This window comes from Euphorbia lathyris, chromosome 8, assembly GCF_963576675.1.
Source record: "Euphorbia lathyris chromosome 8, ddEupLath1.1, whole genome shotgun sequence".
In the NCBI taxonomy this organism is placed as follows: Eukaryota; Viridiplantae; Streptophyta; class Magnoliopsida; order Malpighiales; family Euphorbiaceae; genus Euphorbia; species Euphorbia lathyris.
Genome location: NC_088917.1, coordinates 49,557,874 through 49,628,987, shown reverse-complemented (window position 1 = coordinate 49,628,987; position 71,114 = coordinate 49,557,874). Strand labels below are relative to the sequence as shown.

Here is a 71,114-nt window from a genome sequence, read left to right as displayed (position 1 = left end):
GAAACTATGTTACCGGGAATTCTCGGAGGTGCCAAAGCCAGACAATTTCCTAGCCTACATCGGCGAAATGGCTAACCTCTTCTCCGGCGCATCTTTAACCGATAATGCAAACACCGGCGTCGTAAGGCTCGGGGACGGGCGAGTTGTTTGCCTGACAGAAACACAGAAAGGATCGATTATTATCGATCCCGACACATTAGATACGATTGGGAAATTCGAATACAGCGACTCATTAGGGGGTTTGATTCACTCTGCGCATCCGATTGTGACGGAATCGGAGTTTTTGACTTTGTTGCCGGATTTGTTGAAACCGGGTTATTTAGTGGTGAGGATGGAGGCCGGTAGTAATGAGAGGAAGGTGATCGGACGAGTTGATTGCCGAGGTGGGCCTGCGGCGGGATGGGTTCACTCTTTTCCGGTGACGGAGCATTATGTGATAGTGCCGGAAATGCCGTTGAGATATTGTGCACAGAATTTGTTAAAAGCTGAGCCCACTCCACTGTACAAGTTTGAGTGGCACCCTCACTCTAAGGCGTTTGTTCATGTTGTATGCAAAGCTAGTGGCAACATTGTAAGTACACTCTCTTAACCCTTAATTACCAAATATTTCAACTTTAAGCCCTAATCAAGGGCAGATTTTGAGGGGGCAGGGACAAACTGTCCTCACCTGTTAAAAGATTACTTTTGCTTTGTTGTTCGCTATTTTGTTAACCCTTAAATTTGTTTAAAGTGATTTATTAATAATTCGAATTCGTTTAAAATAACATATTAGCCTCATATTATTGCGTGAACTTGCTTATAATAATATAGTTTTTAATTTTGTTTGCCACATGAATTTAGAAAGTTAAGTCCATGCAATCAGTTATTAGACCATTATAAATAATAGGGTAATTAATTTATTAGTCCCTATATTTTGATAAAACACACTGTTTAGTCTCTATATTTTCAAAAACACATGATAAGGTCCTTAACCTTTTCTTCAGTAAACTGTTTAGTCCTTCCGTCTGTTTGTTAGATTTTTTACCGTTTATGACTGCGGAAATGACTAAATTACTCTTTACTATTTACTTCAAACTTCAGAAGAGGAAATCCAATTTAGAAAAAGAAGCTATTTGTATGGAGAGCAAGAAAAAGAACGGACACAATGCTTACGAATTTGAACGATTAAGAAGAAAATCAAGAAGGAAAACACTCAAAGTTGATTTCAGATGCATTAGAGTTTAAAGGAAAGGAAAATAAAGGAAAAGAAGAACGCAAATCCAAATTGACTAACAGAATCTTCATGAGAATCTAATGACAGAGACTAAACAGTTCACCGAGAAAAACGTTAGGGACTAAACAGTTCACCGAAAAAAACGTTAAGGACTTTACCGTGTGTTTTTTAAAATACAGGGACTAAACAGTGTGTTTTGTCAAAATATAGGGACTAATAAATTAATTACCCTAAATAATATTTTGATTATCTTATTTATCCATTAATCCTTCCTAAATTCCAATGATTTTTAATCAGTAAACCTAAATTTTCATATAATAGAATATGTTTATGTTTTCATTTTTCAGCGTCTTTTAATCGTTTCAACCTAAAACTACCATCATTTTTATCTTTAATATGTATTGAAATTTCATCTATTAATGAGATTATCTAGATTTGAATTCTCAACCACTTATTTAAAAAGCTTTGATACTATGTTAACGAAAACTTTTATTATAAAAATTAATTTAATAATTGTATTAATTGGGGGTGTATTGTATGGATAAATTGAAGGTGACAAGCGTAGAGGTACCTTTATTTGTGACATTTCATTTCATAAATGCATACGAAGAGAGAGACCAAGAAGGAAGGGTAACAGCAGTAATAGCGGATTGTTGTGAACATAACGCGGACACTACTATTTTAGACAAGCTTAGACTTCAAAATCTTCGTTCTTCTATGGATGTGGATGTTCTTCCAGATGCTAGGTATATACTTTCTATCCTTAAACATAAATACTATTTTCAGATAATTACAATTATGTTTAAGGACAAAATTAGCTTGATATAGCATCTTTAAACTGAACAGAAAAAGGCTAGAGCATTTTAGCCTAATTTGTCTCATTAAACGAGGTTATTCTTATATTCTATTCCAAGAAAATAAATGGTTGAGTAAGAGAGTCGTTTTGAATAAAAAATAATAAAAGTGGTGGGGGATGAAAATGAAGGGTAGGGAGGTTCAGAATTCCACTAGACGGGAGTCCAGAAGGGATACTAGAAGCAGCTTTGGACCCAAACGAGCATGGTAGAGGGATGGACATGTGCAGCATTAACCCTTCTTTTCTGGGAATTAAATATAGATATGCTTATGCTTGTGGAGCCCAACGTCCCTGCAATTTCCCCAATACCCTTACTAAGGTACTACACTATTTCCTTTTTTGTTTGTTTGTTTTCAAGGCAGTACAATTCTGTAATAAATATGTCTTTTTGTTTTTTTGTAGATTGATTTAGTCAATAAAAAGGCTAAAAATTGGTATCAAGAAGGTGCTGTACCCTCTGAACCTTTTTTTGTGGCTCGTCCAGGTGCTACACTAGAAGATGATGGTCTGTAAATTCTTTATTTCTTTCTTTTATCTATAATTAAGATTCTATTTTAATTAATTAATTATATAAATATGGAGTGCATTGCAGGTGTAGTAATATCCATGATTAGTGAGAAAAATGGAGATGGATTTGCCCTATTATTGGATGGAATCACATTTGAAGAAATTGCTAGAGCAAAGTTCCCTTATGGTCTACCATATGGGCTACATGGATGCTGGGTGCCTGCCTAACAAATCAACTTCATTTCTCAATAAATTAATAGTATTACTTCATTTTCATCTCTTCATGTCAAAAACCAGTAATATATTGCTACTCAAAGCTTTCCACTTACTGATTTTGTGCATAACTTCTCCTTTTTATGTAAAATATACTAGTACAAATTAATATCTTTTATTTTGGTTCACTTGTATTATTTTTTTAAGGTATAATTACTCTAAATATTGTTATTAATTTTGGGGTAAAAAGTAATGTGACAATATCATCGTTAAACTTTATAATAAAACAATAAAATCACTAAAATTTGGCTAGACTCACAATAAAATCATTGTTATGATGACATGAGCTGGTAAAAAAACCTTTATAACAGTTATATGTCATGTAAAATGATTTTGTCACCGGAAAAACACAATTTGACACGTGATAAGTGATTAAAATAAAAAAAATAAATTAAAAGTTTTTATTCTTACATGGCACGTGGAAAACACGGTCTGTAAACAGATCGGGTTTTTACGTAGAGAATTCACCCTATACATGTAGACAACTATTATAAGAATTTTTTTTTTTTTTTTTGCCAACTTTCATGTCATCATTACGGTGCTATATAAACAGTAAATGATATGAGTGACTTTATTGTAGTTGTAGTAAAATTTTAGTGATTTTATTGTAGTATTTTAAATTTTAACATAGTGAAAAATGAACAAAACTCTATCATATGGAAGCTTAATTTTGGAGTCTTTAAAGAAAGCTGCTGCCCTAAAGATTATAAAATGCTTCTTGTTACGTCAAAAACAAAAACACGTATCATTGGTATAAATAAAGCTGTCATTGTTGATCAAATGCTGATTTAAAAAAGGAGTCCCTTTCTGCAAATATATTAATACATCGTAATTCAAATACCCACTTAACCTACAATTATAATCAACCTGCCAGAAATATCAGAAAGAAAATAACAAAATCTTCTATTAAATTAATGTATGATAAGGGTACAATCTAGAGGTGGTATACTTCTCATTTTTCTTTCTTTACAACAAACTATAAAGTTTAAAAGCCCAACACATTACTTTTTAGGTAAATTACATACGTGGTGTACAACTTTTACCCCAAATCACACTTTGATATACAATTAAAATTTTGTTACATTAAACCGTACCAACTTCAGGTGACCTCCCACTAAAGTGTATAGCTGGTTTTTATGACCGGTCAACGCTGGTCAACTATGCCACATCAGCATTTTTCAGTTATAAAATTGAAAAAAAATAGGACCCACTCATAAAATCACTAAAATACCCTCATCTTCTTCCTTCAACCCCTCTCTCTCATTTCTCTCTCTCCGTCTTCTCTCTCCTCTCCTCTCCCCTCTCTACCATTTATACACATACTAATTTAAGCTTAATTATATTTTGTTTTATTTTTTATTTTTTTTCATATTAATTGCATCATTTCTCTCTCCTAAATTCTATCCCCTGTCTCTCTTCCGGGACAATCGAAACCGTTTTTAATCAAAGCCCAAAAAAAAATCTGTGTTCTCTTCCCATTCGCCTCCATTTTCACATTAGCCACGTCTACAAGAAACCATACATAAGACACCAAAACCCTATCACTTTCACCCAGTGGCACCTCCATTCTAATCTTACAATTACTCTCTTCTTATTAGCACTAGTAATCCCTGATTCCTTAAACCCAGAAGAAATTGCCATGGAAACTAAATTCTGAGCAGCTTCAACATCTATGCATTCAACTGCGAAAATCAATGGCTCGAATCTGAAAACGAGATTGGAAGACTGAGCTGGTGAATCAGAGGGAAAAAGAAGGGAGATTATAATTTCAGGATCTGCTCGGTCGTGGGAGACAAACATATATTAGGAAGCTAATCTTTTGGAGTCGATCGAAACCGATTGTCTTGCCAAATCGTCAAAATGCAACGAGTTTGCTTTACCCAGTTATCTATATCCCAATCAAAAATTCTTCATTTCTACTCTAATTTCTATTTTAATGGAAACCCAGCCAGTTATCTAAATCGGCGGTCAGCCAGCCGGCAGGATCGTGATGAAGCTCTACACCGATGTCGTTCCTCGCACCACCGATAACTTCCGTGCTCTTTCCACCGGAGAGAAAGGCACCGACAAGATGGATCCTCCTTCCACCGTGTGATCCCCGGCTTCATGTGCTAAGGCGGTGACTTCACTGCCGGAAACTATTTGGGTTTTATTGGTGGTTCTTGGGCTAAATGTTCTTGAGTTTTTATTTTTATGTGTTAATGGATTGAGGAATGCCAAAATAAGATAGGTTTTTTTTAAAAAAAAAACAGAAAATGCAAGTTAGTTTTATTTTTTTTCAATTGGAAAGGGATTGGGATATTTTAGTAATTCCATATTAAGGGGTGGATTTTTTACTTTTTAAATGGTCAAAATGCTGATGTGGCAGCGTTGACTTGCGTTGACCGGTCATTTTTAGCTGTTGTACACTTTAGTGGGAGGTCACTTGAAGTTCGTACGGTTTAGTGTGATAAAATTTTGGTTGTACACCAAAGTGTGATTTGGGGTAAAGGTTGTACACCACATATGTAATTTACCATTACTTTTTAAGAAGTCACTTTACCTTATTGTTTCATTTTAATTCGTCATGTTTTCACTTTCCAATCACAATACTATAAGTTAGTGAGAGAAGCTCCCACTTCTCTCTAATTTCTCTATATTTTTTTGTGTTTTTTTTTTCAAGATTCCATTTCTTCAACTCTTTATCACCATCATTATCTTTCAACCTTTCCGATTTTGTTTATGATCTCCCATTTATGTTTAGTTTTAGTTTTTAGTATTAAATCCACTTTTTCGGGTAGTTTGAAATCTATATTCCTTATTGAACTTCTTTTCCGTCAGATCTACACATGTGAACTATATTTCTTTCATTTAATTTTTTTTCGGTCTTAGTAAGAACGGAAAAGGTTCATCTTGTCCATAGATCTATAGATCTACGTGGTTGCAAAAACAGAGAGGACTCAGATCCGAATGTCCGGAAGAACCTAAATGATGAAGCATGGATTACAGAGGTTTTTCAATGGGATTCGACGTGCGAGAATGATATGATTTCTTTGTTTGTTTTATTTGTACCTTTTATGGTTGTTATTACTCTTTGTAGTCATTTTATTACTTTTTGTAGTTTTTTTTCTTCCCTTTGTGATGTAGCATATATGGGTTGGAGGTTTTATTCCTCTTTATTCTCGAAATTACATTGCACCTTGGATTGGATTGAGAGATATTCTCGTTCAACCGATACCAAAATGACCCTTCGCATCAGGAAGGAGATCAAGAATCACAATTGCACACGCGGGAACAAGAGTTGGAATAGGTGTGCTAGCACGATGGACAAAGACAGCTTCTCCACCCATGGCTGAATGAAATTCTTGAGAGAAAATGGAGGCTATGGTTTTTTTTTATTCACAGTATATCGAAAAATGAGTTAAGATTAGGAAAATAATCTCATAATTTTTTTTATATGCTTAAGATTACTAGTTATTATTATCTTTATTTGTTTTTACCAATTAAGATTGGTTTGGGTTATACAAAAAAAAAAAAAAAAAAATTGGTTTGAATGGGTAATGATCTCAAATCACTTAACCTAAATCTCGAGTTCAAATCCTAACGTACCCGGAATCCTTTTAATTAGGAGAAGATCCAATTAAAGGACACCTGATGAGCCTCGAACTAAGAAATCGGTTAAACTATCCAAAAAAATCTTTATTTATTTTCTAATTAAAATGAAAAACCAATAAATCAATTTAGGTCTTCCATTTAATTAAAAACCAATTCACAAAATTTTCTTTTTTAGGAAGAAAAATTAATTTTTCTTTTAGTAAATCATTAATTCCAAATTAGATATTATCCTTCCATTTAATTATAAAACCATAACAAATATTACCCTTTAATATCTAAAATATTTATTTGATTTATAATATCTTAATAAATATAACCTTTATATATATATATATACATATATCAATTTGAATCCATATTTTAATCATTTAAAATGTAATTCTCGATTAGATAAAAAAAATCCCGTTTATTTGTCAATTTGGCTTGGGTTGAACTCAATTTCAATCCTATTGAAAAACCTAGTTCATCTGAGCCAATACACGTTGATTTGTGTTTAAACACATATATCTATTATATATATCTTAAGTTAGCCTAAGAAGCTATATTCCGACATGATTCTCTATGGGTGCAATTTTGTAGGTTTATCTAATATCAGTAGTGAACCCGAAATATAGTTTCGTCTTACAAGTTATAAGCAGACTCTAGCAAGTCATTATGATTACCCGACTTACATAGATATCTCGTATTTGTAATCTGAGAACATAATGGTAATCTCAAGTGATCCATAGTATACGATATCATGTCTAGCATGAGGCATTGCAATGTCACCAGCATCTATTGTTTGGACATTTCTTGATCTCTTAGTGAACTGATAAATTTGAATGAAAAATCTAATTGCCTCGTTCGGATATGGTCACACGCTTCTCAGCTTCACTAATCAAGTGGTCGGTGATATCTTTTCTCCCGTAGGAGAGTAGCAACCCCACACTTCACTCATGGTTTCTCATCATGATTTAGAACATACCCAACTAAACCCATACTTGGCACCCTGTCATATGCCTGTTAGTGTCCCATCTAGGTCTCATAGTGATTTTGGGCATTTTCCGACCCTAATTATGAAATTCAAGTTACCTATGCCAAAATCAGTATATTTAAAGATATAAAAAGAAAGTTAATGATGAGCTCGTAATGAAAAGAGAAAGAGAGTTATCTCTTTAAGTGGGAGTAATTGGTGAAAATACGGTTTATTTATTAGTAAAGCCTAAACGAAACGTCCTGTAAATCAAACTAAAGCGCTAACAAGCAACACGGCTTTTACGCAGCTCAATCCCTTGCTTGTTCTATAGTATAGTAAGGGGGCCTTTTCTTGCACGATGTCGGGTGCGCAGGAACCCCCAACCGGGTTTCCTCCTTTTATTTGGTCGTGCTACTACAGTTCAAACCCTAAGCCAGATTATTTGACGGGTTTCTTTTTCTTTTTTAATGAAATGGGTTGAGCGGAATGAATTCGGAACATTTATTTAGCGATTTTTAATTTGAAGGTTTGTAGCAATGAATTATATAGGCATCAGTAAATTAATAACCCCATATATAATTTTCTTCATCACTATTTTGGTTTTATTTGTTCCATAAAAGAAAAAAGAAAAAAAGGCAAGCAAAAACATAAAGTTGAACCTCTTAACACTATCGTTATTCCTGGGTTTTGAAAACAGTGATTAAAAAAATTTATTCCTGTATGCATGTAATAACACATCAACCACAACCATCACCCGTTTTCCCATCTGGAAATTATAATTATTCTTGAAAATTTTAAGAAATCTAAACTTATATTTTCATGGAGAATTGAAGACTAGCAACATGTGTGAACCACATACATAGCCAATGATCTGATCACTTCTGGTCCGTATAAACAGCATCAACATCATCAAGTTCAAGTAATTTCGACATTAGTTCTTTGTTCAACTCCATTGCTTCCTCATCCACCTGAAGAATATAATAATTTCATTATTAAATTAGAAAAGTTTGTATTACAGTTGCAAAAGCTTTCAAAACAAGTTCCTAACATTTGAATTGCAACATTTAAGCAAAGCATTTCTTCATTTTATGAGCAGTTTATTCAATCTTTTTCAATTTATTTCTAAAGTCAAAGTAAAGAGACAAAATGATAGACCCAGCAATAGAAAGCGAGGAGCATTTTTGGATGTACCTCCATAGCTGTTAGAGGAAGTAGCTCTGAACCGTTATCAGTCTCAAAACCTATTCCTGCTTCACCAAGTTTTGACAATACTTGAGCATAGTTGTCCGATGAGCTCACAACTTTGTAGAACCTAAAGGATGAGAAAACGGAAAGACAATAGAAACCACAAAGAGAGAAATATCAATGCCATCAATTGATGCATAATAGTTAAATGCAAATGGTGTAACATCTGAGCTTACTATGAGTATCCAGCAGTGCATCACATAACTAACGCAGACTACAAAGGGCCAACAATTCCAATCGAAACCACATGCTCTCTTAATTTGTTCGGTTTTCTTCACAAAAAAAAAAAAAAAAAAATTCTTTTCTTTTCCATTAAACAGATTTGAAAATACAGACTAACCAATTTTTTTTAATTTCAACTTTATGCGTGTGGAGGTAGTTGGATCCTCTATAAGTTTGAACATGCGATGATGGCTTTATTTCATGTGACCCATGCCTAAGCTATTCATATGGGAAGTATTTCAGTTAATTGCTAACAAACAATTATGCACTATTAAATACATTGATTGATTTTCTCAAAAAAAGTAACTTATCAATTCAATCTATCTTTTATGTTCATAGACCCTTTCTCTCACAAACACTAACTTGATTAGAACTTCTTCCTGTGCTAATTTAAAGATTTTCAGCCCAGATACATGGTAGTAATGTTCGACGTATATGCATCCAGGACATGGTAGCAGTTGCCAATCATACATTTTCGCAATGCAAACAAAAAACAAGTACAGCTAACTTCAATTCTATCAGCTCTAAGGATTTATAAATCATAACCGGTCAGAGTAAAGCAATCTGGGTTCTTTGCTTCCATTACATAATGTTGAAACTCGTGGAAGCAAGGAAATTACACTGTATTAAGCATGAGAGTTTAGATTGAAAATTTTAATACCTACATGAAGAGGAAAGCATTACCTTTCTGACATATCTTCATCTGTATCATCTTCATATATTGGAGGTTCAATGACATCCTCGGCACCGGCATCCAGAGCAATCTCAAGGAGCTGATCCTTGTCTGCATCTGTGACTTTTATATTCACAACTCGTACGCGTCTAAACTTGAACATGACAGATCCTGGATCAGCCATCTTTCCTCCATAATCCTTCACGACCTCTCGAACAGCTGCCACAGATCTGTTTATTTTATCTGTCAAGACTTCCACTACCATACTAACTCCACCATAACCATATACCTAAAAGCATCAATCTGTCTGAAAATCAAGCATATGGAAAAGAATGTCTAACAGTAACCCCAGAAAACTATCCCCAATCATACTGACCTCATAAATTTTCTCAATGTAAGCCTCTTGACCCTTCTCAGAAGCCCTTTTGATATTGCGCTCCATAATTTCCTTAGGCACGTCAAGTTCCTTGGCTTTCTCAAGTAAAGCTGAGAGAACTGTATTTGATATAGGGTTTGGCCCCCCTTTCTTTACACTGAATTTATCATTATAAATACTATTTATTGGAAGAAATACAATTATAAACTCTGCTATTTGAATCATGTTTAAAATCCAAGAAACTCAATTGCTTGAAGCTAGTACAATTTACAAATGCCATGGGAATACACTACAAGTTTAGCCATATGGCTTGTGAAAAAACAAGCTTAACCCCTATCATCCGAAATGGCACAATGTTTAGAAAACCTAGCTCAATGTTAACTTTTCAAATATATACCTATGATATATGAATCAAAATCAATCACAAAATTGAGCTAGGATTTTATTTGCTCCATTTTGAATGATAGAGGTCAAATTACCCTTCCAAGAAAAAGTTTAGAACCTTAATGGCAAATTTGCTGGACAGGAAGTAACTTACGCAGATACAACTTCTTTACCAATCCTCGAATACAATTTTGCCTTCTTAGCATCTTGAGCCCCCTGCATTGAAGGCACATTTCAGTCTGCATCCCATCCCATCCGAGCCGTAAAATAAATGTAAATTTTGCTACAAAAAGCCAAGTAATAAACCATTTCTGTTTGAATTGAATTACGAATTCGTTCGCCTAGGATTTTCATCAAGCATGTGGTGTACACCAGAAAAATCACACACTTTTGCAACATAATCAGTCAGTTCAGTTCATCGAAATTTTTTGGATTTGCATTAAAAGGAGAGAAACCTTTCTTCCGGCGATTTTACAAGAACGTCTGCCCATACAGAGAGGAGGGTAAGTCCATATCCTTCTCACATTCATTTGACAATGACCGCGATTTTCATCGTATAATAACGAAGACGAACAACTGCTATACGATGATAGTGAAGATAACATAACCCTATCGTGCAAACATTCCCCTGAATAACACAACAATCAATTCAAAAAAAATGAAAAAAGATCAAATAATATAGCAATAATAGTGAACATACTCAGAGGAAGAAAGGAAGTGCTTGAGCATTTAGGGTAGACCACATTGGAGAATCTCTGAATAATTGCTCCTACAGCTCTCATTTGACCGGAGCTGGTTAAGTGCTCATAAAAAATTCCTACACTGTGTTCTTTCCCAGTCCCAGATAAATTTTGACATTACTAGCATATGTATTGGGCTGTGGACTTCTCCAACCCCACAATTTGGCCCAAAGTTCCTTTTCGTAAATTCCACTGTCTAATTAGCCCAAAAACTTGCGGGAAGGAAGGAAGATTGTTTATGAATTATGAAGCTAGAGAAAAAGGTTTTGTTCTCATTCTATTAAATGTTTGACTTAAATATGCAAGAACAAGATTCAGCTTTAGCGAAATCTATGTTCCATTTGATTTTATTTACCATCCATCAATCCAAAGATATCTTTTGACAACTTAATCAATGGCATAAAAAAGCAAGCAATTATCCATATTAACGTATTATTCCTTCATAATTAAGAAATAAAAACAGATTAATCTCCATTAATTTCAATGCAAGTTGAGTACAAGAACACCAATATGGCGAGAATCAGCCATAAAGATGTCAAATTTGAATAACATGTTTAAAAAAAAAAAACATTTGGCTGGTAATTTGGTCATCTCCAATGCAACTGACAGGATCTGCTAATCTGTTGTTGAATTTGATCAGGAATCCACATTTTTAATCGTTTATCAAGAACAATGTAACTCAATGACTCGCATCTGAACAACCTCTCCACTGCATTTCCAGAAATATTGTAAACAACCTCTCCACTGCATTTCCAGAAATATTGTAGCAAGAAGCCAAAACAAGTGATTCCAAGCATTTATGAGGAGCAAAAGCACAAATTCCAGCTCCTGTAATCATCTCACACCCTGTTAAATCAAGTGCAACAATATTCTTATTCTCAGCTATGGCAACAATTGTAATATCTGAAATATTGATCAACCAGGAAATATTCAATTTTTTAAGAGTTGGAATAGAGGCAATCGACAACCCTCCATAATCTGTCACTTTAGGACCACATTCAGCTAAATTCAACTCCTCCAAGCAATCAAATCGCACCAGAAGTGATACACCAAAATCTGTGATTCTATCACATTCTGATACAACCAATTTCTTCAATGTTTTTGCAGATGACCCAATTGATAATAACTCTAACCCGCAATCCGTAATCAAAGAGCAACCTTCCAAATTCAAAACCCTTATACATTTCATACCCCCAATTGCTTCAAGAGAACGATCATCTATCAAACCACACCTCCCCAAATCCAAAGTGGTCAAATCATGTGCATTCTTCACAAGCTCAATAACCCCTAAATTTCCCACATTTCTTCTCCTCCGTAACACAACTTTAATCAATTTGGGACACCCATTCGCCAAACCACAAATAGCATCATCGCCAAAATCATCGGAACCTAACAACTCATCGGACCCATCATAATGTCTACCTCGGCGAGATTGTTTCAGATTGAGATTGAGGAATTGGAGTTTGGGACATGTTTTGGCTATGAAATCGAGGTGGGCATTGTTTATGTGTTTGGATGATTCAAACGTGAGTAAGTTTGGGAATCTGGGCAAGAATTTGTGCAACAGATCAGGTTCAAAAACCCGAATGGATAACCGAGTTTGACCTTCGACTCGAAGCCATTGCTTGCAAACCTCGGAGGATGATTTTCTATCGTTTTGATCATATACCCACATAAGAATTGCGGCTAATTCATCATCACCGAGCTTTGACATGATGATTTATAGATTTATGTACTTCTTAACTAAAATTGAAAGAAGTAACAAATTATCAATTGAGTACCGAGCTGTTTATTGCTTTTGATGAAAAGCGCTCTGGATCTGAAATATTTTGCTCCACTGTCGGTCGATAACGAAGGAACCGGCATCATAGAATTGTTCTCGGATTGTGGGCTGCGCCTTACCCTTAGCGTTTGTTTGGGAGTTTAGAGGTTAATGGAGCTGAGAGTTAAAGAGGCAATGGAAAGGGAAGGGAAGTGAAGTGATGGAATGGAAAGTTAAAAATTAAGCGAGTTTATAGAATGTAAATGAGGTTAAATGTTTAACCTTGTTTGGGAGTTTAAATTTGGAGGGGAATGAAGGTTAAATTTACTGTCCAGAGACAAGAAATTTTAAAAAAGTTTACGTTACTCCCATTAACCCCCAATTTGGAGGTTAGAGTTTGGAGGTTAGAGGAAGTAAAGATTTAACCTCATTAACCTCCATTTACTCTCAAAAAATAACTCCCAAACAAGGTTAACTTAATACTTAACCTTCCATTACTCCCATTAACCTCCTCCCAAACAAGGGCTTAATATAACCTTACTAAGAAAACTAAAACACTGTATAAATATTTAATAGGCTTAATACAAGTTGCCCCCTGAAAACCTTCTTAATACATAAGTTGCCCCTGAAATTATTCAAAAAGGTTGATTGGTTTCCTGAATTTATATGGTGTCTCATTAGCTCTCTAAACTTGTTTAAAATATCATGATTAAATTCAGAATGAGAGAGTTTGTGTTCATGATGTTGGGGTTCTTAGAGAGTTTCTTTTCTTGTTTCTCAAGCTAAGGAGGTTATTCTCGTGTTTAATAACTTGAAGGGTAGACATATGCCCCACGTACTATACGTGTTAAATGGCACCCCCTGAAACTGGTTGGGTTAAGTTAAATATTGATGGAGCTTCGAAGGGTAATCTTGGCTTAGAATCTTTCGGTGGGCTCTTGTGTGATTCAGACGAGTTTGGTTGGGTGGCTTTCTGGCTAACATTAGGGTTTGTACCGTCTTTCTTGTCGATCTTTAGGGTTTTCTCTATGGTCTTCAATTAGATTGTGATAAAGGGCATCAAAAAGTGTTGGTTGAACTTGATTCTTTGGTTGTATTGGAGCTCATGAGTCGAGGGGATACTGTTACTCATCCGTCTATGTGGCTTATCAAAGGGTGTCATCGGCTTTGGGATCGTGCCTAGGAGATCCACTTATACATACTTTTCGTGAGGGCAGCCAAACTGCTGAATGGATGACAAACTTCAAAAAGTCATTTCTATTAAAACATCACAAACATGGTGTGCGTCTTGTAAGCATCATGAAAATCATTTTTTAGGATCGTTGTAGTTTTTTTTAATTGCCACGTCGGTTTTAGCTTTTGTTTTCTTTAATGTTATTTGCTTGAGAGCCTTCTTTTGCAAAATAAAAATAAAGGTGAGAATTTAAATAAGAAAAAATTATAAAATTGGGTCAAATGTCATTTATATGTTTAGACCATTTACCCAACCCCTATATATCTAAACTATATTTTTGTGACTTTCCCAAATACCCCAGACATTCCATCTTCTCCTTCCCCTTCCTCTTCCAAGTACACGGTTTCCCCTTCCCCTTCCCAGACATTTGATCTTCATCTCTTCCTTTATATTGCGAAATCTGCACCAATTTCTTCATCGCCATGTTTGTCTCTTCTTCCTCTCTTTATCTTCTGGTTCTTCATCTTCCTGTTTCTAGAAAATTAAGCCACGGTTCTTTATCTTCCTGTTTCTATTTGTCTCTTGGTTTCTTTCTTCTTGTGCGAATCGAATGCATGGTTATTCGACGTTATTCTTCATGTTTTTCTGTATTTATCATATGGTTATTGTCGATTTCAATGGTAAAAGGCGGAAAAAAAATGTAAGCATCTACTGTTTAATCTTCATCTTTTTCTAGAAAATCACTTCACGAAATGAGTTTTGCGAAGGTCTGCGAGGAAAAATAGGCTGAAAATGACGTTTTGACTTTGCAAAAAAAAGATTATGCGAAGTCTGCGAAGCTAAAATCATCAAGCATTTCATGATTTTTCTCTTTGCAGACTTCACGTAATTTGTTTTCGCGAAACAAAATCGTCATTTTCTTGTTGATTTTCTCTTCGCAGACTTTGCGTAATCTGTTTTCGCGAAGCAAAATCATCCTTTTCTTGTTGATTTGCTCTTCGCAGACTTCGCATAATCTGTTTTCGCAAAGCAAAATCGTCATTTTCTTGCTAACATGACTTAATTTTTGTGAAGGTGGATGAATACAAAGACATCAAATACAAGTACTCATTTAGCTTGAATACAAAAGCATCAATCACAATGAGGGGTGTACTGGGATTATGGTGAACCTGCCGATTTTTCTTAGATTCTTTCTTGATGCTCTTCGGGTTCCATTTCTCATCCCGAAAGGACGCTTATACAAAAGCAACAATCACAGTAGGTGGTGTACTGGGATGTAGGGGAGATGGGGTTCTAGGATGCAGGGGAAGAAAATACAAATCACCATTATCATCCCAAAAAGGTCATTGATTCTGTAAAGTCCGAGATTTAGGGTTTATGGTTTCATTATTGTTGCAATCTTGTTGTAAATTTTGATAATGTTATGATTTTAATGTTAGAATTATTCTTGCATTCTTGTTGTTATACTTTTTTTTTGTTATATACCACTTCGCATATTTTGCAGTATCCGAAGATAATACTTTTTTTTAATCAAAGAATACTTTTATTGGCTGATATTAGCTAAAAGAAAATGAGACAAAAAAGGAGGATCATAGAACCACTCCTGATAGACAGACAAAGAACTAACTGCTCTGGCTAAACTATGAGCAGCACTGTTCGCTGACTGTTTGACAAAAGAGATCGAAGAATTATCTAACTCTTGATATAACAAAATACAATCACTAATGATATAAAAAAAATAAGAAAGAGCATGATGACGACCGTTAATAGCTTGAATTACTGAAAGGCAGTCAGATCGAATCTCAATATCCCTAATACCATTGTCTTTAATCTATGAGAGCGCCTCCTTGATTGCAATAGCTTCCGCGGTAATAGGATCAAAATTGCCAGCAGTACTTCCATGTTTAGCAAACAGACATCTTCCATCATTATCTCTTATAATAAATCCGTAAGAGCAATATCCATCCACAGGGAACAATCCTGCATCCACATTACACGCAAGCCTACCTGCAATCGGCCTCAACCATCTGTCTGAATTCATTATGTTATGCACATTGGTACGAAACCTCACCTCTTGTGTCGCTCGCCAATTCGTAGCATCATTAACAGCAGCCTGAACTACCTCCTGCGCCTGCATTCGTGACTGATTCCATACCTGGCTGTTCCGTTCTTTCCATAGCCACCAGACAACTGATAAAATCTTCCCAATATATTCCTGATCTGGTCCCTTAATCACATGTTCCAGCCAATCAACAACACATTGCACCATCCGCATACGATAATCTTTAAAGAAAATAAACCACACCTCATGTGCAGCCACACAACGTATAAAGGCATGATTTTCATCTTCCAGATCGCAATTACACAGTGGGCATATTGGTGATAAGGAACTGTGTCGTTTTTGTAAATTTCCCATGACTGGTAGACAGCCCACTTTGAGACGCCATAAGAAATTCTTGATCTTTGGCTGTGATTTTACCCTCCAGATGGCTTCCCAAGGGCCGGCGCCAAGAGCTTGCCGTGTCTCAATATTCGAAGTTAGTAGTCGGTAGCCGGATTTTACCGAGTATATGCCCGTTTTATCGAGTCCCCAAATCCATCCATCTTCAGTACTTCTCCGAATACGAGGTAATGCGAGAATAAGATTCATGTCCCTGCAATTAAAAAACTGATTCAATATATTCATATCCCAAGAGCCATCAGCCTGCATTAGTTCACTAACTGCCCCCGTAGGAAGACTCGATGCAATATGACTCGTAATATACGGGTTCTGATCCTCCATTAACCAGGCATCATTCCAGATATTAGTTAATTGACCATTGCCAATTTTTCGCCGAAGACCTTACTGAATTAGAGGTCGACCAACAAGAATGCTTCTCCAGACATATGAGGGGTTATGCCCAATCTCAGCTTCAAGAAAACTCGAGTTCGGAAAATACCTAGCTTTCAAGATTGAAGCAACCAGAGATTGAGGTTGCTGTATTAATGCTTGTTTAGCAAGCAGCGCTTCGTTGAACTCTGCAACCGTCTGAACCCCAGCCCTCCTTTGCACTTTGGTACGCACAAATCCTCATATCTTATCCAGTTGATACCTTGGTTGATGTTACTATCGCTCTTCCACCAAAAACGATTTAAGAGGCGATGAATTTCGTCACAAAACTGAGATGGAAGAAGAAAGATACTCATTAAATATGTAGGAATTAATTGAAGGATAGATTTAATGAGAATTTCTTTGCCAGCCCTTGTTAAAAAAAAATTCCTTCCAGTTCTGAATTCTGGATCGGATTCTCTCCTATGCGAAGATAATACTTGTACTTCGCATATTGTGAAATCTGCGAATGTAAAAGTCATTTTGTGAATTAGTATTATCTCCGCATGCTTCACATATTGCGAAACATGCGAAGTAAATTCATGTTCTGAAGTAAATATTATCTTCGCATATTTCGCAATTTACGAAGTAGGCGGAATAGAGAAAGAAAAAAGACTAAAAATTTCTAAGTGTTATATATATATATATGAAAGTCAGTTTGAAAAAATCACAAAAAAAAAATAGTGTAGATAGATAATAGATTGGATAAATAGTTTAAATATGTAAATAAATCTCTAATTTCATCCGATTTTATAATTTTCTCTTTAAATAATAATAATAAAAAAGTTGAGAGACGTTTTTTCAAAACTTTATTTGAATCTCATAATTACTCGGCAAATTAGTTTAGCAAAATTCAAAAATTAACGATTATCAAATCCCGATCAACAAATTGATTGAGAACAAAAAGTTATTAATTAATTAAGCATATAACTTTGTAGATAGCTAGAGGACCACTGCTGAAGCTGGAGCGTACACTTCACATCATCTGCGTATCAAAAGAAAAAGGAAAAACAAAAAAGAAAAAAAAAATAGCGTCTTTCTTTTCTCTTCTCTTCTCTTCTCTTGTCTTCTCCCTGTAGTCCATCATCCTCTTGACTCTCTCTCTCTCTCTTTCTCTCACATTCACAGAGAGAGAGAAATGGCTTCTCTGTTTAGAGACCTTTCTTTAGGCCATTCTAGGAGAGAGTCAACTCCACCGCCGTTACATACACCGCCGAGGATGACTTCTAGACTTACCACCACCGATCTCGACTCTCCATTTGGCCAACTCGCCTCCCAACTCTCTCATTCCGACCTCCGTGCCACTGCCTACGAGATCTTTGTCGCTGTATCTCGTACTTCTGCTGGCAAAGCCCTCACTTACATTTCTAAGTCTGATTCTCCCAATCATCATCCCTCTACTCATTCTCCTAATTCTCCAGCCTTGCAGCGTTCTCTCACTTCCGCCGCTGCCAGTAAAATGAAGAAAGCTTTGGGCCTTAAATCGCCTAGCTCCGCTTCTAAGAAAAGCCCCTCTTCTGCTCCCGGCTCTGGCCCGGCCAAGTCTAGGCGCCCTTTGACTGTTGGAGAGTTAATGAGGACTCAAATGCGTGTATCGGAGACTGTAGATTCAAGGATTAGGAGAGCTTTAGTGAGGGTTGCTGCTGGCCAGGTTACTCGATTTTTACTTTTCATTTTAACATGTTTAAGCGTACACACGCATTTCTCGGTTCACTTTGGAATTTTTTCTCTCATCTGTTTTCTAAAATTTGCGATCATCTGATGTTGCTTTCATAAATTTTTTTTATTGATTTTTGTTTTGAATATTCATTTGATTTGTTATTGTTGCATATCAGTGTATGCAGATAATTGTGTTTATGCGCATTACAATGAATCATTTCTTGTTGGAGGAAACAATCATTCTAACTTGCATTTACCAATAGGGATGATTCAGCTTTCTGGCTTTTTCCCCCTTAGAGGATTTCTTATTGCATCTTATGTCATATTTCATCATATTTGAAATCTGGCTTCTATAAACTGTTGCAATAACCCTCAGAAGCTTAGAATACTGTTGCTCTGATATACGTTCCTCTGTTATTGTTATTAATTAAAAGATCCTTTTCATTATTGGCACTACTCCTGGATGCTCATGAGTTTTGCATTCTCTGTTGGTTGTATATTTTTGGCCTGCTATTAACACGATGAATGCCACAGGTAGGAAGGAAAATTGAGGCAGTTGTTCTCCCATTAGAGCTATTACAGCAGCTTAAGCTTTCAGATTTTACGGATCAACAAGAATTTGAAACATGGCAGAAGAGAACTCTAAAAGTTCTGGAGGCTGGACTTCTTTTGCATCCCCGGGTGCCCCTTGATAAGTCAAATCCTACCTCACAAAGGCTGCGACAAATTATTAACGGGGCCTTAGACAGGCCTATAGAAACTGGAAAGAATAATGAGTCAATGCAAGTGCTTCGTAGTGCTGTGATGTCCCTTGCTAATAGATCTGATGGGTCATTCTCTGAATTATGCCATTGGGCAGATGGGGTTCCATTGAACCTTCGTATGTATGAAATGCTTTTAGAAGCTTTATTTGATGTTAATGATGAAACATCCATAGTTGAAGAAGTTGATGAACTTATGGAACACATAAAGAAGACTTGGGCTATCCTTGGAATTAATCAGGTGCTCCACAACCTCTGCTTTACATGGGTTTTGTTTCATCGGTTTGTTGCAACTGGCCAAGAGGAAACAGAACTACTTGATGCTGCTGATGGTCAGCTGGTTGAAGTTGCAAAAGATGCAAAGACAACAAAGGATCCACAATACTCCAAGATTTTAAGTTCTACGTTGAGTTCAATTTTAGGTTGGGCAGAGAAAAGACTCCTTGCATATCACGATACTTTTGATAGAGGAAATATTGAGGCCATGCACAGCATTGTTTCTTTGGGGGTGTCGGCGGCCAAGATTTTGGTTGAGGATATATCCAATGAGTATCGCAGAAAGAGGAAAGGTGAAGTTGATGTTGCTAGAAGTAGGATTGACACCTACATCAGATCATCACTGCGCACTGTTTTTGCTCAGGTAAGTTTGTCCTATCAAATATGATCTTATAGGTTTGAGACCAGTAGTTCTCGATGCATAAAAGCCCTACCATATCTAGATTCCACTCATGTTCAATCGTGGAATGCTACAATGCATTGTGCATTAAAAAATTTGGTACTTGATTGGTGCTCATTTGATGTTTGAGGAAATAAGATATTTCATAAAGCACTTTGGCTGCATTTAGGTCCTCTTATACTGCTTTGCAAACCTTGTCTCATTGATGGCTTAAGGTGTAAGCATAAAACTTTAGGAAAAAGAAAAAGAATTTTCTTAACATAAATATGATCTACCAGCTCTAAAGAGACCTTTCCTAAGGGCTGCGGAATCTAGTAGAATAAGTGATTATTTACTTCAGCATGGCTTACTTTTGATAATGCGTGCAGCTTCTATGGCTTGCCTAACATATTTCAAGTCCTTCTTCTTCAAAAAGAAGGATGAAGTAAGACTCAATGAATCTTCTTCAAATATTTATAGCTATATGGATTGATCATAACTGTTGCTTGATTTAATGTAATATAGAGAATGGAGAAAGCAGATTCAAGTAGGAGAGCATCAAAAAACCAGCCCAATCCTCTTCCTGTTCTTGCAATCCTCGCAAAGGATGTTGGTGAGCTGGCAGTTAATGAGAAGCAAGTATATAGTCCGATACTAAAGAGATGGCACCCTTTCGCAGCAGGTGTAGCTGTGGCCACACTACATGCATGCTATGGAAATGAGCTAAAACAGTTCATATCTGGCATAATAGAATTAACACCAGAAGCTGTGCAAGTTCTCAGAGCAGCAGATAAACTGGAGAAGGACCTTGTGCAAATTGCTGTAGAAGATTCAGTGGACTGTGATGATGGTGGAAAGGCAATAATCCGTGAAATGCCTCCTTTTGAAGCTGAAGCTGTAATTGCTAATCTGGTGAGGGGATGGATCAGAGAAAGACTGGATAGATTAAAGGAGTGGATTGACAGAAATTTGCAACAAGAAGTATGCACTTTCTACTCATTGTTTCTTCTGCTGATAGATTACCCACTGGTGTTCCAATTAATATGAGTGACATAGTTATTTTTCAGATCCTTAAATCAACAACTATTGAAATTATTATGTTAACATTATTAAGGATTTTAGAATGCAACAAGTTTTGCACGGTGAATTCAGTTCCTTTATGCTATTGTAATTGCAACCTTGGTTCTTCTAATTATAGCTTCTTCAGCATGAATTGGGAGAAGCTGGTAAAGACTGGTAGTACGACCAGATATAGAATCTGGTTGTATGTTTGGTTGAGGTTCTCTAGAGTATTCCATATCTATTTATAGTACGTGTTTTGTTCAAGTGCTTTACATCTTACCAGACCCTCTCTAATGACCAGCTTCGATTGAATCAACTCAATTTGTAGCTGATATCATTTTTTCATTAGCTTTTCAGAAACTAACCAGCTTTTCCATTGTTTATAGCTCTGGAAAGCAGAACCAAATCAGGAAGGATTTGCTCCATCTGCTGTTGAAGTTCTGAGAATTATCGATGAAACTTTGGATGCATATTTTCAGCTGCCAATACCAATGCATCCAGCATTGCTACCTGACTTGATGGCTGGCCTGGATAGATGTCTTCAATATTATGCAACCAAGGCAAAATCCGGATGTGGTAAATCTTGTGCAAAGCTCATACAACTTGCTGGTGGTTTTTCTTCAACATCTAATGGCTACTATCTTTTGTGCTGATATGTAGGGTCAAGGAATACATATATACCAACTATGCCAGCATTAACCAGATGTACAACAGAATCGAAGTTTCAAGGGGTATGGAAAAAGAAGGAGAAGTCTCCAAATCCTCAGAAGAAGAATCCTCAGGTTGCAACATTGAATGGGGATAATTCTTTGGGGACACCCCAGCTTTGTTTGCGCATAAATACCTTGCATCGGATCAAGTCGGAGTTGGATGTTGTGGAAAAGAGGATAATAACCCATCTAAGGAACTCTGAATCTGCTAAAACAGAAGACTTTTCAAATGGCTTGGCGAAAAAATTTGAACTTACACCTTCTGCTTGTGTAGAAGGAGTTCAGCAACTCAGTGAGGCATTGGCTTACAAAGTTGTTTTTCATGATCTAAGTCACGTTTTATGGGATGGATTGTATGTTGGGGTGCCATCAACTTCTAGAATTGAGCCTTTTCTCCAGGAGCTTGATCGAATTTTGTTTACTATAGCAGATAACATGCAGGAAAGAGTTCGTACGCGGGTTGTCACTGACATAATGAGAGCATCTTTTGATGGATTCTTGCTTGTTTTGCTTGCTGGAGGTCCTTCTCGTTGCTTCACCCGTCAGGATTATGAAATAATAGAGGATGATTTTAAATCTCTTAAAGATACATTTTGGGCAAATGGTGAAGGCTTGCCTGCTGAATTGATAGATAAGTTTTCAGGTACCATCAGAGGCGTTCTTCCCCTCTATAGAACTGATACGGAGAGCATCATTGAGCGATTCCGGCGTGTAACCTTGGAGGCATATGGCTCCTCTGCCAGGTCTAGACTCCCACTACCTCCAACTTCAGGAGAATGGAACCCTACTGAACCAAATACTATCCTCCGTGTATTGTGTTATCGGAATGATGAAGCAGCATCGAAGTTCCTCAAGAAAACTTACAACTTGCCTAAGAAACTATAAGAATTATGGGATTCACTGCTGCATATAGCCAGGGTAAAGCGACTTCTCGTATGGAAACTGTGTTCTTAACTGTATTTAGCAAAAAAGATCGAAACAGGATGCTTGATGCCGGACTTGATTGAACTGGTAGGTACCTTGCAAAGTGGCAGCAACTTTGTATAGTACATTAGAAGCGATTTGGCCTTCTCTTGAACAGGATTATAGAAGTGGAGTTAAAGATTTCGACAAGACACGATAGTTCCCAAGCTTTGCTTGTTGAAGGTGCGTGACGATACACTTAGTATTATTTATTCATTTATTTTTGAAGTTCACCATATTCCATGAGCCCTTTTGTAATTTTCTTGTCTATTCTCCATAGTATTATATAAAGTAATGAGCTTCTTTGTTACCTGTATTCTTTTTGATTTGGAAGATTCTTTTATACTGGTTTGGATGTATTCATATATCAATTTATCAAATAGTGCAAGCCTAGTATGGTAGTGCTTGTGTTCTTTCTTCTATTCTATTACCGTACCTTGATATTATCTTTATTTTTCTTTTCAAGGAAAATAAATTGATAATCTGTGTTATAGGGTTTTGTGAGTTTGATGAATTGTATTTAGTTTCAATTTTCTAATTCAGCAATAATTTGATTAAAAGTTAATTCTGACGGGCTAAAAAGAAAATGAAAATTATAAGTGGAAGGTATGTCTCAACCATTTCTTCTCAGATTTATGATACTTGATAGCTAGTTTTCGGAAATATAAGATTATTCTCTTGCAAAGATTTACCAGCAGGGTTTATTTCTATGTTAAGTTACTTCATTAGTAAGATAGCTTTATTTTGATGTGTTACATAATTGTAAAAATTTAAAAGAAAACTCTTAATGTGTAATCAACGACTATGAACAATTATTATGCAACACGTCTTATATATGCTGTCATCTAAAAATACTTGATATAACATATAATAAAGGCATAACACTCATATAAATTAAAATTTCAAAGTCAATTAGAACCATAAACTATCAAAATCATCAATTAAGTCTATGAACTAAGCAAAAATCATCAATTGAGTCCTTACGCTATCCTAAAATAAAAAATGATGATATCTGTGTGGCTCAAAATGGATTTGGAGAAGAGATTCTGAAACTGTTCAACCGAATGATTTTCGATAAGAACTCAATTGATTTTTATTTAATTCAGGAACCTAATTAATAATTTTGATAGTTTAAAGTCCTAATTAACTTTCAAGCTTTAATTTGGAGATTCAAATAGATATTATGCCTATAATAAACAAAATACATTTTTAAAAGGATGTAATTAAATAATGTTATACTAGCTTAATCATAGTTATTAATGGTATTATTTTAATATACTTTGTTCAGAATTGAAAAAATAATGGGAAGCATATATTTTTATAGTTATATTTTGGAAGTGTGAATAAAAGAAAAAATAATATAAGCAGCTACAAGCAAGCACATGAGCGGAAAAAAGAAGGGTTCTGATATTTACAGCCCTAAGGACTGTAAATAAAAACCTTAAAATTCTTATTATTAGTGTTATTTTTGTTTTCCAATGCATAAAATTTGTTGATACTTTAATACTTAAATATTTAAATGCATTTATCATAATGTACTGTTATATTTCCAATACAATCAATTCTCTTTTTTATTGAAAATATAAGAAAACATATGGATAATTAATGCTTATATACAACCCTTAGGGTTGTATATATCATTTGCCAAAAAAGAAATCTAAAATACAAGTTTTTAAATGATTATAAAATAATTGAAAGATTTAAAATTGGTTGTATAGTGTAAAAAAGTAGATGTTCCTGAAATTGAAAAATAATATAAAATTAGGTTGCGATAAAAAAAAGTTGTGATTCAAAGACAGAACAGAAGTGAGCTGGTACAACTAAATAATAATAATAATGCTGTTATTGGCAATTGCTGCAAGACGACATTTGTAGACAGATTGTTTCTTTTCATACCCAACCCAACAGATAATTCAAGCTGAAACATGTGCTTCATACAGTTGGAAATCCTACACTTTTAACTGTCAACTGGAAAATCCAAATTCAAGCAACAACTTTTCTTTCATCAGATTTCTTCCGACCAGTTCCATTATACTACGTAACTTCTGCATATAAGATCGTTGCCACTTAAATATCCTAATTACTCAAATTTGAATACCAGCACTTAACACAGTAATGACAAGATAATAGGTAAATACTATCTAAATCCTAGATTAGGGATATTAGGCTTTTCTAAATTTATATAAACCACAAACCTCACGCTAATTCTTCAACTCGACTTTACATCCTTGACAACATCTACAAGTTGCTTGCTCTACAAATACAGAATGAACAGTCCATCCCGTAAATTATCAGCTGCATTGCACAAATACTTGATACAACCATGTTTCTGTGATTGTCCCACCATTTGGCATTTTCCCAATTCTCTGAAATAAGATTCAACGATTCTGGCCACCAATGGAGGTAATCTATTCATTCAACATCCAAACAATAAAGTGATCTCCGACACAAACCATCATGATTCTTCCAAGATAGCTCGTCCAAAGTTGGTTGCAAGGGCAAGTCTTACAGAGCTTAATGCCTGGGGAGGCAAGTCAGCTTCGACAAAGTCTGGACGCAGTCTCGACATTGACAGCTCTTGCAGTTTATTCATTAACATGTTTGTTTGAGAGACATTCAGCAGAGGTCGTGTCTGCCAGTTTAGCAGCTTCAACTGCACAAAAGAAAAAAAGTCTGTCAGGCATGCAAGAGCACCAAACTAGAGAAACAAGACAATAAGCTTTAGAGTGAAAAAAACAGAAAATTTTCAAAAGAAATGAGATCCACTGAGCAAAGGGAAGAAGCATGGCCAATTGCCAAAGTAGTAGTTATAGGGCATGAAACGAAAATAAACCTCTATGCTATTGCCCACTAGCAAATAAAGGAAACAGCTCACCGAATCATAGAGAAGAGGCAACCAGAAGCGTCGAGGTGTAGAAGGGTTTTTCATAAGCTGCACATTCACAAAGCATCAGGATACTAATCACAAATTTAACCTATTAAAAATAAATAATATTAGAAGTTGTGCTTGCAAGTTAAATCCTCTATATGTAACAGTAAACTCGTTTCCTGAAAACTGTACAAAAATATCATGTTTCAAGAAGTAAATGAATTACTATGAGAAGGTCGAATCACAGTAATGAGCTATTAGATACAAAGAACTCACCAACATTAGTGATTCAACAGCTTGCTGTGCAGCATCTGTGGCATTCCCACCATAAACATGCTTAAGAAATTTCTTGAAATCTCTATACCTGTGTTGGAACCAAGGGCAGAATTACGGAAAGACTGAGAACTCAAAACTGGGATAGGGAAAGAAAAAGCAGATATTGGTAATAATAATTCCTCAATATGAAATTTCATACTTGTGCAGGAACTCAAGACCCCCAGCAGGCCTAGATTCTGAACCCAGCAATTCAATTAAACCTTCCCATTGCTGTATGGATATGGGGTTATTAAATCAATTCAAAAGGTTATTATTTTGCAAGATAATTAAAATTCACTGGAATAATGGATTGAATTGAAAATAACCTTAAAGTTTTCATCAGAGATTGACTTTCCAACAAAATCAAACAACTGCTGAGCAATTCTGTTAAGACACGCTTCATCACGAGCTTGCTGAAGCCAAAAAACTCCAGAACCTTTTCGACCATGTTTCCAATGGTGTACTCCAGCAATCTAGACATTGATACTATAAATTGTCAACATAACTACAAAATATTCTAAATACTTAAACTCTCAGGAGCATCTGACATTTTAAGCATTGTACCTATAAGAAAATAAAAACTGCTAGGCTTATATTAAAGTTACCATAAATGACCAACTTCTATGATTTTACTTCTTTCGATAAATTTAATAAATCAATAAGCATATGGTTCCTCGAAAGAATGCAAATACCTTCATAATGTTTGAGCTGACACCATCAAGTTCATAAAGGCGGCAAATCTCCAAATTCTGTGCTATTCATTATTTTATTAGTTATACCAAAAAAAAGGCATGCAGTCATGAAATTAAACTGATACTAGCAGCAAGGCTGACACTCAAGATGAAACAATTACCTTAACCAGCAATTGATTATTTTGAACAGGCTGTCTGTACAATAAGATCTCCAACAGTCCCATTCCCTGATTCCTACATGATATCAGATAGACTGGAGCAATCTGTGGGCAAACAAAAATTAGGATGATTTAAAGCAACACATTCCAATAAAGACAAGGTGAGAGAGGTCTCCATGAATATGGAGAACCATTTCAGAAGAGTGAAAATGTCACAAGTGAGAGAATAAATAACATATTGAGTAATATCCAGACAAGGCAATGCCTTCGACTCCACATATCTATAATAGTTTACAATATTTGAGGCCTGAGTCTTTTTCGAAACATTAAGAACTATATCCAGAAATCCATTTACAACCAAGAAACGAGACTCTGAAACAAGATATTTCCAAGCAAATGAAAATTAATGAGCCACTTGCTTAGTAGTAGAAAAAAGGGCTGTATCTAGAAAAAATTTCTAAGAAACTGAAAAAAGAGTTTATTATTTAGTTGTAAAATTTTCCAATGGAGAATTAGAAAGTACTTTTCCCAGTTTTCCAATTTTACACCAACCTTAGGCCGCATTTGTTTGTCGGAAAATATGGTCTTTGGAAAATATTGGGTAACAGAGAATTGTGTTGGAAATGAAATATTTGCTAGTGTTTGGCTACAAAACTGGAAAACATTAAGTGGTGGGTGACTATTGTTTTCAAAAGGGTAAGAATGAATAAAGTAGTGTTCCAAAAGCTTAGGAAAATGTTTCTCTTTTCAAAAGGGTAAGAATGAATAAAGTAGTGTTCCAAAAGCTTAGGAAAATGTTTCTCTTTTCAAAAGGGTAAACATTACTCACTTTCTTCATAAATTTTTCTGTTGACTGTCGTTAAAAAAAATTTGTTCACTTATTTTCCCAAGCAAAGAAACGGAAAATGAAGAAAATATTTCCGGCAAACAAATGGGCCTTAGAAAACACAATTTTAATGTTTTCCAAATGGAGAACACGGTCAGCTGGTTCTCTTTGCCAAACATCAACGTAACTTTATCTTTGTAGCTGGGTCTTGTCGCTTTTGAAGACACGAGCAACAACATCCATTTTCTTTATTTTATATATATATATAATATTTTTATAATTAATTTTATATATGATATATTTATATATTTATTATTAGAGGAAAGTATAAAAAATAAACCGTGTGGTTTTGGCCTTTTTCCATCACAATCCCGTGTATCAAAACGTGATACAAATGGATACCTCAAGGTTTATTCCATTAGCAAACACAGTCCAAAAGACTATTAAAAAATGCTGATTTGGCAGTTTAGGTCAAATGGTCAATAAGGTACTTCTGTCTTTTTATTTTTATTTTTCAGTTAACTTACATTCTCTATCCACTTCAACCCTCTCTTCTCTCTCGACTTCACCCCTCTCACGACCTCCCTGACCGTCTCTCTCCTCACAAATTCCATGGATGTCTGCACAAATTCTTTCCTTATAAACTCCTACTTGCACAAATTTGTATCCAGGTTCCCATTTGGGGTCGGAAAGCAATGTGATTTAACTTCACGTTTTTTTCTTTCCAATTCGATTCCTTTCCTTTCCATACGGGTCACTCTTGGAAAATTCGATCACGATCCGTGATAACATCCGGATTTGCAAATGATGTCATCAACCGTTATTCCCTCTAGAAGGAGAAATAATGACAATTAATAGGAGGATTAATGACAAACACGCCCCATCTAGACATCTTTACAAGTAAGTTAACAACATTCTCCTGAATACTTTTTAATATCTATTAATCTCAAATTCTATTAGAAGGTGCCACGGCCAAACCCAACAGCGTCAAAGTGTTATCAAATTGGTGCAGTGAGCGTGGAACTCACGAAGAACAATATGACGGAGCCAACAAGGGTGCCACCAACTATGACTCCCCGGCATCTATTCTTGCCACCCACATGAGTCAACGTTCAGGGAATCGTCTAATCGAGCTACTCAGAGGCCTGGCGACCAGAGTGGAACATCAACTCTAGTTCAACCCCAAACTCAAACCTTGGGGGTTCTGATGCACACGAGCCTCACGGATCAAGCAGTATAACTCCGATCCCAAGGGTAAGTGAACATAGCTTTTATACCTTAGCACATTCTCTTCTTGATGGACAGGGTACACGCCCACTCTCAGAGTTGTTTCAGTATCTACCACCACGAACGTGGGAATCGCCAATGTAATGTCCCAACCAATGTTAACACTTGCAGAACCCATTAGAGGTGGAGAGAGACCTGAGGTTCGAAGAGGTTCATGGTTGTTCGATCCATTTACTGGGCAACGAATTCCACAGACAGCGGAACTTCCAGCCCCAGAACCTGTAACTCGATCAAAGCCCCAGGTGGAAAGTTCCAGAGATAGGGTGGATCTATGTACCACATGAGGGGTTAATGCAGAGCAAACTGATGAAGGAGGGGTTAATGCAGAGCAAACTGATGAAGGAGAGCAAACTGATGAAAATATGGATAGACGGGTGCTGGAGACACTACTGAGATACGGATCCTAGGCTAATAAGCCAGTTCCATCCAAGAAGGCCTCGCCATTCTCCCAACGGATCCTGAGCTATGAGAAAGAAAGACAGGAGGTTCAAGCCCCCTACTTTGCCACATTACAAAGGGGAAGGAGATCCAGAAACCCATGTACGCAAATATAAAGAGCGTATGGATGTTTGTGATACCAATGAGGGGATCATACGTTGAGTCTTCTCAACAACTCTAATTCAACCAGCTTTTTACTAGTTTCAATCACAGGCACCTAGGTCCATTGAAGAATGGCGAATGAAAATGCCTAGAATGGCGAATGGAAAGTGAAAATTTTTGCTAGAACAAAGTAAGGATACTTTGAAAAAACATTTGCTTAAACATACAAGGCATATTCCAAAAGCAACAACTATGGATATAGGGATGGCCACCTATCTATATATCCCCGACAGTATACTTATATTAAGTATCAAAGCAAAAAAGGCTAAGCCCATACTTGGCCAAAAAAGTACTAAAATATATATAAAGTTATTACAAGAACTTCGCAAAACTAAAACTGTGGTACTCAGCAGCAGGATGCTTAGAGAAGCGGGAAAGCTTGATGACGTGTCCCAAGCCTGAGGAAATGTGTTTAGCAGAAGAGCCTTAAATGCAAGACACACCTATAAGTTGAACAGCCCTTCTAAAGGGGGCTTCTGATAACATCCGGATTTGCAAATGATGTCATCAACCGTTAGTCTCGAATGAGGAATACTGACAAACTGCTATTCCTTTTAGAAGGAGGATCAATGATAATTAATAGGAGGATTATTGACAATTAAGCTCAACTAAGACAAGCACGTTACAAAAGGGAGTATATATACCCCAATCAGGACATATTTACAAATAAGTTAAAAACACTCTCCTGAATACTTTTCAATATCTAAAATTCCATGACAGACTTTATCATCATAAGTGCCACGGCCGAACCCAACAGCGTCTTCCCAGTGACAGTATCATCAACGAAGGAAGTGATGTTATCAATATGTGCAATCGTAGGTCTTTGCACCATGTTTAATGATAATCTTCAACCAGAAGGGTTCAAGATGAAAGAGGCATGGGATTTGACAGAAAATGTCCAATTGAAGGCTTACAAAGAATGAACTTAACAATGTGAAACACCTAATACAGAAACAGATCAGACCTACAGAGAAATTTCCATTGATGAAAAAAATTTAGAGAAATTTCTTTTTGGTGAAGGTGGGTTGAAATTAAATCAGCACTTGCACAGGATGCATGTGACAATTGCAGTTTATTAAAGCTACACAGCAATCCTGTTTGCATAAACTGCAGAGGATAGTTCCATGGGTGTTTGGCAAAAAGTCCATTACATGCCCCTGACTTCATCAAAGACCATCGAGCATGATGCTGAAAGCGCACCCGTTTGACAAAAGAAACTTTAATGCAATGATAAGAAACCAAGTCTGTAGAGGAAACATCTGAATCTTCCAGCTCTTGAATTTATCAATTTCCTCACTCACCATCGTGGTGTTTATGGTTGTCGTTGTCGTCCTTCCGGTGAGAATCATAAGGGCATTTTTGGGTTGGCATTTGAGTAACGTTGGAAAGGGCAATTGTAGATAGTTGGGATTGAAGAAGAAGAAGAAAGGAAGAGAAATTGAAGGCGGTAAACAGTTTGGAAGAGGTATCAGTTTGGAAGAGAAAGTGGTGATCGGAGAGATGAAAGAGAGAATTATTGTTGGGAGAGATGAAGGAGAGAGAGTGAAGTATGAGGTGTTTGATCTCTATTGGGTAAAAAAAAAAAGATGTCCTAAAATTAAAAATAAAAAGACAAAATTACCCTTTGATTATTTGACCAAAACTTGACACGTCATCATATTTTAATGGTGTTAATAGTTTGGAATGTGTTTGCTGACGATATAAACCTGGAGGTACCCGTTTGTCAATTTTGAAACACGAGATTGTGTTTCAAAATGGCCAAAACCGCAGGGTTTATTTTTGTACTTTCCTCTTATTATTAATATATAGACATTATGATCATAGATTCAATTTTTTATATAATGTAAATTCAGATTTTGATTAATTCATAAATTAATTATAATCTTCCAATTAATTTTATATCCTCCTGTTATAATTCTATCAATATTTCTATTATTTCATATCTATTATGGTTCTATTGGAATAAAAATACTATAAATTAGATAAAAAAAATTAGAAGAAATATATTTCTTAATAGAATTAGAAATTAAATTAAAAAAAAAATTAAAAACATGAAAAAATAGATAAACATATAAAGGGCGGCCCGGTCGCATTACGCGTCCCCGCTGAGCGAGGGTCCAGGGAGGGGTCCCACCACAAGGGTGTATTGGGGGCAAGCCTTCCCTTGCCAATTTAATTGGCAAGAGGCCGCTCCTAAGACTCGAACCCGTGACCTCTGGTCACACGGCAACAACGTTTTACCGTTGCGCCAAGGCTCGCCCTCAAAATAGATAAACATATATTCCAAAATTTTCAGTTTTTACTTGGAAAATAAAATATTGAAAAACTAGATTAAAAGAAAAAAAAATATGAAAATAGAATATGTTTTCTATAACTAAACAAGCCCTAAAGTTCCAATTCAACTTCAAATTAATTTAAAGGTTTTTTAGTTTCAAAATTATTGATTGTATACAATTTTATATTCACATTAAAACAATTGCTTTTAAATTTATATTATAATGTTTATATGATTCTTCAGATAAATAATGTTAAAGATCTGTAATTAAATTCTGAAAAAGGGAAAGTAGAACATGAAAATTTGAAAATAAGCATGTTTTCACTTTTCTAGTTTTCTGTTTGGAAAACAGAAAATTGGAAAACTTGAAGGAAAGAAAACTGGAAAATGTTTTCTGAAACTAACTTTTCTGGAAGTTGTACGTCAGTTATCTTTGTACTAAAACAAGGGAATGCATAAAGTCTCTCCGTATTCCAGCCATTCTGTGGTAACCTAAATCAGTACAAATCACTAATTGTCATTTGAAATATCAAAGTCACCAAAGCCTATGTTGAACGGAAACTCTTTTTCATTCACGATACCGTGTTTCGTGTCCGTTATTTTCCGTTTCCATTACCGTTTTCTAGCTATATTTTTCTTAAAATAACGTTTACTGGTGTTTGTTTCCGTTTCCATGCAGCATAGACCATAGCTTGTTAACATTTTAAACGTTAAGCTATATGACCGAGCATGGTTTAAAATATGTATATCATCCTTATCACGAATCTGGCACTAAAATGATATGGAAATAGTGCAGGCTGCCAAAATCACACTAGTCTATATCAATCCTGCCATTAGACAGTAACTTAAATCAGTGCACAATTAATAATCTCCACATGAGATATCAAGGTAGTCAATGTAGATTGTTTTCATCATTATTGATGTTTTTTTTTCTTTTGATGAATCATTATTGATGTTAAGTTGGGCTTATATGTATCACATCCTGATTAATAATGTCGCTTTAAAATGATATGCCAATGCAATGAAAATAATGTCTCCTTGCTAGAGGAGTTTGGACTTACTTGCCAAGTCAAACTATGAGAAGATAGAACTTGAGCATAAACAAGCCGATGGAGCTCCTCTATACTGATTCCTCCAAGGTTATCACGCTCTTCTTGTAAAAGAATATCTGCCTGATTGCTCCCCGCATTCAAAAATTCTATGGCATGAGCTACCATCCTGTCAATAAGTCACAAAAGTTATACTATAATTAAAAAAATAAAAATAAAAGCATCATCACCATCATCATCTCCAAAACAATAATATATATCGTTTTAGTTCTTTGAGTATTCAGGCAGATTTTTCCAAAGGATAAAAGCAAGTTTTAATTTGTGGTTCTATAAGTTAAACCATAAATGAGATTAGAATCAGAAAATAATAAAGCAGCTCACCAAGGGCCAAACCCTCTTGAGCATTCTGCTAATACAACCTGCAGCATTTGGAGAACCCCCAATCAGTTATGTTGAATTTAAAAAAAAAAAAAAAGAGAGCAGATATTAGAGAATTAAAATTGGCTGTGATATTAACAAACCTCAGTATTTTCCCCAAGAATTCCAATTATAAGCTGCATCAACTTATGTGGACTGGACATTGGTTTCAACTGAATACATTTCTGAGCTAGGTTGTACATGCTTTCTAAACCCTAAACCCAGAAGAAAGAAATAAACAGATAGAATCTTCAGTTGAGTGTTACATAAACATTTTTAATAATAGAGAATAAAAAACCCAGTATTGGTGTAACAATTATTTAAGCTCAAGAGAACCTGGGAATCCATCAAGGGGATTAGCATGACACTTACTACAGTGAATGGCCTTATGTACAGAATATGAGAAATATACAGCTCCATCCAATTACAGGTTGCGGAGGAGAGAACATTTGTGTTTCCCATCATGATCTGAAGAACATTTTTCAAGCCCTCCTGAGTCTGACGGTGATCACACTCAATCCAGAATGCACTTGACTCCAATTTAGTTACTTGAGCTCGCCATCTCTCCCATGCCTATGCAATTGAAAAATATGGAGTAAAATATATAAAAAAAAATTAAGGAATAAGATAAAGTTAAACATGCTATCTGTGCCTAATTTATTAACAAGGATTCAAAAGTACCTTCATAAAATCAGGCTTAGCTTTAAAGCATTCACCCAATTTTCCTGCTACTATTTCAGGACGCATGCGTGGCATCTTTGAAATAAGAACAGAAACAGCCTCCACGAGACCATTTTCTGTCTGTTTAATGGCATCCAAGAAAAAGGACACGATGTAAGATCCATGAACATATGAAACCAATATAGAAATTGAAGTTGTACATTTCATTTTCCATGTCTAAATAAATATCCAAAGCACATAAAAAAACAAATTAGGCATCCTTGGATTTTATCGTACAGCTCCAACTGTGTGATGCCAAATAAAAAGGGCAGTCAAAAGAATATGTTTCTGCTCCTAATTAAGGTTGCATGTGCTGCATCTTTGAAATAAGAACAGAAACAGCCTCCAATAGACTGCTTTCTTTTCAATGGTATGAAGAAAAAACTGATGTAAGATCCTAAGCAAAGATAGAAATTGAAGTTTATGCTTTTCACTTTGGCTGTCTAAATAAATATCCATGGAAAGAAGCATCAAAGAACAAATTGGGACATCCTTAGATTTTTATAATATACCACTAATAGTGTGATTCTCAATAAAAGGAGCAGTAAATAATATGCTTTCATCCAATTACCAAACTACATGAGGTTTCCTGATATCTGCAATTACCGTACATTTACAACTATAGACAAGGTTAAACAGTTAGGTACTATAACTTTTGTTAAAAATTTACAACATGACAATCTAAGAGGCATCGAAGCATGTAGAATGGTAGCAACTTCATTTGTTTCGTATGTTTTCCATTCTTACCAACCTCTCTACTACCAAGCCGATCAAGTTGGTAAGATCCATGCAATCTTAACATTTTCACCTGCGAGCAAAAATGTTTATTTCTGTTCAGTTATCCACATTCCAAACAACTTCCAGCATCACATGTATAACATATCACTCAAAATTCTATAAAAGCCCAAACTACTTACTGCAGTATCTAGCCAGCCAACTGCCAGTGCTGATGATATCACCTCCCAATATTGAAGATCATCCTCAATGACCTTCACAGAAAAAATACAGAAAAAAATTTCCAGAAGAGACTCAAACAATAATTACAAATAACAATTGCATACAATAGTAAAAAAAAAAAAAAAAAAATTACAGAAAAATGGTCATCAATTCCACAAAATGGGCAACTTTACAAAAACATTAACAAATATAAAATGCCAAAATATGGCAATTTCACCAAGAACCCATCTAACCAATTGAAAAGCTTATAATTGTACAATGATAAATCAAAGAACTGATGGCTTTTATCTCTCAGTCCAGTGAATGGAACATAATTAGAAAAGAGGAAATCACAGAAACAATGGACTAACAGTCTGAAATAATTGATTAACTTTAGCAAGCAGAGAAGAGTATAGGAAGGACCAAAAGTTTTCTTTTTTTCTCCTTCAAATGTTATGATAAAAACCAGGAGCAAATAGCAAAAGAAAAACTCAAACCTGTAAGGTCACTAGTCGTCCCTGAAACTCCAAAAGTTTCAAATGGACAGTGGACTGTGCATCAGAGAAGAGGCTATCATAATCCTGCCATGGGAAAAAAGATCCATAAGAATGATAGTGTTCTAGAAAAAAAATAATGGCTAAAAAATTAGAGATAGAAGCTGAGAAATATGATAATTACAGTCAACCAATCTACAAGACGTTCAGGAAGCCATGCTCGAGAGAGATTGTCCACATAAAACATCTCCATCAGATCCCACGCAGCCCTTAAACAGGTAGGTTCCTCAGCTTTCTACAGAAAATGCTTAGTCTGATAAACATTTTTTTAAGATTTAATAGACTACAATAAAAAAGGGCGGCCCGGTCGCATTACGCGTCCCCGCTGAGCGAGGGTCCGGGGAGGGGTCCCACCACAAGGGTGTATTGGGGGCAAGCCTTCCCTTGCCAATTTAATTGGCAAGAGGCCGCTCCTAAGACTCGAACCCGTGACCTCTGGTCACACGACAACAACGTTTTACCGTTGCGCCAAGGCTCGCCCTCTCATTTAATAGACTACAATAAAAAAAAAAAATTAGTTTGGTAATACATTTGCATCTGGAGATAACCTTTAACACTTCCTTTGCATCTGCAATCGCTGGGCCAGCAGATGACTTTGGATTACCAAGAAGTGAACTTATGTCCTTGCTATACTCCATCACGAACTCCCACCTGATTTTTAGGTTCTATCCATTAGATAAATTACAAGTTTCAGATACTTACAAAGTCCACCTGATTGAAACACTAATAATTAGCATTATAGTCCTGTAAGCAGCTTGATGAAAGATTTTTGCTTCAGCAGTAATTCAACCATGGCATGGTAGGTAAAAGAAATTCTTAATTACAAAAGAAATATCAAATTAGGTTCAATTACCATTCAAGATGATAGGGCGACGGACTTAATTGCATCCTGGACAGGCTGGAAACGGAGTTCCTACGACTCTGAAGGAGGGCGAAAGGAGAGAGAGAGCCGTATGCGATCCTGCGCCATTGTGCTTCGCTTAGCTCTCCATCTTCATTGCCGCCTAAAGTCACTTCCATTACTTTCCCCCCAGCCTCGTCAGCAGGATCAGAGTCAGAGGTGGGTTGCCGAAAAATGGATACACGAAGAGCGTTCCCGCGAGCCCAGCAGATAGATAAACGCGAGATTGGGGGCTTTAGGCCATGGCGAAGCGGGAACACTATGGCGGCCTGGGAGTCTAGCGAATGTGGAACGAGTGCAGAGCCTCCGGCGGAGTCATAGACGACGCCAGGCATTCCGACGGGAAGAGAGAAATTGTGGAAGAGATGGAAGTGCGTGTGTTTAGGGTTTTGGAGGGGCTTGAGAAGAAAACTGGAGAGCTGGAGAGTGACCACTTGCGGAAGCTGGGCAACTGCCTTTGCCTCCGTGGTGTTTAGTAAAACGCACCGTTTCTATTTTTCCCGCTAGAAATTTGATTTATTCTCCAGCATATCAGCATATCAGTATTTATTTTAATTATGAACTGATCTCTTTCTTCTTCTTCTTCTTTTTTTGGTATTTAATCTTTTCTTGAATTTATTGCCAATTTGGAAAGAAATCTAGGAGGTATTCAAGAAGGCTTAAAATCCAATTAGGTCACCTATGCCTAAATTTTAAACGTAAACTAACAATTGAATTTGTATTTATAGACTAATAATCAAAGGAAAATGAACCCTATACCCAGTTGCTGTAATAAGCTTGGAAGAAACCTTTGCTTTACAATGCATGATGAATCATCATCATCACAATTCATACCTTAAAATATCATTTGCTTAATGATGTAATAAAATCCATATCAAATTATACAGTCATTGTTGGAGTATAAGAAACATACATCTCTTATTACACAGGCTTAGGCCTAACAAGCACCATTTCATACAAGTAACACATAAATCACCATTTTATGCTGAATTTTAGCATACATTTATTTCATGTATCAAGTCTATTCTGCACTTCGCTATGGTACATTGTTACATAAACTAGATTGCTAAAGAAACTCTCTCAATCAATGACGGACCCGATCCTCGGATGAAACAGCAACATATTCATAAGTTGTACCTCACCACTTCGGTTTACGTTACTCGTCCTTGTCCGTTTTGAACTGAATTCTCTCCCGTTTTTGCTGAAGTTGATGGTGGGAGAAACTCCTTGATCATCTCCTGGATTCTTCTTTTCATCTGCTTATCTTTTACTCCTGCAAGCATGTTCCGGTAAAAGAGTTCCAGCCTAATAAGCTTACTGCGATCTGCTGAATCTAACATGTCCTCCCATTCTTTTGCAATGTCGAAAGTACCTTCATTTCTCAAGGAGATTGGTATATCTTCCTCGGCGAAAGGTTTACCAAAAATCGAACCATGAAGGATGCTAGCATATCGCTCCACTATAGAAAGTTTTGATTGAAGTAGCTTCATCTCCTCCATTGCCAAAGCCAATCTCTTTTCTGTTTCTCCAACGTCTTCTGATCCGTTGTTTCCGAGTTTATCTTCAGTAACATTATTTGAATCTTGATCCTTGAAATCCTCCAGTGGAGGCCACAGCAAAAGACTAGGACCCAAAATATCCATTGTCTTCCCGTTTCCAAGGACACCGCTTTGTCCCCTGCCCCAGGACCAAAGCTTATATCCCCCATTTGCAACAAGAACAGTATGAGCAGCTCCGCAACTAATTTGAACCGGATCATGAAATTTAGGCCTTTCAAGAGTGATTTTTCTAGGAGAAATAGCATCCCCTGCATCTGTTCCGGTAAAACTAGCATCTGGGCAGAGCCCGAGCCCATTCATCATTCCCCATGACCATACATCTCCAGTTGATGAAACAACACTGGTATGAAATAAACCACAGTCAGTGGATATCAGGTACACATGCTGCGGCAACTCTTTTACAGGTTCGGGTTTCACTGCACTTTGAGTGGTACCATGGCCAAGCTGCCCGTTATCACCCAAGCCAAAAGTCCAGCATGTATACTCAATTTTTCCATTTGGGCTCTTCTTGACACTCAGTAAAGCAGTATGATAAGCACCACACGCTATATCATAAACAGCCCAAGGAGAATCATGGTTAAATGTTTCAACAACATCAGGGCGGATTCTGCTCTCTCTATCTCCTAAACCCAACTGCCCGTGGTTATTGTCTCCCCATGAGTAGCAGACGAGATCTTCACCTTTATATGTTTCTCCTGCACTAACCAACGCTACAACATGTTGATTTCCACATGCCACCTTAACAACAGTGCGACCATAGAAGTCCTGGACAGGAATCGGGGTGAATGTGCTCTCTAGGGAGGAAACGGGAACACTCTCAGTGGTATTTCTGTTGTGGGGGCAATTCCCCCACATCCATAGGATTCCAAGATTGTCAATTGCTATTGACATCATTCCTCCAGCTTTAACAGAACAAACCTATGGCAAAAGATAAATAAGAAAAAAGAATAATGGACGAAAGCTACCAAGTAGGCAAAATTACTTATGTACCTTTAATGGTTCTCTTCTCTTTGTTTCTGACTCGTTCGTTATGGAATCAAGAGAGCTTGAGTCAAGAAAATGATCCATCAAGCGAGGCACCATCGAGAAATCGTCATTTATGCCAAGTTGGCCATCCATTCAAAGGTTAAGGTTGCACAGAATATAAACTTATTAACACGGATAGGTAAGACAAAATGTAGATATGAAACTGGAAGTTACTCCTAGCATCTAGGATACAGATGTTGTAACCCCAACACCAAACGGATCCATCATCTGCAATTACAGACATTAATGAAATTAGATCAATCAGCAATCATTGCAAACTCGTCATATACCAGCCAAAAGATAGCATTAACCTGCACTTAACACCGAAAATACCTGTTGACATTCAAAGGCTCAGAATCCTATACAATTTTAACAATAAGTAGAACTTTATCTATGTAAAGTATTAGAGAATATATTATAGATAACCTTGTATCTTTCTGTTAGTTCCTGATATCTAGGCCAATCTCTACACTAGTCATTGAATACAACTATAACTGTACTCTGTATAAATAGACAGTTTGTCAATCAATAGAATTACGCAGAAATACAATTTGTTACATGGTATCAGAGCCAAATACCTAAAACCCTAAATATTCTCTTCCCCACCTCTCGGCCGCCGCCGCCGCCGCAACCTATCCTATTCTGTCCGGCAGTCGCAGCGCCTCCCCGATCACCACCTCTGGTTGATCGCATCCTCATCCTCACCTCCCTAAATTCCCGATTCTGTTCGACCTCCCTCCCTCACAACCAGAATGTCGACCAATTCCACCAATTCCGCTACCGCCACTTCCAAAACCGCCACCTCAAACACCACAAACACAGACACCGTCATTACCACCCATCCTGCTCTCAACGTCTCAAACATATCTACATTCATAAAAATAACCCTAGACATTGAGAAAGGCCAATATCCCACATGGGCTGCCCTATTCAAACTTCACGCTACGGCTTTCCAGGTTCTTGATCACATCTTGCCTCCTCCCAACACCCCAACCCTCAAACAATCGAACCCCGACCTTTGGACCCGTATTGACGCTGTTGTTCTACAATGGATATACAGTACAATCTCTCTTGACCTCTTGAATACCATAATTGTAGCCGATTCCACGGCAGCCAGGGCCTGGACTCAATTACAGGAAATTTTTTCTGACAACAAACACTCTCGGGCTCTGTTTCTTCAACAAGAGTTCTCCAAGCTCAAGCTCGACAGTTTCTCTGACATCTCCTCCTATTGCCAACAACTCAAATCCCTATCTGATCAATTGTCTAATGTGGATCGCCCTGTCACCAATGATCAAATAGTCTTACAACTTATTTCTGGTTTGACTGATGCTTACGATACTGTTGGGACTCAGATCAGACACGGGGACCCCCTTCCCTCCTTCCAAAAGGCTCGCTCTATGCTCATATTAGAAGAAACAGCCCGCTCCCGTAAGACCACACCACCGTCCGATCCTGTTGCTCTAACCGCCACCAGTGCCGAATCCGCAAATTCACCAGCCTACTTTCCACTCGCGCGCCCAGCACTCCCTCGCCCTCATCACCAAAACCGCGGGGGACGACACGGCAGCCGACACCATTATCGCGGCAGAGGTTACAATCGCGGTGGTCCGCGCTACTCCGGCTCCCCCTCCTATCGGACACCATACAACCTCCCATGGGGTTATTCACTCCCTTTGGCTCCACAACAACCGTGGGCGGCACCTCCTTGCCCTTATCCGACAAACAATTGGCCAACTCAGTCCCCTTCAGGTCGACCACAACATCAATCAGGCATTCTAGGTCCCCGCCCAAATACACCACAAGCACATCTCAGTATGATCACTCCGTCCTACACTCCTACTGACATCGCAGAAGCCATGCATACCATGTCTATTGCACCACCTTCGGATCAGTGGCATATGGACACCGGCGCCACCTCTCACATGACAGCTCAACAAGGTACACTCACTTCTTATTTTAATTCTAGCCTCAATGAAAACATTATTGTTGGTAATGGTCACTGTGTACCTGTTTGTGGATCTGGTAATGCAATCCTAGAAACTAAAACTCAACCTTTGCATTTAAATAATGTCTTGCATGCTCCTAAACTTATAAAAAATCTTATCTCTGTTCGTCAATTCACTAAAGATAACCAAGTTTCTGTCGAATTTGACCCTTTCGGTTTTTCTGTGAAGGATTTACAGACGGGCAATCATATCATGAGATGTAACAGTACCGGGGACCTATATCCAGTCGTGTCTAGTCATCACTCGTCACCGTCTTCTCCTTCCGTTTTTACTGTTTTGTCTGCCAATGTTTGGCATAGTAGATTAGGACATCCAGGGCTTCCTGTTTTGAATGCCTTGCTCAATAAAAATGCTATCTCATGTAATAAAGTTATGGATAATTCTGTTTGTTCCTCATGCATCAATGGAAAACAAGTAAAATTACCGTTTCAGTCCTCCAACAATTCTGCGTGGATGCCTTTTGATTTAATTCATAGTGATATATGGACATCTCCGGTCATGAGTTCTAGTGGTCATCGTTACTATGTGTTGTTCCTGGATAATTACACTAATTTTCTTTGGACGTTCCCATTAGCACATAAATCACAAGTTTACAATGTTTTTCTTACCTTCCGTTCCTTTATTCGCACACAATTTGAACGCGACATTAAGGTTTTTCAGTGCGATAACGGGGGAGAATTTAATAATAACTCTTTTCGTCAATTCTGTCTCACACGCGGCATGCAATTTCGATTCTCATGCCCATACACCTCTCCCCAAAATGGGAAATCTGAACGTACAATTCGCACAGTCAACAATCTCATTCGAACCGTCATGAACCACGCCTCCGTCCCCTTTAAACTTTGGCATCACGCCCTTGAATTAGCAACATACATTCTCAATATATATCCTCATAAAATATTAGGATACGAATCTCCCACTAAGATTCTTTACCAACGGGAACCGAATTACTCTCACTTACGTATTTTTGGGTGTCTATGTTTTCCCCTAATCCCCTCCGTGTCGCGTCACAAACTAGAGGCTCGCTCATTCCCTTGTGTCTTTCTTGGTTATCCATCTAATCACCGAGGATACAAGTGCTTCGACCTATCTAAAAACAAATTAATCATTTCTCGACACGTCGTCTTTGACGAATCAAAATTCCCTTTCTGCTCACAGTCAAACACTTGCGCGTCTCCTGTCCTGACACCTTCCGTCGTCGACGATTGCCTAACTCCAGGCCTATCACCGATCTCCCTGTCACCTATCCCGGTCTCGTCGTCCGTCTCTTACAGTCCAAATCGTCAATCTCAGTCAGTCCCGTCGTGTCCCATGTCTTCCTCCCCGTCGTCCTCTCAATCCGAGTCGTCGTCACCATCGCCCTCCAAAACAGGATCGTCCCTTCCGTCACTCTCCTCCACCGCGTCTCCCTCCTCGTCCATGTCTAACTCCGAATCTCCAACTTCGACATCCCCCCTTGCCTCCATTACTCGACGTGATACAGCAACACCCCACCAATTAAATCCCACCAGCCATACCATGACCACACGAGCCCAAAATGGTATCCGTAAACCACGTCGTATGCTTAACCTCTCCGCCTCCAAACAAACAGTCATATCTCCAGTTCCTAAATCACCATCCCTTGCATTAAGTGATCCAAATTGGTCACAGGCCATGACTGATGAATTTGAGGCTTTAATTCAAAATAAGACGTGGGTACTCGTACCCCGTCCCAAAAATGCTAATATTATTCGTAGTTGGTGGATTTTCAGGCACAAAACACATGCAGATGGCTCCTTTGAGCGATACAAAGCTCGATTGGTTGGAAATGGATCCGGACAGTTAGTTGTGGTTGATTGTGGTGAAACATTTAGCCCTGTGGTGAAACCAGCAACAATCAGGGCTGTTCTCAGTATAGCACTTTCCAAAAATTGGAATCTTCGACAATTGGATGTCAAGAATGCTTTCCTTCATGGCGACCTCACTGAAACTGTATATATGCATCAGCCATTGGGCTTCCGGGACTCTCTCTATCCTGATCATGTCTGTTTACTTCGTAAATCTCTCTATGGTCTTAAGCAGGCTCCTCGAGCCTGGTATCAGCGTTTCGCCAATTTTGTCATCAAAGTGGGATTTGTCAACAGCATTTCAGACAACTCCTTGTTCGTATATAGACAAGGTACAGATACTGCTTACATTCTTCTATATGTAGACGACATTGTTCTGGTTACTTCTTCCGATATCGTTCAGACATCTATCCTGTCTCAGTTAAACTCTGAATTTGCAATGAAAGACTTGGGTCCGCTACATTATTTCTTGGGAATTTCAGTCACTCGATCCCCAGGTTCACTATTCCTCTCTCAAAAGAAATATGCATCCGAAATTATTGAGAAAGCCGGCCTCAGCTCCTGTAACGCGGCTAACACTCCAGTGGATACCAAACAAAAGCTCAGCATCTCATCTGGATCCGCCTACCACGACCCCACTGCTGGAGCGCTTCAGTACCTGACCCTGACTAGACCAGACATCTCTTATGCAGTACAACAGGTTTGCTTGTTCATGCACGATCCCAAAACATCACACATGGCCGCTCTTAAGCGCATCCTACGGTATGTTCATGGTACACTTGATATGGGTCTTACACTGCTAGCATCATCTCCTACTCAACTCACTTCGTACACCGATGCTGATTGGGCAGGCTGTCCAGATACCCGCCGATCAACTTCTGGTTACTGTGTCTTCCTCGGAGACAGTCTCATTTCTTGGTCCGCCAAACGACAGCCCACACTGTCAAGGTCCAGCGCTGAAGCTGAGTACCGTGGAGTTGCAAATGTTGTATCTGAGACCTGCTGGATCCGCAATTTACTTCTTGAATTAGGGTGTCCAATTGTAAAATCCACTTTGGTCTATTGTGACAATGTGAGTGCTGTATATCTCAGTGGCAATCCAGTACAACACCATCGCACCAAACATGTTGAGATGGACATCCACTTCGTTCGCGAACGGGTAGCTAAGGGTGAAGTCCGTGTTCTACACGTCCCCTCTCGGTATCAGATAGCCGACATCTTCACCAAAGGGTTGCCATCACCGCTCTTCGAAGATTTCCGGACTAGTCTCAATGTTCGGCCTCCGAACCTTTCAACTACGGGGTGTATTAGAGAATATATTATAGATAACCTTGTATCTTTCTGTTAGTTCCTGATATCTAGGCCAATCTCTACACTAGTCATTGAATACAACTATAACTGTACTCTGTATAAATAGACAGTTTGTCAATCAATAGAATTACGCAGAAATACAATTTGTTACATAAAGAAGCAAAAGGACTAATATTTCTGAAGTGCAATGCTTTTATAATTAGAAAACAGAAAACATATATTCAGCACTCATTAAGTGAAGCAAACAAATAATACCACAACTCTACAAGCTACAGATTATCTGATTTCTCTTCAGTAAAACGCCTAAGATATAGATTCTATTCAGACCTTACTCTTACAAGCTAAGAGCCATTATTTGTCTCGTTTTGAAGAAGAAAAACAACACAAAACCTTACCAGACAAACTCTATAAACATCAATTAAAGTACCATTTCAATTTCAGCTCTAAGATACAGCAGGCAAAAAAAATGAATATTATAAACCAGGCAGAAGCATAAATGAACCTGCGAGAGCCAGACTATGATAAGCGCCGGCAGCAATTCCTACAAACTTGAGCTTTTTCTCTTCGGAAGTATCAAACTTAACTCGAACTGGGCAAAGTTCATCCGCTTCTGAACCGGTACCAAGTCGCCCGAACATTCCTCTGCCCCATGTGTAAACGCATCCATCTCCTGCAATTCAAGCAAAATATCAACATCTATCATGAACTTCCATCGCTATATGTTAGTTGTAACCACTTGCCAGTGAGGGCGAGAGTGTGGGCTTCGCCAATGGCCACGGTTAAAACTTTGTTGGACAAATTACTGGAACCAGAAAGTGCTCCGACTCTGTTATCGTCCATTTTATCAGGCGGAGGAAGAAGAAGAGAGAAAAGGTTTCAGCTTTGCACCCGGACCACTGGTCCACTCTAACAAATCCAAATCCAATTTCTAAAAATGAAACTAATTGGAAAAAATAAGTTAACTAAGACCTTGTTTGTTTGGGGGAAAATATTCTGTACGAAAATATTTTCCAAATTTTCCAGTGTTAGTTTGGGCAGGAAAATAAGTCAAAGGAAAATAAGTAGCAAGTCAATGGAAAATGAAGGAAGAATTGGATAAAACATTTTCCGCAAAATATACGCGTTTAGAGAAAAATGGGAAAAACGTTAAAAAATGTAAAAATACAAAAATATGAAATACGAAAAAACATGAATAACGTGAAAATGTTACAAAACACGAGAATATGAAAAAAAAAACCCGTAAAAACATGAAAAGGTGAACAAACGTGAAAAACACAAAAACGCAAAAAAAAACACTTGAAAAAACACAAAACATGAACAACGAGAAAAAGTGAGAAAACGTGAATTATATAAAAACGTGAAAAAATATGAAAAACACGAAAACGCGAAAAATGCTAAAACACAAAAACGTGACAATAAGTGAAAAACGCGATAAACATGAAAAGACAAAAAATGCAAACAAAACACAAAAACATAAAAAATACAAAAACATGAAAACGTGAATAACACGAAAAAGTAACAAAGTGAGAAAATAAAAAAAAAGCGAAAAACCCGAAAAACTAAACGTGAATACGAAAAAATAAAGAAAAATGCAAAAAAAAAACAATACGTTAATAACACGAGAAAACGTACAAAAAAAATTAAATTAAAAAAAGTTTAAAAAGCAATAGAAAAACAAATTATTTATATCTATCCCTAGGCTTTTCCATTTATTAACTAATATATCTATTTATTAAAAATATTAATAGAAGTATAAATTTAAAAATTACAAATATTATTCGAATTTTTAAACGAAATATTATATTGCGGTAATGTAATTGAATATAATAAAAAAAATTATATTATTAAAAATTATATGTTAATTATAATTATATGTTTTAGCTTTTTTGCTTTTAACTTTAAAATTGCCACCTATATGTATCATGATTAAAAACTGAAACAATAAATATGATTTAACATGTAAGACAATCGTCTTTCATAATTTTCATGTTGAAACAAATAATCAAAAGACATTGACTTTGTTTCATTTGAAAAGTAATTTAATATTCGATTGAGACCTTTTATCTAATGCTACTACACGAGAAAACTAATCTTAGATTTAATTCAAAGTATATCTCAAAAATATCTATATGAACTAACCATGCGAGATCCTCAATTTGAACAATGAAATGGAAATTTCAATCCAAACATTTAGATGTCACCTAATATCACGTTCAAATCCACACCATTGAAACAGTCCTAGAATGACATTATGGCTAGGAATTAATAGGTAATAAAAAGAATATTTCAAACCTCGAACATGAAAAATTCAACAGGTGATCCTAATCATATCAACTGCAATCAAATATATCCCCATATATTTTGAAATTAATAATGAACTTTAAAAATCAATTTAGATAAAAATATGTGGAACTCTTATTGTTTCAATGGTGTCCCTCAACTGGTGGTTCTATTCCATGGGTTTGTTGAATTGCATAATGCGATGGTGCTGGAACTTAAGAGGTTTTCTATGAAGTTCACAATTCCAGAAAATTACATTAGTGTAGATTATATTCCATAGATAAGTTTAAAATGAAGAAATAAGAACATTAAACAACTTGTTTTACCTGAATTAGAAATTAAATATTACTTAAAAAAAGTATATATTAGCAAATGCTACATTATTCTGCCAAGATCGTGGAGATTGACACTATTTTAAAAAAAACATTGAATAAAGGGAAACCCTCTTTTCCGGTTTGAATCTCCCCTCATCCTCTTAGTACCACTCAAAATAACATTAAAATCACATGTTAAACACTAGGTCCATGGACCAACTCATCATTATTTTTCAAGCCCTCCTATAACATCCCCATTCTAACCGGATTGGGACTGACATAGAATACCACAGAGAAAAAAAGGATCCATATTAATAGAATGCAACTGCATATAGATGAACGACCAGTTATTAGCCATAATTGTAATCTCAATTGGAGGATTCAGATGCCTCCTATAAACCCCATAACTTCCACCCTATGAGAAAAATTGAAGCCATTTTCCTTAATCATTTTGTCAGTCATAGCTCCACTTGTTTTAGCATCTAGAAGGACAATAACTGTTGGTCCCTAATAAGGTGGGATAATTCTAAAGGGAAGTGTAAATAGAACTATTGAGTAATTTTACGCCTTTAAAACTTTTTACTCAAGTCAATAAATCATAAAGGGTAATTTCAGTATCAGATACAATTTCAATCTACTGAGCTATTCAGCAATTCAGTCTACTGAGATTGCTTTAGCTTCTGATAATTCCAACTCAAAGAATGACTCTTTATCAGAGGTTATGAAAAACGTAAAGCAAGTGATATGTAAAATATGCACAGTTTCAAGAATATTCAAAGTGTTGATATGTGAGATAAAGTTCAGAGTATATATAATTCAGTAGAAGTAAAAGGCAATACCAAAGAAATAAATACTCAGCAAATTTATACTGGTTCGGTCTCTTGCCTATGTGTAGTCCTCAAGATACCATCTCTTGAGCTTAATCCACTAACGATCTCTTTTAGAGGTAGAGAACAAACCTTCCACAAAAGAGTATAAGTTTGAATGAAGTACCCTTCACTCAACACTCACACTAATTCACACTCTGCTACTTATAACTAAAGTAACAAACAACTACTGAATACAGTCGAAAGATTACAGATATTCAGATGAAAAACAATTGAACTAAACTCTCTTGTAAATGATTACACGGATATGACATTTGATTGTGCTTTGCATTTTGCTTTGTTTTGCACTTTTCATAATAATATATCTCATATATAACTTTATGCGTTTTAATTCTCTTGTTGAACTTGTTCTTGAGCTTTGCTTATATAGGCAGAAATTCAAACTATCTTGTTTGAATCCAGAAGATGTCCGTTAAGAAGAAACGTCCTATGTTTTTCTTTGGATTTCTGGTTTGTCTGACTATTTGCCAATTTGGGAAACTAGTTGTTTTGAATTAGAGGACCGTTGAGAAGCTCCATCCAATAATCTTCTCTGGAATTCCGGCTAGGTTGGAACGTTTCCATTATTGTGTATAGGAGAGAGATGGGTTTGGTTGTAGAGATGACTATCTTCTGCGAAGAACCAGAATAGCAATTTGGGGAAGACAACAAATTTTTCTTCTTGTGAATGTGGACTTGGGCTTTTGGTTCGTTGGGCTTTACTTCTGGTTAGGCTTTTAATTGAAGAAGACATTTTGCTGATTTTGCTTAGTTGACTTAGAAGCAGCCAATTGCTTTTAATTGATTATCAATACTTAAACAAAATTGTTAGGATATAAAGTAATTAATTAATTCTAAATTTTAATCTATAAAGGGATCTTATTCCTTAATGTAATTTTTGTCATAATCAAAACTTAATCAAAATTGGGTTTCAATAAGAACTGAAGGCTTATGAAATTGCATGAACAATATAGCACTCGATGAAATCGACCATTAAAAGGCCATTGGGAATTCCAGACCAAAGTTTTAAAAATCCATAACAAAAGAGAGAGAGGGAGAGAGAGATCCAATAAGAAAGAAGCGAACTTTGTAAATATTTCCTTCCTTCTCTATAACCATACCATTTTCCGCATGGGGAGACATTATAGATAAACCAAGAGAAGCCATGCAATTAAAGGAGTTCAAGATCGCCTTTTAACATGTTTAGAGGAATTTGAAAGAGAATGGGCTTGAGGTTTTTATTTATTTATAATTTTGATGCTTTTGTGAAGGTTCTCGAAAAGATTATCCCATTTAGATGCCCCTTGTCTGGACCATATGGATGGGCTAGGATATTCTCTTTATTAGGATCGAAGGGTGGGCTCGTTGAGCCCAAATTAGAATTAAAGGACCAAAAATGGATTTGGTCCTCAACAACCAAAGTTATGGAATTCTTTGTGGGGTCAAGGATTGTGGACATTTGATTGCCATGATCAAAGGAGTTTTAAGAAAAGGCTTCTTAGTAACTAAAGAGCAAGTGCTATTTACATTGCCATCACTGTTGACATATTTAAAGGATAAATTTTTTAGTAGAGTCTTACTTTGTTTTTGCCTTTCTTATCACAATTAATGCCACCCATTTCTCTCCTTCCACCACCTTTAATTTCATATTCCTCATATGTCACTGAAGCCATTTTACTCGCAAGTTTTCATCATAGGCTAAGTATCCAAACCTTGATTCATTCTTCCCGTTACTCATGCTAGCTTTCCTACTCGAAACCTATGAGACTAGTGGTTTGCTTATAGAAGGAGGTTTTCTACTTATTTGAGCAATGTGCATCCATGGCCCAAATTCAGAGTCATGATTAGTTTTTTTCCCCATTCTTGGCGATCTCCGACATACTAGAGATGAAGGGGGCAACAATTCATTTCTGGTGATCTAACTCATTGAATTATCGGTGGTCATAGTACCATTGCTCACAATATTTGGAGGAATCAAATTTGGATTCAGAGGATGGATAGGGAATGTTATGGGAATGCCCATAGTTTCCACACTTTTAGCATATTAGTGGTGGTCCTTCATATTGAATTTTCTTTTTTGACCATCTATTTCAATATGGACAATGAGGGAATTAGAAAGATCAATACCTACCGCAAACCAAGCATACTTACCTCTTTCAAAAGAGGATGTGATGTGGTCCATCTTGTAAACACTATTGATTGCTTCAACAATTGATTTTGGGACTCCAAAGTTGTAGAGATGAATAGGTAAATTTGGGAGCCTTAGCCAGACACCAATGGATGAAATATCATTAGATTCAGGTAAAAATGATGGAGACCAATGTTGTATTGTAAGGTAGACGCCAAAGATAATCCAAGGGCTTTGAGGTAGTCTTCGAATGAGCCAAATTTAATCATGAAAAAATTATTCCCCAATTCAATCAGGTGAAAAATGCCATCGGGCTTCCAAATCCTCATGATTTAGAATTGTAAACTCTGATACCTAATGGTCCTCCCCATCAGTCTTATAATGGTTGTGTGTTTCATATTTTCAACAAGTATATCATGAGCTCTAGAAAATATTGTTACTCTTGGGACATTTCCACTTTCGTCAATGAGTATATCCCCATCTTCAGGAGATCACTCCTCATCCACTTCAACTTCATTTGCCTCCAACCTGGTTATTGATAAGCTTTTCCTTGTAGGAGGGCGGCTTTAAGATAGGATTTTCACCCATTAATGTTGAAATTACCTTAATTGAAGGTTCCCTATCAATGTTTAACAACATTGGTTCATCAGACCCTATATATGGGGGGGGGGCATTGTCGGAGTCTTCCAAGCGGACAAGAGAAGGGAAAACATGACATTCTCTCTCTTATTTAATAAAAATGTAATTTGAAGCATAATGATCATCGTAACTTGCGACATAAACATCTTATTTTCAGTCTGATTCACCACAAACAATGTCGAAAATTTAACTAATGAAACCAGATTTACTTATCTGAATCTATTGACATAACTTTATATGTCAATCCATATCTTGCTATGGCATAAAATCAATTGATTTTATAACTAAAGCTGTTAGCAACCAACGATTCAATCCAAATCAGAAGGTAATGATCACTTGATCAGTGCGGATCAAATGAGTATGACCAGCCACTGTTAGATATAGACTTATTAAAATCTCATTATATGATTAGTTATTTTCCCCACCATAAGATTCTAATAAGCTTAATAGTGGCTAACCAAACTCATTTGGTCAAGTGAACATTACCGCTAAATTCAATCATAAAGCATGAGACAGCTTTACCGAGGATGGAAGGAAAAACAACTGCCAACATTACAGTGCAAAGGAAAAATCTCGAAAAATTCCCTAATCATTAATCAGGCTCTCATTAGATAGATAGTGAATAGACGATTATTATCTGCAATTATGAGTACAACACTTCAGGTGTATAAGCTAAGTTAAATGCATTATCAATTTCTTTAGTCTTACTCCTCTAAGCACAAAAGTCAAGAAGTCAATGTGTCATATTATCAAAGTTAACGTAAACGTTAATTTATTGTGAGGGCACCAAGAAAAGCGAACATAGTCAAAGACTTTAGTGGGGAAACATGATTTCTGTACAACAAATTGGCAAATTCTCATGATTAGAATTAAGTATTTCCATAGTTCATGGAAACACAGAAGCTAAATTGTATAGTATATAATATTATGAAAGCGAAAGCATGTATGTACTTAAAGCAGAATTACAAATTCAATAAAAGAAACTACATATTGGAACCGACCTTTTAAACAAAAGTTTTTAAAGTTTTCAGGAATTGAATCAACACTTCAGTTTGTACACCAAGTAATAAACATATATGAGGATTGAAATCCAAAGGAACATAAATTAACAACTCATTGGCAGATTTACACCCAAAAAATAAAGAAGTACCCACAAAGCATGAAATGATAAAGGATGGAAAGCAAAAAATCACCTAGTAAGGGAAATGCGAGGTAGTAATATCTGAATTAACGGTGTTCCTCGTAGAGTTGCAACCTATTAAGAATTCACATTAATTTTATTATGATGTTGATGAACTTCCATCTTCTTAATCTACTACATTGACTCACACCATAACAGGTACCTACATTAGAAACCAAAATTAAAGTAATGAGTAAAGTTACTTTAGATTAAACAGAATAATAGTGAAGTTGTGCAGATGCCCAATTAAATCTAAGACCAATATAAAAATAGACATACAATTGGCTATTTAAAAAAACGATAACAAAAAGAGTTCTAACAAACTTAGTTTGTGAAAATGAACACAAAATTATCTATGTATCAACTTTGTACATGACATATTGATCAAATCTCATGCAACGCAATTGGTAAAAATGCAATAAATAAAAACCAATATGAGATTGCAAATAACTTTCAAGTAACTCCTTATACAGGTAGTCTAGTTTCAAGCTACTAAGGTTCAAAAAGATAATAAGAAATGAAAACAAAGCTAATTTAAATGGTTACTAAAGATCCACCAATAATTACAATGATGTAAACATAAAACGTGCACATCATTGTAAAACAACAATTCTTCTATTGTTAATGACTCGAAGGTTTAAAAAATTTATCTTCTACAAAAACGTAGTGGCTGTTATACATGGCCTTATGTAACTGCTTCAAAAGGAAAATATTGATAAAAATGAACTAAATATTGATAAAAATGAACTAAACATATGTTTGCATATAATTCCACAATCCAACATAAACATATGATGTCAGTCTCACAAACAGTAGATAGCTTTTTCTAGGAGTCAAGTACATGTAATTAGAATGAGATTTAGCATTGATGAATAACATAGAATTAATATGCATGAAGAAAATAGCAAATGAGACCTTTAAGCTAACAAATATATTACACTTTTTATTTGATAGTTTCAATAAAATGAAAAATAAAGCTCAGCAATGGAAGTTCAAGCAACAAACAGCAAAAAAAAAAAAAAAACTAAAATTAGGGGAACGAAGTCTAGAAGCTACAATTGATTAGTACTACATCGAAGATTAGAAAAAAAAGACTGGAAAGTAAGATTTCATAACAAAGGTAAAAACAAAAACATGGAATAAGTGTTGGGCTTTTGGAGACTAATATATATAGGCCCAACTGAAGCGATGGGCCCAACTGCAGCGATTAGGGTTTCTTGAGTAGTATAAATGTAACCTCTTTCTCTGTAATCCGGATCTCTTTCATTATAGTGAAATATCCTGGCTTGGTAGTGCCCCAGACGTAGTCATTCATATTGAGTGGCGAATTGGGTAAACAATTCTTGTGTGATTGCTTTTGTTTTTCGTTTATCGTAATCATATTTTATTCCTAACAATAAGAAGCATTACATTATTGTGTTTCATACATAAAAAGCATTTGGTGATTTAAAACATTTTGTAGATAAGAACCAATTATATAAGATACTCAATTTTGTACTTTTATTGAAGAAAGTAAACATGCAATTCCTTAAATTAGAAAGAAATGTTAAAGTAAACATGCAACCACATTAGAATGAGATGTATATATTATCTAAGCAAATCCAGCTATAATGCATAAACTCAATAAATATTTGAGTTATCTCTACATGTCAATAGAAAAATACCAATTTTAAGTAAATGTAGAACTTTAGTTTTAAACCAATAATTTATGAAAAAGATAATACACAAAAAAAGGAATTTGAATTGCAACAGAGAGCACTAAAAAATGCAACACACTAATAAATTCTTTTAATTACATGAAAACTATATTCAAACGATATGAAACACTATTGTAAATTGAAAATTAGGTTTCAATGAACTTTGTAACGTGTTGAAAACCTCTGTTTCTCATTAGAACAATTTTTTTTTTTAAAAATCACCAACCTAAATATTAAGAAACAAAATTGACAAAAGAGGAAGAAAACCTAAAATCAGCAATGATAATACACCCAGAAGGTCGGGGTTTGCGGAGGACCATCCCAAAAGCCAAATCTTTGGAAGTGAACCGAAAGGACTCGTTTTGAGGTTCATCCCTAAAGCTCTGTAATGATTTCTGCATTTGGAAGGGGATGCATTGAGTTCCAGAATTTGTTTCCTGCAAGAAAAGAAAGTACAAAAAATAGGAATACATAAAGAATCCAAGGAAAATAGAAATTAAAACCCAATTGATCTCTTACTAGCCTAAATAGTAGAAAAAATAAGAACAGGAAAAGGGATACAGAGGTGCAAGCAGAAATAACAGTCAAATTGCACATAGATCTAAGAACCCAATAGTAAAGCAACCAACTTAAACATTAGAAATGAAAAACTCTTTTGCTCTTTTTAGATATGCTTTCTCTACTGCATGAAGAGAGGGAAGAGAAAGAGTCATCTCCTCTATGTCGACAAAGAAAGCAGTTCTGGAAAAAACTTAAAAAAAATAGCATAATCAGATGGGTGAGAAATGAAGAAAAAATGAAGAAATTTAATTCTATGGAAACAAAAGTTAAAAATAGAAATCAATATGAAAGAAACATCAAACAAATCGGGAATGGCAGGCGATGAGGAAGTTAACAGCAAATTACCTGATAAGAGACATGTGAAGTGTTATCTTCGAAGGACCACGTCTAAGAAACACGTCATTCAAAATTTTGATTCTGGAGGAACAAACGAACCCCAAAAAGCAATCAGAAGAGGGGAAGAAACAGTTTATTAGAATGCATGGAAACATGTCGATGAAGATGCTTTTAGATCTCCTACATAAAAGACAACCAAAGAAAAAGAAAGAAAAACTTACTATGAAGTGCTAACAGATTCGTGTGAAACATGGACGGAGACATTCAAAGAAAGCAAATACGGAACATGTCGATGCTGATGTTTTTCGATCTCCAAAATAGAAAACCATCGAAGAGAAAGAAAATATGTTGTTAAGCGGTAACATATCTATGCGAATCTGGACTTGACACAATGAAGGTCGCATCATCATGGTTGTCTTGTAAATGGAAAGGATTGTGTGAAAAAATATTCATGCAGAAATCTACAAACCAATGAAGTAAGGAGATGAAGTTAAAGAGAGATGGAGAGTTCTTGAAGGAGGCGGCTGAGAATATTGAGGGTTAGAAAGCAGCTGGAGAGAGAATGAGATATCTGCAATGAGATAAGAAAGGGAATGGGAGAAAGGCAGCAATTGTAACCCTACAATTGAATAACAAAATTACCTATATTGCCCCACATGAAACGGTGTCGTTTTGTTATAAGATTGAAGGGTCTGGAAAATTACTTAAAAGGACCTTACCTTGAATAGAAACATTAAAATTTGAAGGGTTCAATTGGAAAAATTGAACAAATTACTCCAATTGTACTGTTGAACCTCTTCACTATTATAGTATATATATAATTAGACGTTACAAGTTTATTAGGATAATAAGTTAATATAAATATAATTTAAAAGTATTTCCAATTTTTGGTTGATGAGATAAAATAAGGAAATATAGTAGTAATTTTTATTTGCTATTTTTTTTTAACAAATTCGGTTTAAAACCAAATCGAATTGACTACTTTAATTCGGTTATATTTCGGTTTTATATACTATTTTGTTTAGTGTCGGTGTTAATTATTTTTGTATTTTTCTGTCGGTGTAACAAAAACCGTTTCAAGATGCAGTTATGAATTATAATTTTCTAATTAGTTATACGGATATATACCATATCATTACTTTTCTTCTTAAAAGAAATTTAAGGCTTCCAAAGAATTATATACCTTGGGAGGTGGGGAAGGAAAAAATAAACTATATACTATTTCCTTCCCAATTAAAAAAAATCTTAAAAGTTATTTAAGGCCATTCTTACCCAGAAAAATCTAATGAAAAAATAGGCGTAAGAAGAAATAAATCTGAATAACTACATTAAGTTTAAACACAACGAACTAGATTTGTTGAAGTCAGTGCGAATCACATATTTACAAATTAATAAAATAAAAACTAATCCTAATCTTAGAAATTAAATCAAGAGACATGAGTAGCCAAATTGAGATATGTCTGTTCATTCAATCTCTCTCTCCATCTGGCTCGACAAATCACACAGCAAGCTCCTCTCCTTCCTCTACTTCTCCGCCATTTCATCAAACACTCTTCGTGCACAACATTCTTGCACATCTCGCACGCCACCGCCGCCGACAACATCTCCATCTCATCCTGGCAAATCGGGCATATCGTTCCTTCTTCAATCTTCACTTCTTCAGGACATGATCTCCTCCACCCTCCCCTAACCTCAAAGAAAAGCTGATGAAATCTCTGCCGTACGCTTGAATCGGCCAATGATTCAACCGACGAAGGCGTGCTAAGCAGCCGATTAACCCTGCACGGTCGGAGATTCCGCCGCTGCAGACATCTATCATCAAGGGAGACACCGAGAACCCTAATTAGAACGAAGAGTATGTGTTTGCAAGGGATTGTACGGTCAGGGCAAGTACATGAAGGAGTGGTGGATAATGAGACCGTGTAAACATTCCCTGTAGCCCCTAAGATAAAGAAATTTGAATCCGATCGGTGGAGAAGGCGGAGGTGGTGGCGGAGGGCTCGGAAAATCCGATCGGCCACCGGTTGGGATGGCCTGAAGCGGGGGTGGGGAGAATTAATAGAGGCATTGGATTCGGATTCCATTAGGAAATGAAAATGGATTGGAATAGGAAGATTTTGTAATTGTATTTATTTATTATGTGGAAATAAGGAAGGAAGGAGATTGGAATTGGATATTCTTTCTTAAGTTTAGTGGGACAAGTGAAGGATATATGGCAAGGCACGAAAGATGGGCAAGTTCTAAATAACCTTGACTTGTTTCGGTTAAAGGATAAACACGTTACACAAAACATGTATTATTATTATTATTATACCAATTAAAATGGTTAATTTAGTAAATTAATTGGCTTAACTCAAGTGCTTTAAGTTAAACACTTTTTTTTTTTTTTGGTAAGAAAGGAAAGGAAAAAAAACAAAACCAACAAAAAAACCTACACCGGGATCAGTCTAGGAAGGCTGACCCCAATCCTATCCTCTAGGAGAGAAGGCAAAAGAAAAGAAGGAGGAACAGAGAGGGTAGAAACACCTAACATTCTCCCATGCCCAGCAGCTGCTAAGCGATCCGCCACGCGGTTTTGCTCCCTAAAAATATGGGAGAAATTAAGATACTCAAAGGCAGGACGAAGCCTCAAAATAGCTTTGATGAGATTCTGGCTCTTCAGACAAACAGTCTGGCTATCTGAAATCCTGTTAATAGCCTCCAGATTATCAGATTCCACTGAAAGCTTTTTAACACCCATGCGAATGGCGAGTTTAATACCTGACAAGATACCCCAGAGCTCCGCAGAAAAGGAGGAGCCCGTCCCCAAGTTATGGGTAAACCCCGCCATCCAATTGCCACCAGCATCCCGAAGAACTCCTCCAGCAGCAATTCTGCCATTGCTAAGGTTAAGTTAAACACTTTTAGTATATGCATAAATTTTTTTTCATATTATTCACTTTTTTTTTTTTTGGTAGGAAAGGAAAAGAAAAACAAACAAAAGGTCGTTCAACACGGGATCAGCCTAGGAAAACTGACCCCCACCACATCCTCCAAGATCAAAGAAGAGATGAAGACCGGAGGAGAAGCAAAAACAGAAAGCCCCAACATTCTTGATTGACCTTCAACCGCAAGACGGTCCGCAACACGATTTTGCTCACTATAAATATGAGCAAACCTAATAGACTCAAAGGAGTCGTCAAGCCTTCTAATGCCTTTAATTAAGTTCTGGCTATTTAGGCAAATAGCATTGTTATCAAAGATCATATTAACCGCCTCAAGGTTATCTGACTCAACAAGAAGCTTCTTGATCCCTAGATTTTTAGCAAGCTTCAGACCATAAAATATCCTCCAAAGCTCTGCAGAAAAGGACGAACCAATACCCAAATTCTGAGAGAAACCAGAAACCCACCTGCCACCATCATCTCTCAGAACCCCTCCAGCAGCAATTCTCCCATCCATCAGACAAGAACCATCAGTGTTAAGCTTAACCACACCTTCTCTCGGCCTACATCAGCCTAAAAGATGGACCTCCTTCCTCTGAACAGCCCTAGCCAAGGGGTCCTCAACAAAGTTATCAACCAGGGTGCTATTTTTTTTTGGAAAAGAAATCTAAGACATTCGGCAAAATCACCTTCTCTCCTCCAAAAACCTCCTCATTTCTCCACCTCCAAATCTGATGGCAAACCACCGCGAATAAAAGAACACCCTGATTTAACTCAGCCAAAAGCTTACCATTAACCTCATCCACAAACCAATCATTCTCAGAGTGGGCTAAAAAAGAAGGAAGAACATTCATAGGGAGAATTCTCTTCCAAACCTCTTTACTTCTCTCACAGTCCCTGAGAGCATGGCACAAAGTCTCTTCATTACCTCTGCATCTGCCACAAGCTCCAGACTCCACTAGATGCCTCCTTTTCCTATCCGAATTAGTAAGCAACCTATTCTTAACCCCTACCCACAGGAAACTTCTAATACGGTACGACACTTTTAAAGCCCAAATCGTCTTCCACACCCCAGGGGGCGAGGAATCCAAATCCTGATAGCGCCTCTGATAAGCTGATTTACAAGAATAGGCCATGTTGTTCGTCAGAGACCAACAGTAACTATCATTGTCATCAATTTTACTACTAATCTGAACCCCTCTAATTCTAAGGAGCAAATCCATACTGAGGTAGGACTCAAATTTTGACCAAATCCACTCACCCTCAGAATCCACCACATCTGCAATCCTCCAGTTCTGAATATCCAAAGGAGGCAACGAAGCACAAACTTCCAATAAAGGCTTATTCCCAATCCATATATCCTTCCAGAAGCTGATGGATCTACCATTTCCCACATTCCACCCAATCCCTGAACAAAACTCAGCAAAAACCGCACTGATGCCTTTCCAAAGAAAAGAACAATTAACCACTCTATCCTTAGGACCCCCAAACACCTTATCCTTTTGATACTTCCCGCATAAAAGTTGAACCCAAAGAGTTGAAGGAAGCTGCCACATTCGCCATAGAAGCTTCATTAATAAGACTTTATTATTATCACTGGCTTTCCTAATGCCCAGACCTCTCATGTCCTTAGGTTGACAAACCTCATTCCAAGGAACGAGGTGGACCTTCCTCCCCTCCTCAGCTTCTCCCCACAGGAATCTACGATTAATTTTATCAAGATCCTTTAGAACTGGCTCAGGAAGATGACACGCCTGCATAATGTGATTGGGTGTCGCACAATTGACAGATTGGATTAACGTAAGCCAGCCAGCGAGGGAGAGAGTCCTAGCTTTCCAAGTGGCACACTTCATATTAGCTTTATCCAAAGTATCTTTAAAGGACACTTTCGACACTCTCTCACTATGGAGGGGAATACCTAGATACTTACCAAGAAAGCAAGTAAGAGGAATTCCGGACAGATCACTCAACCTTTTGCAGGCTCTCTGATTCATATTCTTAGAGCACATCATCCTGGACTTCTGGACATTGAGCTTTTGACCAGAGGCCGAACAGAAACACTCAAGAATATCCATAATGATACTTAACTGCTCATCATTACCTTCTAGAAAGATTAGAACATCGTCTGCAAAGAACAAGTGAGTAACCTGGGGACAGAACTTATTGATGGCCACCGGGTGGAATTTCCCATTATCAACAGCATCTTGGATCAGGTGAGACAACCTTTCCATTACAATAACAAAAAGGAAAGGGCTCATAGGATCCCCTTGACGGATACCCCGGCCAGGAGAGAAATCCTTCGACATATCCCCATTAATTAAAACTTGAAAAACCAGAGAAGAGATACAAACCTTTATTAAACTTCTCCAATTATCCGGGATTCTTGCTCTCTCTAGACTCTCCATCAGGAAACTCCAGTTAATGCGATCGTAGGCTTTCTCCAGATCTAACTTAAGAGCCACAATACCTCTCTTCCCCTTTTTAATCTTCATAGAGTGGACCATCTCTTGGGCAATCACCACATTATCCATCATTTGTCTACCAGGCACAAAGCTCCCCTGATTCTGACAAATGATCTCAAGAAGAATACAACGAATTCTATTAGCCACAATCTTTGTAATAGTCTTATAGAGAACATTACAAAGACTGATAGGCCTCATATGTAAGAAAGAAGAAGGCTTCTCAACTTTAGGAATCAGAACAAGAAGGGTTCTGTTAACCTGCCCGATATCCTGAGAACCATTAAACACACCTTTGATGAAGTTGTAAATGCCTTCTTTCACAACCTCCCAGTGTTTATGGTAAAAACCAGCAGGCAGACCATCAACCCCAGGAGCTTTCGTAGCCCCAATACTAAAAATGGCTTGATCAATTTCTTTCAGGGAGATAGGGTGGAAGGCTTCCAGAATTCTATCCTCTCCCACCATGGGAAAGGTAGCAACAGAATGCGCCTTATCCAGATCAACAGGTTCCTCTTTAAAAAGGTCCTTATAGAAGTCCAGTGCCAATTGTCGAATGTCTTCGTCCTCATAAATCCAATCACCATTAGAGTTTTTAATAGCATCAATCCTATTTTTCTGTCTTCTAATGACGGTAGATAGATGAAAATACCTGGTATTCTGATCCCCATCTTTGATCCAGGCTTTCCTAGACTTTTGAAACCAAAGAAGCTCTTCCTTCCGAAGCACAGCTTCCAACTCCTTCTGAAGGGTTCTGAGAAAGCCATCCAAACTGTGATCGAACCTCTCCTCCAACCTACGCTGAATGCCCTCAATTCTATTCAATAACTTGTTCTTCCTCCTAAGAATATGCCCAAAGACGTTTTTATTCCACCCCAGCACATTCTTTATGAAACCCTCAGCAGCTTGAAGGACATTTGAGTGAGGTTTCCAATTATCTTGGAAGAAATCCTTAAAGTTAGGGTGAGATTCCCAAGCCACCTGATGTCGGAACGGTCTCTCCCCCCTAGGCCGATTGCCTCTCATCAGCCTGAATAAGATAGGACAGTGATCCGAATGACGGAACGGGAGATTTAACACAGACCCTTCAGGAAATCTAGATTGAGCTGAAACATTAGCATAAACTTTGTCCAAACGAACGAAGGTACTATTGCGCTTCCAAGTGAACTTATGACCAGAGGCACCCAGATCAAAAAGCCCACATAAATCCATACTATTCTTATGATTAAGGCAACGGTTAACATAGTGATGAGAACCCCCTCTCTGATCACTCATAAGGGCAATATCATTAAAGTCACCAGCTAAAAACCAAGACTCGGTTATGTTAACACTTATAAAGTAAAGAACCTCCCAGAGCCGTTTCTGATTAGCCAGGACAGGATCAGCATACACTAGGGTAATAAAAAGGGTTTATTACCAGAAACACTCACTTTACTATGAATAAACTGTTTATCCATACTAATTATATCAAAATGAACACGATCTGGCTTCTAGAAAAGCCAAATCCCACCATCCCGACCAGTAGCCTCCGATCTAACACAGTTCCAGTTCCTAAACTTTTTAAACACCTCATCTGCCTTAACTCCACTAATTTTAGTTTCCATTAAAGCAAAGCAAGAAGGATTAAACTGTTTAATTAAATCATTAACATGGATACGGGTAGCCTTGCTAGCCGCACCTCTAACATTCCAAAACAAAAAATCCATAGAAAGGAGGACAACTGACCGCACCCACAACCCTAAACTAGGTATTTTTTAGGGGCTCCTGAGAGCCTTGCCGAGGTACCCGCATGCCCTCTCTTCTCAGACAAAACCATAGTATTATGGACACTTTTTTGCTTCCCCTTGAGCTTTTTCATACTAGTTTTATTAACACCCATAGGCTTCCCAACACCAGGATCACCACAATGATTAGGAATACTAACCTCATTTATCTTCTTCTTCCCTTGAGAAGCCAAAGCCTGGGACCCCACATGGGCTTCACCTTTGGAGACGAAAAGGGGGTTGACATTCTCAACCACTTTATTTGATGGTTCAATAGATTCTAAGCCTGGCATGCTTTGCTCAATATGCTCGTCATCCTGGTCAGACTCATGGACTTCCTCAATAGTCAAAGCCCCAAATCTGGAACCTGAAGTGATGCTTGGAGCAACCCCAGAATCCCCCCTAATTTTAGGGATAGGCTTCTCCTTGAATATAGGATTAACAATAGGATTTGGCAGGGTAGACTTCATATTAATGTTAATATCAGGGGGACGATTTTGAACCACCGAAGGACGTGTCCTTCGTCTAGCAGACCTTTTAGCCACCATCCAGGGGCCAAAATTCCCCCCATCACCTTGGATCCCTTCAGCTCCTCCGATGACACCCTCTCCTACCTCCTCTAACACCTTCTCCCTTTTGGGGCAACCCTCCTGAGTATGACCATACATTCCATAATCAAAACAAATATTATGTAACCCTTCATACTCAACAAAGTACACCTTGTTATGAACACAGAATTTTGACAACAGAGGTTTAGCAAGATCAATATCAATACAAACCCTTGCAAACTTGCCTCTAATAGCCCCAATTGTAGTTTGTCCACATGGTGAACCTTCCCAACCAGACTTCCTATTTTATTAAGAAACCCTTCACTATAATATTCGATAGGTAGGCCCGGGAACCTAACCCATGTCAAGTTCCTGTTAACCGAGCAATCATGAGGATTAAAATTGGGAACCCAAGGCCGTAAGGCCAGAACATGATTCAAAATAATATACGGACCCCCATTGATCACAGCATTATAATCCTCAACTCGAGTAAATTTAATGACATAGTAGTCATTTTCTAAGTCAGTAATACTGACTTTTCCTTTCTTAGCCCACTGAGCTTGGATCCTCTGAGCGAAATAGTTGAAGCTAATTCTCTTCCCAAGCACCGTAACTATTAAAGAAATCTTCCACTTATCCCTGAGCTCCCGCTTCTCCGCTGAGGAGAGACGAATCACAGGACAAAGAGGATCATCTTATTCACCATCCTCTTCATCAGACTCAGAATAAACTTCATCCGACTCCCCTTCCATCAACATTTCCTCCATACAATGCTCCTCCTCGACCACCCCCATAACCGTATCTTTCCAAGAATTTTTCCCTAATCCAGGAATAACACTGAATTTATTTACCGACTCTCCAACAAGTTTAAGATAACTATTCATACCAACCCTCGACTTGGGGGAAACTGCATTCCCCTGAAACTGATCCCCACAAACATCACCAAACCTACCTGAGACCCCTTTACTATCCTAGATCTGTCCCGAGACAACCTGCTCCACAACCGCAGCCCCATCCTGCACAGAAATAACCCTACCCGCAACCTCTCTGCCCGCACCAGCACCAGCGCCGGCATTCAACTTGTAGTGCCTAGCAGCGCCTGCCCACGGCCCGCAGTGCCCAGCAGCACCATCGGCGCTCAGCTCGCAGTGCCCAGCAGCGCCGCTGGCGCTCATCTTGTAGTGCTCATCAGCGCCTGCCCTCGGCTCGCAATGCCCAGCGGCACCTCCCACCAGCGGTGGAGCCTTGCCCCCAGCATCGGCCACCATGCCCGCCCCAGCCGCCCGAGCGTCAATCCTTAGCCGTACGGCCAGGACACCCAACGCACCCCTAGCCTCTATCACGCCCTCACGCCCCTCAACCCCCAGCCTCATTGCCGCGCCACCTTGTACCTCCCGAGCACCCATATCCCCCTCGCGCCCCACATCCTCCCGCCCCCCTTCTCCCCTGGCGCCCCACTCCTCCAGGCCGCCCGCCCCAGCCCTGCCGACATTCCCCACCTGATCCGCCCCTGCCGATGCCGACACCACCCCCTCACCGCCAGCCGCCCCCCCTTTCCCTAGATCTATCCCTAACTATTTTCACCATAAAACCCTAGCAGAGAGAAAAGAGAGAGTTTAAACAACTAAATAATAATCATATACGAATATAAACCTTCTCTTTTAGCGTCAATGCCCTGCAGCTAGGGTTTCTTTGTCTTCTTCGTTCTTTACCCTAACTTGGGGTTGAAGGTTCATTACATTCTCAATTTGTGTTGTTCCCTGCCTAATTACCAACAAATTTTCTATTTAATATTACAACGAGGCATTTTTTTTATCGTCCTTGCGACATATGAAAAGAGTTGAGACGCCAATGGAAGATATCACGTGGAACTGTTTACGCTTAACACTGAAGGATGAAAATACTGCTCCGGTTATCGTACCGAACGGGGGATAGGCTTCAGAATATGATTTACACTGGAGCTGTGGGGGGGAGATTTGTTACAGTCAAGCCGATTAACGTGGAAGGGATGAAGGTCACGTTGTCTAAGTTGTGGAAACTGGCAGGAGGTATGTTGGTTGTAGACCTGGAAGGGGCAGTTTCTGATGCAATTCAACCACATATTTGATATCAATGTTGCGTTAAATGGAGGACCATGGTCATTTGGAATAAATTATTGGTGCTACACCGAGTTACGAGAATGGAAGAACTTCTCAAAGTTCTATTGAATGAAGTAGCCTTTTGGATTCAACTCCATGACTTACCGGCAGGGTTTCAAACTGAGAAAGTTGTAGTATCATGTGGAAGCTTTGTAGGAACAGTACTATGCACTGACGCTAGGGATTACTCTGAACCTTTCTCGGGTTATCTACGTGTGCAGGTAATCATAGATATACATAAGCTTCTGAAACGGCGTATGAAACTGGGGAAGTCGGTGCAAGAATGGGTTTGGTTGAATTTTCAGTATGAAAGACTTCCACACTATTGTTTCTATTGTGGGTTAATGATAGGGAATGTACGGCCTATAAGGCACTAAATAATCCGGAACTTCCAGCGTTGTACGGGGCATTTCTCAAAGTAGTCTAGAGACGGTTTTTGCAAAATGCTTCTCCATGGCTCAATGCTACCCCAATTACCTCGAAGGAGACCACAGATTCAGACAAACAACCATATACTTTGTAAGTTGTTCAGGCACAAGAAAAAGGTCACGAAAGTTATCGAAGTGAGGAGATAGTTAATATTGTAGCTGATTCGAAACGACAGAGGAGAGAGACCGGGGAGAATACGAGTTCATCAATTGAGGGTATTTTCAATGAAATAGAGATATCGACGGGATCCGACGATCGGACCTACCGAAACCCATAGTGCTTAAGTTGGAACTGCCGAGGAGTGGGCAACCTCGAGACAGTTTGAGAGCTTAAGGAGCTCATTCTGACCCCCCACACCTTCCATTATTTTTCTCATGAAAACAATCGTTTTAACATACAACTTGAATCCCTTCGGGGAACGACAGACATACATAGATTTCAAAATGTACAAACTGATTTAGACAAAGTAAAGTTAGATCAAGATGTGTATTGGAAGCAGAGGTAAAAAATCAGATGGCTTAGAAAGGGAGATTAGAATTCTAGGTTCTTCCATAATATGACACGTGCTAGAAGGAGAAAAAATGACTTTGACAGATTATCTTCACATACAGGCATCCATCACATATGGTCGTTGGGATTGGTAAAAACTTTATATGAGCATTTTCAGACACTTTTTGTGTCCCAAGGCTGTGAAAGACTCAAAATGGTGGAGGCGGTGAAGTCTTGTCTATCACAAGTTCATGGGCAGCAGTTGGTGAGGGCATATACAACTAACAAGATTAAGCAATCGCTCTTCTCCATGCATCCCGATAATTCACCAGGACCCGAAGGCTTGAACCCGGTTTTTTCCAAAGAAGTTCTTAACTTCATCAAATTTGCTAATATCTCGCTTATTTAAGGCTCGTTATTTCCATCGATGGGCTTCAGGGAAGCTTCATTAGGGTTATATCCGAGTATGCTATGGTCGAGCATATTTAAAGCTAGAGATCTAATTAAAATAGAAGTTCGTATGCATATCGGTAATGGACAGGTCACTCGTGTATGGCAAGATAAATGGCTTGGTTCAGACAGGGGGTCTTGAAGGACCAAATTGATCCTAGTATATGCAACTGGACAGTTGATAGACTTATACAAGATGGGAAATGGAATGTGGAGGTTCTTGAACCACACTTCTTGATTGAGGACCGACAACTGGTAATGGAGATTCCGATTTCATCTTGTGGTTGTGAGAACCAGTTAAGTTGGTGGAGGTAGAAGAAAGGCATTTATAGTGTAAAAACAGCTTATTTCGCTTTAATGGAAAAACAACTAAGGCATGTGGTGGAGATTTGCAATGCTCCATGTAATCAGCTATGGCAAATCGATTGTCCCCCAAAGGTTAAAAACTTCATTTGGCGTGCAGCTTGGAACATATTACCAACTCGAAAAAACCTTCACAACCGAGGTATGGAAATTGAAGTTTATTGTCCGTTATGTCAGCAAGAAGAGGAAACACGGTCCCACTTATTTCTTCACTGCCCGATGACAGTACATGTCTAGAAATCATCAATGATGGCTGATTGTAGGCCGAGTCCAAACAAGGAGTTCGACAACTGGTGGATAAAACGAATATCGTCCGATTTTAGGGAGATAACAAGTTCATGAGATATTTTTCTCTAGTATGTATGGTACTGGCAAAATAAACGTGTTTGGGGATCAAGCCACTTTATGTCCGACGGGAACGACGGATCGTGTAGCGACAATTTTGACTGTCTGGCGGAACGCTCAGCAGATGCCTTTGGGACACAATAACACGAGTGCAACCACAGACGTGTCTACCTGAGAGCCGTCGAGGTTAGGACTCAAATTAAATTTTGACGTTACTACTATTCCGGGTGCAAGCAGAATTGGTATAGGTGCAGTTATTCGCGATAGCGCATGGGATTTTGTTCTAGCTAGTTAAGTTTTGTGTTGGGGGATTTCAACTCGACCTTGGCAGAACAATTTGTTGTTGCGAGGCTCTGAGTTGGATCAAAGAGCGGGGAGATGAGATTATGTGTATGGAGGGAGGTGCTCAAGTCGTAATAAATGTGTTATATCAGGAAGGGGTTGAGGACTTTTCGAGTTTGGGACTGGTTATTAACGATTTCCGAGCTTTGGCAGTCTCATTGATACAGTGTAAATTCCAGTTCGTACGCCGAAATGATAATCTATCGCTGATGAGGTTGCTGAATTAGGTTTTTTTACACATTCTTTGGTTGTAACCAATATTATTCCTCCATCCATTGTGAGCCTAATAGCTATTGTTTGAGTATTAATATAAATCATTTTTTATTAAAAAAATTATAAATTAGGATCCTTTAAAACATTTGTAAATTAGAAGATCATCCACTTAAAAATTTCTAATCATAACCACTTTAATTATGAGATAGAATAAATTAATTTAACTTTTCTTATATGATTGAAATTGAAATAGTTTTAACGCCACTAGCCTAATAATCAAGAGGGCTTATCTCCTATTTTCTCTTGAAAAGATCTTACTGCTCTTTATTATCTTTTAATGGAAAATAGAATTTGTTTTTATTTCTTCTCCTCTCATTTATTATTTTGCCTAACATTTTTTTTTGTTTTATTATCGTAGATTTTCAATTTGTTTAGAATTTGTATATCTCATTAGATTTTTTTTTATTTGCAACTCTCATCTATATTTTTTTTCTTCATTTGTTCCTTTTAGAGTTCAGCTTGAAAAACGGTTTATATAATTTATTCATGGTTAGTACAACATAGATTATTCACTTTATATGAATTCGGTAGGATTAATACATATTTGTTTATCTGAAAGAGCTTTAGTGATAAATTTTGGACTGAAATATTCTTTTTTACAATTTAGGATTTGTGGGAAGTATTGATATTTCATTAAATATGCATTTTTTTTTTGTTTTAGGGTTGCCTTATATGGATTTTTTTTACTCTTTATGGAAGGGATGCCAACGAGTATGAGTTTCGCGAGTACTCGCCACTACCTGACCTTAACATGATTACTCGAACCCAATGTAAAAATATATGAGACGAGTATGGGATAAAAAAATAACTCGTGACGAGTATGAGGCAGGTACGTGATTACCCATCAAGTTACCAATATCTACCATGTATTTGGACACATAAATTGTATTCTCTTGAAGGCTGATGAATGTGGGCACCAAATGAAGGAAAAAATGGAGATTTTTTTTAACTGAAACGATAGTTGTGCATTAAAATGAAGAGAACTACAACTTAGCACCATTCTTCTCTAAAAACCAACAGAGAAGCAAATTAAAATCTAAAGCAAAAAGAGGTTCGCTAAGGGCTTTAGAGGCTAAACAGTAGCCGCCCAATTATAATTCCTATTAACATAAGAAATAACAGTTCACAAAAAGATATCTTGCACAATATTATAGCAGGAGATCAGAACTTCACACTCTGAAATGTTAAGACAATTAATTAACTGCAGAGAATCGCTATCCAATTGAACATCCTTGAAGCCCCTCCTTGTTGCTAAGAGAATTCCCTCCCGCGTTGCATAATCCTCGTCAGTCAAAACAGATTGCACGTTAGGGTATGAATAGGCAGCAATACCTACAATCTCGCCTAGATGATTCCTAGCAAGAATACCAGAACTTCCAGTAAAGGAAGAAACTCGAAAGCCCCCGTCCACATTGATCTTAACCCAATTTTCTAGTGGCAAGGACCATGAAGGAATTCTTTCAGGAATATGGGAATCCCCAACACACAAAGACGAAGAACCAACCTTGTAAGTGGTTTCCATTCATTAAATTGAGCAATAGCTTGAGATACAATTTCATTCGTGGTCCAAACCTTTTGGTTAAAAGCGAGATCATTTTGAGCCTTCCAAATTCGCCACATGATGAAACTAAACCAAATTAGGAGGCTCACACCGTCATTTGCTGTTTGGATTCGTGACGAGATAAACATCCAAGCTTCCATGTTCGATGAAGCATGAATGGTACTAGAGCGAAGCATAAGTGGCGAAGCTAACCAAATTGTACGCACCATATGGCAATGAAAGAAGAGATGGATCGCATCTTCTTCCTCTTCACACCAGCAACAAATCTTGCTCTGGGTGGGGCATCTTCGAGCAATGTTTGTTCTCATTGGCAGGGCATCACAGAGAAAGCGCCAGAGGAAAAATTTGATTTTATTGGGGATTTCCAAGCTCCAATTTTTTCTCCATATCTGGCAATTTCCATAAGTGGTGTGCAAAGGGTTGGCCTCATGGTTGCTAGATAACAAATCTTTTGCTATTTTATACCCATACTTGACCAAATAATCCCCAGACTTAGAGAAGTGCCAAATACGTTTATCTTCCATCCTAATGAGGCTGATAGGAATACGTTTAATACAGCTGGCATCTTCCGGAGTGAAGAGTTGGTCAATTCGATGGATATCCCAGACTGTCTGATTAGGTTACAGGAGATCAGACACTCTCAATTGTTCAATTCCAGCATTTGGCAGCAAATTCGATTTAAAAGGATGAGAGGTTGGTAGCCACGGATCCTGGGGACACCAAATTGAACGACCATTGCCTATCTGCAATCTAACCCCCCTTTGAAGAATAATATGCCCCTGAATGATACTGTGCCAAGTCCATGATGGATTATGTCCTGGTTCTGCTCCAATGAAATCTCTAAAAGGAAAGTATCTACCCTTTAATTGTATCAAAATGAACTTTTTTATTTGTATTGTGATTTAATTTCTTAATAATTGGAGTGATTTAGAATAATTTCTTGTTTCTTGTAGCCACTCACTTTTGAACCCTAGTCACCACCCCTCTCTACCTCTCTCAAGTTTTTACTTAGTTCGTAGAATTATCACATCTTCTCCCAAATCACTTTGGTAAAGAAGGTGAGTGACTAGTAATACGATATCAAGGTTCGATTCTCTAACGGCAACAACCTAAAGTAATTTGGGCTATAAGAGGTAACTCGATAACTGCATTTTATGATCAAATTTATTGTTGGATACTTCCTTTATTGGTATGAAAGCAATATTTTCAGCTTCAGAAACTATCTTAAACATGTGAGAGCATAAGATGCTTCCTAAAACTAGGTTGTTTCAAATGTTAGGCACATACAAGACATTCTATAGCTTCACTTATTTTCTAAAGTCATCTTTAAAATCATAGTACCGGATCCTTTGATCTTCGAAGAAGCATAATTTCTCATATAGAGATCCCCTTCATCTTAGGAGCCAGCTAATCAAATAACTATTTGTCACAATATACGTGACATGTGGCACTGGTATCCAGTCACCTTTCTCTTGGATTTGAGTCAACCATGGTGATTTCAGATGCCATAACACACATGTCGATGTCAGACACATATTGTGTAGTTACTTTAACAACATTTACTTCATTCGTCTTGATCCTCTTTGGCGGCCTGCAATTAATTGATTTGTGCCCTATCTAGTTGTAATTATAGCATTTTCCATGGAATTTGGATTTTTAGAAATGCCATCATTTGGACCTGTCTTGAACCCATTATGGTTGATTTCCTTTCTTGGAGTCTTTCCTGACCTCCACCATATTGGCCTTAGCCACATCTTGACTGGAAACTTTCCTCTCAGAACCTTTGTTGTCTTCCTCAATGTGGAGCCTAACAATAACCTATTCGATAGTCATTTTCTTTCGGATATGCTTAAGGTAATTTTTGAAGTCTTTCCATCCAAGTGGTAATTTTTCTACTATTACAGTCGCTTGAAACAAAAATCACTAATTACCATCTGTTTATTGAAAAAGGATGATGTGGCGGTTTGACAAGAGTTGAATAGTCATTTTTTCTAGTTGTACACTATATTGAGAGGTCATCCATAAAGTCATACATTTTAATATGAAAAATTGAAGGTTATACATCAAAGTGTAAAACATGGTAAATATTGTACACCACGTATATAGTTTACCCCCCATATCACACGACCTTCATTTTTACATAAAAACATACATCACTTTATGGGAGACCTTCCATTAAAGTGTACAACTGGAAAAAATGATTGGTAAACTCTGATAACAACGTAGTCAGTGTGAACCCTCATCCATTTTCACTTCTTGAAAATTAAATGTGGCCCTTACCTATTATTAAATTAGTTTTATATCCTTAATCAAAATATATTTTTCCGTAATTCTCTCTCATACTTTTCTCACATTTTCTCTCTCCTAAGTTTTATTTCTTTAATTCATATTCTCTTTTATCATTTATTGTCTCCAACTCTTCATCTCTCTATATTTTATCTTCTAAAATTTATTCACACAATCAGCTACTCCTATCCTACTATTTTCGGCCAAAATTAATGAATAAGAAATCAAATAGAGGTTGACAATTTCATGAGCAATACATTCGCCAAAGCAACTCAAGACGCAATATCTTCCACACCAACCTTCATGATTAAGGTTGTACATATAAGATATTATTCACAACAGTTTAGCAGCTTAACAAAATTATAGTTACATTTAGGTTGACTTAAAGTACATAAGAAAACCATCATTGGTTTTAGATTATTTTTAGTATAAATCTGCTACTAAGTAATTGAGAGTATTGTTAAGTTCACACTTCCAAATTAACTCACAAGAAATAATTATAAAGAATTTCATAAACACATAGGTAAAATAAGCACTCAAACAAAAATTATCGGCTTCTAGTGATAATGGAAAATTCGTCCAACACCCATACATCACAATAATCTCATTAACGAAGTCCATGACCTCGTTAGTAATCCCCGACATATAATCATCTTCACAATCATAGCCATAATTATCATCATCATGACCTTCATTATCATTACTTTGGAATTACAAGAGACTAAAAGTTAATTTGAAGATTTTGCTAACTGAAAAGTAA

The 71,114-nt window shown here is 37.2% G+C and overlaps 7 protein-coding genes across 8 annotated transcripts in view; 2 read left to right on the top strand and 5 right to left on the bottom strand.

The window, feature by feature from the left end:
• Positions 1-2,804, top strand: part of LOC136203942 (carotenoid cleavage dioxygenase 8 homolog B, chloroplastic) — a 4,284-nt gene extending 1,480 nt beyond the window's left edge. The window contains exons 2-6 of the mRNA XM_065995155.1: positions 1-571; positions 1,766-1,959; positions 2,199-2,388; positions 2,472-2,574; positions 2,662-2,804. The exon at positions 1-571 is cut by the window's left edge and continues 173 nt beyond it. Of these exons, the coding sequence (XP_065851227.1) occupies positions 1-571; positions 1,766-1,959; positions 2,199-2,388; positions 2,472-2,574; positions 2,662-2,804 (1,201 nt within the window). The remainder of the gene's footprint in view (positions 572-1,765; positions 1,960-2,198; positions 2,389-2,471; positions 2,575-2,661) is intronic.
• Positions 2,805-8,046: 5,242 nt separating this feature from the next.
• On the bottom strand, positions 8,047-11,155 carry LOC136202075 (probable transcriptional regulatory protein At2g25830). The gene is made up of 7 exons (XM_065992530.1): positions 10,999-11,155; positions 10,754-10,926; positions 10,453-10,514; positions 9,915-10,071; positions 9,550-9,827; positions 8,590-8,710; positions 8,047-8,366 (listed from the first exon to the last, which is right to left on the bottom strand). The coding sequence occupies exons 1-7, from the start codon at positions 11,078-11,080 to the stop codon at positions 8,274-8,276; spliced, it is 966 nt and encodes a 321-aa protein (XP_065848602.1). The 5' UTR covers positions 11,081-11,155; the 3' UTR covers positions 8,047-8,273.
• A 329-nt stretch (positions 11,156-11,484) lies between these two features.
• Positions 11,485-12,973, bottom strand: LOC136202121 (F-box/LRR-repeat protein 4-like). Its single transcript, XM_065992605.1, has 2 exons — positions 11,776-12,973; positions 11,485-11,740 (listed from the first exon to the last, which is right to left on the bottom strand). The coding sequence occupies exons 1-2, from the start codon at positions 12,750-12,752 to the stop codon at positions 11,626-11,628; spliced, it is 1,092 nt and encodes a 363-aa protein (XP_065848677.1). The 5' UTR covers positions 12,753-12,973; the 3' UTR covers positions 11,485-11,625.
• Positions 12,974-17,845: 4,872 nt separating this feature from the next.
• On the top strand, positions 17,846-23,078 carry LOC136202337 (protein unc-13 homolog). Its single transcript, XM_065992895.1, has 5 exons — positions 17,846-18,494; positions 19,037-19,903; positions 20,444-20,899; positions 21,367-21,556; positions 21,641-23,078. The coding sequence occupies exons 1-5, from the start codon at positions 17,982-17,984 to the stop codon at positions 22,573-22,575; spliced, it is 2,961 nt and encodes a 986-aa protein (XP_065848967.1). The 5' UTR covers positions 17,846-17,981; the 3' UTR covers positions 22,576-23,078.
• A 1,390-nt stretch (positions 23,079-24,468) lies between these two features.
• Positions 24,469-36,824, bottom strand: LOC136202724 (nuclear pore complex protein NUP85). Of its 2 annotated transcripts, none has more exons than XM_065993522.1 (18): positions 36,205-36,824; positions 35,900-36,002; positions 35,476-35,586; positions 35,295-35,378; positions 34,779-34,850; positions 34,613-34,669; positions 33,823-33,942; positions 33,514-33,714; positions 33,246-33,356; positions 33,106-33,143; positions 32,737-32,893; positions 26,691-26,792; positions 26,530-26,586; positions 26,164-26,310; positions 25,998-26,068; positions 25,799-25,886; positions 25,529-25,585; positions 24,469-25,306 (listed from the first exon to the last, which is right to left on the bottom strand). In XM_065993522.1, the coding sequence occupies exons 1-18, from the start codon at positions 36,585-36,587 to the stop codon at positions 25,109-25,111; spliced, it is 2,157 nt and encodes a 718-aa protein (XP_065849594.1). In that variant the 5' UTR covers positions 36,588-36,824; the 3' UTR covers positions 24,469-25,108. The 2 variants fall into 2 exon arrangements, with proteins under 2 accessions (XP_065849594.1, XP_065849595.1); XM_065993523.1 differs by having other exon boundaries at positions 35,900-36,016; positions 36,205-36,331.
• A 259-nt stretch (positions 36,825-37,083) lies between these two features.
• On the bottom strand, positions 37,084-44,907 carry LOC136203625 (ultraviolet-B receptor UVR8). Its single transcript, XM_065994823.1, has 5 exons — positions 44,724-44,907; positions 44,486-44,653; positions 39,030-39,065; positions 38,802-38,926; positions 37,084-38,729 (listed from the first exon to the last, which is right to left on the bottom strand). The coding sequence occupies exons 1-5, from the start codon at positions 44,821-44,823 to the stop codon at positions 37,404-37,406; spliced, it is 1,755 nt and encodes a 584-aa protein (XP_065850895.1). The 5' UTR covers positions 44,824-44,907; the 3' UTR covers positions 37,084-37,403.
• Positions 44,908-55,291: 10,384 nt separating this feature from the next.
• Positions 55,292-56,225, bottom strand: LOC136202953 (uncharacterized). Its single transcript, XM_065993968.1, has one exon. The coding sequence runs from the start codon at positions 56,066-56,068 to the stop codon at positions 55,412-55,414; it is 657 nt and encodes a 218-aa protein (XP_065850040.1). The 5' UTR covers positions 56,069-56,225; the 3' UTR covers positions 55,292-55,411.
• Between the last annotated feature and the right edge of the window lie 14,889 nt (positions 56,226-71,114).

What these genes read in the sequence shown, in the direction of transcription:
- LOC136202337 (XM_065992895.1), top strand. Translation starts at nt 17,982, where the DNA reads ATGGCTTCTCTGTTTAGAGACCTTTCTTTAGGCCATTCTAGGAGAGAG. An exon ending in TGAGGGTTGCTGCTGGCCAG is followed by an intron (nt 18,495 to 19,036) that starts GTTACTCGATTT and finishes TGAATGCCACAG; the next exon opens with GTAGGAAGGAAAATTGAGGC. An exon ending in CAAGGCAAAATCCGGATGTG is followed by an intron (nt 21,557 to 21,640) that starts GTAAATCTTGTG and finishes GCTGATATGTAG; the next exon opens with GGTCAAGGAATACATATATA.
- LOC136202075 (XM_065992530.1), bottom strand. Translation starts at nt 11,080, where the DNA reads ATGAGAGCTGTAGGAGCAATTATTCAGAGATTCTCCAATGTGGTCTAC. An exon ending in CACTTCCTTTCTTCCTCTGA is followed by an intron (nt 10,927 to 10,998) that starts GTATGTTCACTA and finishes TGTGTTATTCAG; the next exon opens with GGGAATGTTTGCACGATAGG. An exon ending in GATGAAGATATGTCAGAAAG is followed by an intron (nt 8,711 to 9,549) that starts GTAATGCTTTCC and finishes CTCATCCTTTAG; the next exon opens with GTTCTACAAAGTTGTGAGCT.
- LOC136202121 (XM_065992605.1), bottom strand. Translation starts at nt 12,752, where the DNA reads ATGTCAAAGCTCGGTGATGATGAATTAGCCGCAATTCTTATGTGGGTA. An exon ending in TCTGGAAATGCAGTGGAGAG is followed by an intron (nt 11,741 to 11,775) that starts GTTGTTTACAAT and finishes TGCAGTGGAGAG; the next exon opens with GTTGTTCAGATGCGAGTCAT.
- LOC136202953 (XM_065993968.1), bottom strand. Translation starts at nt 56,068, where the DNA reads ATGGAATCCGAATCCAATGCCTCTATTAATTCTCCCCACCCCCGCTTC.
- LOC136203625 (XM_065994823.1), bottom strand. Translation starts at nt 44,823, where the DNA reads ATGGACGATAACAGAGTCGGAGCACTTTCTGGTTCCAGTAATTTGTCC. An exon ending in CCACACTCTCGCCCTCACTG is followed by an intron (nt 44,654 to 44,723) that starts GCAAGTGGTTAC and finishes CTTGAATTGCAG; the next exon opens with GAGATGGATGCGTTTACACA. An exon ending in GTGTTGGGGTTACAACATCT is followed by an intron (nt 38,927 to 39,029) that starts GTATCCTAGATG and finishes ACCTTTGAATGG; the next exon opens with ATGGCCAACTTGGCATAAAT.
- LOC136202724 (XM_065993522.1), bottom strand. Translation starts at nt 36,587, where the DNA reads ATGCCTGGCGTCGTCTATGACTCCGCCGGAGGCTCTGCACTCGTTCCA. An exon ending in GTCTTGTAGATTGGTTGACT is followed by an intron (nt 35,379 to 35,475) that starts GTAATTATCATA and finishes TTCCCATGGCAG; the next exon opens with GATTATGATAGCCTCTTCTC. An exon ending in CTAAGCCTGATTTTATGAAG is followed by an intron (nt 33,715 to 33,822) that starts GTACTTTTGAAT and finishes TCAATTGCATAG; the next exon opens with GCATGGGAGAGATGGCGAGC.